Source organism: Halichoerus grypus, chromosome 4, assembly GCF_964656455.1.
Source record: "Halichoerus grypus chromosome 4, mHalGry1.hap1.1, whole genome shotgun sequence".
NCBI classification, from domain to species: domain Eukaryota; kingdom Metazoa; phylum Chordata; class Mammalia; order Carnivora; family Phocidae; genus Halichoerus; species Halichoerus grypus.
In genome coordinates, this window is record NC_135715.1 from 177,575,787 (window position 1) to 177,647,875 (window position 72,089).

A 72,089-nucleotide genomic window follows, 5' to 3' on the forward strand; every position below is an offset into this window, starting at 1 on the left:
GCCCTTGTCACAAACCTCAGTGATTTCAATCATGAGGTTATTGTCCTTATTTTAAATACACAAGCGTAAACACAATGCAAAGGGTTTTCAGCCCTTCAGAAGTGGTATGAGGGTGAGATAGATGTGAACAATATTTGTATAACAAAATGCCAATGGAACATTTTAAATTCTAAGCCTTTTATTACCAAAGACTGCTATAACCTGTGCTAGCTTTATTCCAATAACTCCTGTAGTTATCACTTTCCCGAGATCTAACATGCTTGCCCGTCCTTCATAATAGTCTATATTAGTCTGGCAAGACGTATATATGAAAAATATGTCTGATTACTACCCATAAACGTGTTTTGCTAAAAATTAATCTAATTCAGCTCCCCACGATTTTTTTTTCCCCTTATACCATACAGGTCTATAATTTACAAGATAGATCAACTCACCTGACTAGTGTTACTGCTTGAGTCAAGTCATATAGGAGAATAGCTCCAGGTGTTAGAATCATTAACTAAGGATATTAAGCCCGTAAATAAGATCTTGCTGTATGTGTTTTACCAATGAAGAGTGTTTCATACTGCCACCAATTAAGGCTAAGAAAATTAAACATCATTTACAAACAAGATTAAAGATATTTTTCCTTCCACAACCAATTAAGAAAATCAGAAGGAAAATGTTTTGATTCATGCTCATCATATATATGTAAATATATCACATAATGGCTCATATTTAGCAAATATGAAATACCAAAACACAAATGAAAAATATTTTGGCATCTGTCCGGTCCTTGAGCTGGCTAGCGCGAAGTGTGATTTGAAAGTGTTTTAGTCCTGCTGTTAAACACTTACTGATATGAATAAATTAATTATAGATTACTTTTATCAGAATCACAGTGAACTTTAAAAACACAGTGAGGGAGGGACCCTGTTCTAGTCACACATCAAACAGAAATGAGAGGGGAATTACCACGGAACACAGAAATCCTGGGGCTTCTGAGCAAAGGTACATCTTGTGTTCATATTTTGAAGGAACCCCCTCCTCACTATGAACACAAGAGTAACTGATACATTTTTAAAAATTAAAATTAACAAAAACAAGAGGAGTCACTTTCTTGGATTGTAAAAGATCAATGAGATCCACTGACACAGTTATGAGCAGAAAGGAAGGAGCCTTAAACCTGCCAGCCCTGGGTTCAGAATCGGTGGGTAACAGAGATCAAAGCAGCCCATGTGTTATAATGAATTTGTACCCATTGCTCTAAGCTAAGCTAGAGGCTGCAGAAGAGCTAAAATAATCTGTCCCTTCTCCCAGGGCTACAGTGTGCGTCAAGTTGTACCCCTACAGAAAGAGTATAGGAGGAAACCAACCCAGTTCAGTAAACGGACTTTCTGTATAAATAAAAACAACATGGCACGGGAGCCCCAAGCCAGGAAGACAAGATTCATACTGACTCGAGAATGAATGACACCAGGTGGAGGCAACTATAAAATGACTAGACAGGAATAATTAGGCAGAGAGAGAGAGAAACAACTCCCACTCAAGATGAGCATACAAATGAAAATTCCAACTCAAATGATGGCATTAACATTGAGAAAGACAATAATGAGGATCTGAGTTAGTATAACCATCTTCCCCTCCAAGAACACTGTCAGTTCCCACCTATGTGATCCGAGAATGTGCACACACCTTGCTAAGGGCTCTGATAATAATTTCAGGGTGTATGTGTGAGTGTTGTGTGTACATGAGCAGAAATGAAATTGTGGTAGCAAACAAAAGCATGTACCACACTGAACTATAATGATATTAAAATATACACTGCTGGCTTCAGAGTCATCAAGTATGATTTGACACACAGTTTCCTGGAATTTCAAGATAATTTGCCTTAGTATAGAGGTACACAAAAAAACAAGTGTATTGAGAAAGGATGTTCCATCACGTTAGCATTTATAAGTTGGGTCTTAATAATAGGTAGGAAAACACTGCATTAAGAGTTGAAGGATTAAAAAAAAAAAGGGTTGAAGGATTTAAGTTCAGGTCTTTACAGCTTGCCAGCTGGGTGAACTTGGGTAAGTCATGTAGTTACCTGTGAATCTCAATTTTTCATCTGTGAAATTACCTGATCATGTTATCTGACTGCCTCAAAGATGAGAATATAACAAGAGAATGGATTTTTTAAGATTTTATTTATTTATTTGAGAGAGAGAGAGCAAGTGAGAGAGAGCTGGGGGAGGGGCAAAGCAAAGGGAGAGAGAATCTCAAGCAGACTCCCTGCTGAGCAGGGATTTTTTTTCCCTACCCAGGGCTCAATCTCATGACCCTGAGTTCATGACCTGAGCTGAAATCAACAGTTGGATGCTTAACCAACTGAGCCACCCAAGGTACCCCAACAAAAGAATGGATTAAAAGCATCTCTCCTCTGCCTCAAATCTCACAAAATGAAGAAAAAAAAAAAAAAAGATGATAGAAATACCTATCAAGGTTTGAAAACAGGGCAGAATGTCATTGGTATATTAGAGATTTTGAAGAATTCCTGAGATAAGAACCTGATAGGCTCATATTAATGGATAAGCAGGAGCAGGGAAACCACAAACTCAAACACACTCAAGAGAAAAAAGATCTTCCAGAAATTCCAGGGATAACCCAAGCTCAGGAACATGTATGCCAGGAGCAGGACAAAGGCATTGGGCAATTATCAGAGGAAGTAATTAAAGAACAACATTTAAAATAGTTGGGTAGTCTTGTCCCTCCTCTGCATACCATGAACCAATAATGTTTTCTCTTCATTTAAACAGAAGAGAAATATTTTCTTTAAAAAAGGAAGGGGATGTGGTCCCTGGGTGGCTTGGTTGGTTAAGCGTCTGCCTTCCCCTCAGGTCATGATCACGGGATCCTGGGATTGAGCTCCACATCAGGCTCCTTGCTCAGTGGGGAGTCTGTGTTCTCTCTCTCTCTCAAATAAATACACAAAATCTTAAAAACAATAAAAAATAAAAAAGGAAGGAGGGGGTTGGGGACAGCACAGCTGGGGAGGAGCCTAAAATGGGTGTTGGTGCTAGACAGAGAAGCACCTCATTGCCTGAGGCCATTGTTGCTATTGGCAGCCAAAGCAGGAAAGAAAATTTAAGTGGACAGTATTTGACTCCAGCATGGTCTGAGCACTGTTCTGTGGGTGTTGATATAAAAGCCCCACTGAGCAGGCCCTGAGAAATTGGCCCCAGTAACGCAGTAGAAGGGAAGGAAGGGCTCCATATCCAGAAGAGAATCTTGTCTTACTCTCTGCCCCTTCTCTTGTAGAACAACTTAAGCCCCAATTGCAAAGGCAAGGTATTAAAAACAAAACCTACAGCCACTAACAGTGATGAATCAAATGCAAAGACAAAATTTTAACCCAAAATAACTAGAAATGAACCACATGAGCAATAGACCCAAAACTCAATAAAGAGAAAGTCTATCTCCTCTGGGAAAAAAAGTCATAGACTAAAGGCAGAGAGATCCAAGAGGTATCATATGCATGAAATAAAAAGTAAAGTCAAGTGCATTTGTTTTATATTGCTAAATAACAAATTACCACTACACATTTAGGAGCTTGAAACAACATGTGTTCATTATCCTACATTTATAATGGGTCAGGAGTCCAGGTATTGCTTGGCTTGACCTTTTGCCCAGAATCTCACAAAGCTGCATTCAAGCTATCAGCTGGGGCTAGCATCTTATCTGAAGCTCAGGAATCTTGACTTCTTGACCCACTTTAAAAGGATTCATCTGATTAGGTCAGGCCCACCCAGGGACATCTTTTTAGATTAACTTAAAATCAACTGAGTAAGAATCTTCATTACTTCTGTAAAATCCCTTTATCTTTGCTATACAATGTAACATTATCACAGGAGAAATATCAGATCACCTTTGCCATATTCTACTGGTTACAAGCAAGTTGCAGGTCCTGCCCACACTTAGAAGAAGGGAATTTTACAAAAGCATGAGTCATTAGAGGTTTTAGAATTTTTCCTGCCATGTTAAGGAATATGAAAAGTTTTAAGTATAATGATCAAAATAAAAAGTAAAAACTCAGAAGCTGAATGGTTTAAAGGAATAGGCATATCTGAGCACTAAATTTGAGATCATTGAAATATAATTTATAGACATCAAAATTCACAAATGGTAATGAACACATCTAAGGAACAGATACTCCTATAAGTTTTCTGGTGCCCCTTCTTAGTCAGTTGTAACCATTTCTCAGGCATCCACTTCTCTGATTTCTAACACCATAGATTAGTTTTTTTTTTTTAAGATTTTATTTATTTATTTGACAGAGAGAGACACAGAAAGACAGCACAAGCAGGGGGAGTGGGAGAGGTCTAAGCAGGTTTCCCGCTGAGCAGGGAGCCCGATGTAGGGCTCGATCCCAGGACCCCAGGATCATGACCTGAGCCGAAGGCAGGCGCTTAACAACTGAGCCACCTAGGCGCCCCACCATAGATTAGTTTTGCCAGCTCTAGAATAAAAGTTTTGAGGGGCACCTGGCTGGCTCAGTTGGTAGAGCACGCAACTCTTACTCTCAGTCGTCAGCTCAAGCCCCACGTTGAGTGTGGAGCCTATTTAAAATATAAATAAACAAGTAAATAGAATAAAAGTTTTGAAGGTGAACAACCTTGCCTTGTTTCCAATCTCACAATACAGACTTCAGTCTTTCAACATTAAAACTGTAGGTTTCCTATAGATGCCCTTTATCAGGAATTCCTAGTTTGTTGAAGTGTTCTTTTTTTAATTTTGAATTGTAAATGGCCAAATACTGTCAAATGGTTTTTCTGCATCTATTAAGATAATACTGTGATTTTTTAAATTTTATCTTTTTCATAAAACTAATTGTATTAATTGATTTTCAAATGTTAAACCAACCTTTCATTTCTGGGATAAATCCTACTTTGCATTACCATTTATTTTTATCATATATTGACGCACTTAGTTTGTGTTCTAAAGGGTGTTAAGCTATAGATTTTCTTTGATAGTAACATCTTTGTCTGGCTTTGGTATTCGAGTTTTGTTGCCCTAATAACATTAAATAAAAAGAGTTTCTTCCTCTATTTTCTGAAAAATTTACAAATAAAAGTTCACGTAGATTTGTATTTTTCCTTACCTAAAAGTTTCAGTTCACCACTGAATCATAGGGATTTATCTGTGGGAATATTTTAAATTATCAATTACATTTTCTTAACAAGTATAAGGGCTAATTGGCTTTTCTGTTTCTTCCTGTGTCAGTATTGTTACTTTGTGTGTTTCAAGGCATGTGTTCATTTCATCTACACAAATTACATTGCATAACATTGTTCACAATATTTCCTTGTTGTCTTTCACTAGCTTAAAAATTTGTACTCATGCCTCCTCTTCTATTTTGAGTAATGATCAACCTGTTTATCAATTTTATCATGGTGCTCAAAGATTCAACCGTTGGTTTTGTTGATTTTTCTCTATTGCCTGTGCATTTCCTGTTTATTGATCTCTGTTCTTTCCTTCATTTTTTCATTTATCCTATTTCCTTTGGGTTAATTTGCTTTGGGGTGGGGATTCATTAGGAAGGGACAAGGTGATGGAAAAGTTATGTATCTTTGTAAGAGTGTGGATAAATTAGAATATGCATTTGTCAAAACCTACAAATTCTACACTTAAGACTTTTGTACTCTACTGTATGCACATTGTATCTCAAAAACCTGTAAACAAATATGAACTCTACTGTAAAATTGTGTTTTACAGTAATGTGATTAACAATTCTGAAACTACTTTTCATGTATTCAACTTGAACAAATGAGTATTTATACTAAGAATAATAGGAGCCAAGTTTCTTACTTTTGGAGAAGGGGTTCACAAATACAGAAAATGGCAAGGTGTTCTGATGTTGGTTTGGAACTGGAAGCACAATGTTACCTTCAAATGTTTCCAAAAAATAATATAATGTGTGTGTGTGTGTGTGTGTGTGTGTGTGTGTGTGTGTGTATGAAGGGAGAGAAAAGGAGACAGAGACAGAGAATAATAAAGAAAAGAGTCAAAACACATGGGGTACCTGGGTGGCTAAGTCGGTTAAACATCTGACTTCATCTCAGGTCATGATCCCAGGGTCCTGGGATTGAGCCCTAAGTTGGGCTCCCTGCTCAGTGGGGAGTCTGCTTCTCCCTCTGCCCCTCCCCTCTGCTTGTGTGCTCTTTCTCCCTCTCTCTCTCAAATAAATAAAACATTTTTTAAAAAAGAGTCAAAACATAAACAATTAGTAAGTGACATATAAGAATTCCTGCCCTTTGCTTGCATTTGTTTTCTGAAATTTTGATACCACATAAAAATTAAAAATTATAAAAAGTAAACTCTGCTATACAAATGAATGCCAATCTATTTTATCATTTCACAACTAAGAAGTGCTCTCCTAGCTGGGGAAAGAATGATGAGGATGGCTTTGATTTGTGCCTTAGGTAAGCATGGCAGATTTCTATGGCGGAAAGGTAAAGAATAGAAACACAGGGCACATTTTCTGGAAAGAAAATTGTTGATGTGTGTTTGTTCCTGAGAAACTCAAAATAGAAAACCTTCTCTTTAAGAACACTTGCTGAGGGAAAAACAAACAAACAAACAAACAAGCAAACGTTGGCACAATGGTGCCTGAAGCCACTTTAGGAATTCCTTCTGTAACCTTTCTAGTAATTTTCCACGCTCCGGACAAAAAATTGTCTGAATTTTCAGTCCTGAAACCAAATTGTCCTTTCTCTAAAAACTCTGCGACATGCTCATTTCCACCTTTTTCCGTTCCTAATTTTGGAACAAAGCAAGCTGTTATTAGGTTGTCTTTTTGCATTTATCAAATGAAAACCCCTGCCGAGGCTTTTCTTGAAAATTGAAATGAAAGAAATTTTGTATATTGGGTTTTTTTTTCCGTCTTCTCTTCCCCTCCCTTATTTGGTGTGTGCATGTAAAGGGAAACTTCAAATTGCCACGATATAATTTAATTCCTTTCAAGGCCTGACAATGTCTTAATAACAACACAATAAAAGACCTGTTTAGGGTTTCCTACCTCAATTTAACTTTGTATCCAAGTACTTATCTATGTACTTTATCCCAAATTTTGTCATGCTGAATAATACACATTCCCTCGGTTCTGATCTGATAGAAGCATGTTGCTATAACATCAGAGGAAGGGATTTTCTGTTTTTATCTCCCGTCTTGACACTCAGGACTCCTCAGAAGTCTTTTTGTATGACTGCCGTTTCTGTAAGTTTGAATACGGCCTTAAAGCCAAACATTCGCTATTTCTTTAATTATACATATTTTTTAAAGGATACAGACCTATTGGGGGAATAGACTTCTTGTTTCTAAAAAAAATAGAATGTGTGAATGTTGCTTCGGAGATTAGCCTGCTCCATTTCTAATAGGCCATGTTTTGGGTACTACCAGATGTTAGCATATTCTTAATTCAAATCATCAGGTTCAATTACATCACCAGGAAGGACTGTTGTGTTCTTCCTGTATTTGAGCTATTAATAAAATATGTTTTTAATTTTCAAAATTGCTTGGCTTTGGAATGGGCCATTACTCTGGGGAGCTGGAAATACAGGAAGGCAAGCAGCATATTTGGACCACTGAGGTTTTCTAAGACACACACCAAAATAAATTTTTATAACTATTTCCCCTTTGATACTTTACCTTGTGTTGTCTATGATATAACACTGACTTAAATTCACTCATGAGCTCTGATGATGGCATTTTCATTAGAGCACGTATATCTAGATAATGAACTCAAAGTTATTCTAAATCACTGTGATACAGTGAAAATGCATGTGCGTGCACATGCGTGTGTGTGTGTGTACACACTGTAAAGACAGTCATATTCTTTTCTATAATTCAGAGCCTTTCTATTCATGACTTGAAACCAAGGGAATGCACCCTGTGGGAAGCATTCGCCCAACCTGTGCACAAATGTTTTGGCTGTGAAGTGGTGGCGACATATGGAAAGCATTTTCCTTACACGAAACATGGCTGAGATAAGTCACACCTACACAAAGGTTTCCACGATCCTCAAGAGCCAGGGTAGTTCAGAGGGAAGGTATAGCTCTCCTATTCTACTTCTTAAATGTCAGGGATCTCATGGGCCAAGGAAACAAGAAATGTATTTTCTTAGTCTTTAAAAAAAAAAAAAAAAAAGAAAAGAAAAGATACATTCTGAAAGATTATTACTTATTTAAATTATTTTTAAATGTACATATTGTTGCTATTATAGTATCATTTTATTTTACTGTTTTTTAATGGCTGTAAAGGTTGTATTTCACATTAAGGAAACCAGAAAGCAATTTTACTGAAGTTGGAGGTGAGAGGCAATATATTTGGAAAAAAAACCAAAAAACAATCAAACAAACAAACAAAACTTCACGGAGAAAAACTTCTAAGGCAGAAATGGTGAATAGGTTTTGAGTGCCAATTTCAATCAATTGGTAGTGATTATATGAAGCGTGGATAGAGAAGGAATCTGAGGTGGTGTCTAATGTTTGTGGAAATGAGAATCTTTACTGATTAATGATTTCTGCTATGGACCCCAGACTGGGAAGATGCCACATTTGCCTTGTGTATTTACCAAACTGATGCATTTCCCTTGTGTATTTACCAAACCGAGCGGTCAAATTTTGTCTGCTCAAGTATCCTCCATATTTTAAGCACACACTCAAAAATGGACCTTAGGGAGAAACAGTAGAGATGTTATAACAAAGGAACATGGATTTATGAAAGAATACAAATAAACATGGCTCAAATTGAGACAAGGACATATAGACTGAAGGCACGAGTTCTGTGTGTGCTCTGGAAACATCACCGATTTGGCCCTCGGCCTTTGATTTGCCAATTGAAAGGGGCAAGCTTCAACACCTGATGCACAGTGTCCCTAAGAAAACAAAAGGACACTTTTTCAGGTGACTAACACATATTCCTGGTATGAATATGGGCCAAAGAGTTTACTATAAAGTCACGAAAATGGAAGAATGCCATATAGTCAAGAACACTCTTAACAAAAATGCTACAGTGAACTTAATAGGCCTGTTTTGATCATGAATCTCGGTGTATGATAGCATGCTTCCAAAATCGAATTCAAGAACAGTGGGGGTCCCCTGGGTGGCTCAGTAGGTTAAGCGTCTGCCTTCAGCTCGGGTCATGATCCCAGGGCCTTGGGATTGAGCCCTGCGGCAGGCTCCCTGAGCAGGGAGCCTGCTTCTCCCTCTCCTCCCCGCTGAGGCTCTCTATCGCTATCTCTGTCACTTTCTCTCAAATAAATAAATAAAATCTTTAAAAAAATGAACAGTAATTATAAGGTAGTCCAAAGGTACAACCTACCAGTTATAAGATAAATAAATACTAGGGATAACTACAGTTAACATTACTGTGTGGTATATATGAAAGTTAAAAGAGTAGATTCTACAAGGAGAACCTGTAGTTCTCATCACAGGAAAATAATATATTTTTTTTCTGTTTCTTTTTTATATCTACATGAGATGAGGGATATTAACTAAACTTATTGTAATGATAATTTTACAATCCATGTAAGTCAAATCGTATTAAACATACCATGCTGTATGTCAATTATATCTCAGTAAAACTATTTTAAAAGTGAACAGTTTTGTAGTAAACCAACCAAATGTGTTCTCTACTGATCTCATTAAGTTGGGTTTTTAATATCCAAGTCAAAAAATCTTTTAATAGTGACCTTCCCCCAGTATTTAGATAAATGTTTAGTGGCTACACGCTTAAAACTGTGTTTATTAATAAGTATCTAGAATGTGTCTCTTTTCCATCGCCAGGTATGGGTAGATCTGCATGGATGGGCAGACAGTCTGATTGAGGTAAGGGTTAATCTCAGTTTGGCTGCTGAGAAACCGAACACAGGTAAGTGTCTGAATAGAACACCAACCTGTCTCCGTGCCCAGGGCTGCAGCTGAGAGCCAGTGACCCTCCCTTTCTCCAGCAGAAATGAAGTATATTCAACCTCCACCTCCTTTGTAAAACACAGAAGCATATAACGTGTGAATTCAGCATACAATTCCAAATTTTCTATTATTTGTTTTCAGTATACTCCTAAATCCAATGGTACTTTAGTTGTAAAAACAGTAGAACAGAATAATTTGGCAGTACAAAAATGTGTTATTTAGAAGCCCAGTCATACAGGGAAAGAGAGTCATCTAATCAAGGAAGCTAACTAAAAAGCCTACACAACTCTAGGTAGCTTCTCTTGCTACCCTAGAGTTTTTTTAATTTGAGTTTATGAATCTTAATAGGACAATTAGCTTAGCTGGTTAGAGCATGGTGCTAATGATCCTAAGGTCGGGGAGTTGGTCCCCTAGGAGTCAGTGAGCTTTGAATAGAAAAAATAAATAAAATAAAACTATTTTCATAACCATAGCCTGGAGCTTTAACACCAATCATCTCTGTCACAGAGGCTCATCCTCATTCCTAACTGAGACTGGGGAGGAGCACGTGGATGGATCAAGGCCACCTTTCACTACAATAGGGTTACAGAAGCACACAGGGGCCGCTGATGGTGGGCCACTCCTAGGCAGAAGAAAGTCCTGTAACTTTTGCCTTTTAGTGAAATTAGGTATGCTATATCCATGCCGAATATATATTGATTTTTCAAAATCCATTTCAACTCGATTCAACGAGGATAATGAAATCCAGAGGTAAGAGGGCAAAGACGAACTTTTACTAAGCATCTATTATGTCAGGCACTTTTAGATATCTTACAAACATTCGATTATTTAATCATCACATCAACCCCTCTGGAGAATGCTTGTATATATGCAAATACGTACTTGTAACTCCAAAACTGGGTATTATGTATTATGGTCAGACACACTTGAGTCCCTAATCCCTCAATTGTTAGTTGGGTAACTTACGTGAGTTAGTCAGCTTCTCAAAACCTGATTCTCTTTTAACTAAATGAGAATACCCATAGTGTCTCCTTCAGAGAGGGAATGTTAAAATTAAATGGGATAAGATATCTGAAGAGCTTACCCAGTCCCTGGGACATGAGAACATTCAAGGGAAAAGCGAGATGGAGAGAACCAAGAAAATCAGTTACTCCAAGACTCGTTCCTTCCATAGGCTTGTACTCAGAGACCATTTTAATAAAGAATGCTCATGTCTGAAACAGGTGTTGGCAAACTATTTTCCGTAAAGGATAAGATAGTTCATATTTGGGCCCTTGCCAGCCATATGGTCTCTTTCCCGACTCAGCCCCGCCACTGCATTGAGAAAGTAGCCATAGACAATTCATAAACACATGGGTGTAGCTGTGCCCCAATTAAAAACTTCATTTACCAAAAGAGGCAGCAAGCCAGACTTGTCCCACAGGCCACAATTTGTCAAACCCTGCTCTAACAGTTTTTTGTGCTATTTAGCTACATATTAATAACCCATTAAATTTACCTTTCCAAAGTGAGACTTTTAAATCCTGAATAATTTCTACTTTTGCATTAGTGTTAACAATTTTCTCTCGCTGTCTTTCAAAGCTTCTTTGTTTAACTAAACTAAAGATCAGCTAAATTTGGCCCCAATTACAATGTTGTTGGGAATGAACAAGGAAATAGGGAACAATAGAAAAGTTTAAAAGCCTTTACCGGGGTGTAAGAATCTCAGCATGCATCCTCTTTCCTATGTCCTAGATTATTAGGAATTAATAAATCAACATGATGGGCGTGTGAGATTTTCCAGTCAGGCACCTCAGAGTGCAGTCAGGGTTCATCTTGTCCCTGGAAAAATTCAATGCTTGTTTACAAGTTATAGAAATCTCTGGACCCTTCTCTGCCTCCTGGATCTTATGAGGTCCAGGCCCTAATATCTGTGCAGAAGATTCTCAGTACTGTTGGCAAGATTATAAATGTCTTTAAAATGATGATTTAGGGAATGGGACTTATACAATAATAAAGGAAAAAAGATGTACAAAAATATTTTATATATTATGTTAACTCTGATTTATAGCAACTACCAGTCTGATTATGTGTCAAATTTCTTATACGATATTATTTTTCTAATCCTTTATTAGGGGCCTTGATAAAAAGAGTTCCCACTAAAGATAACAAGGAATCACTCATCAAATACTATATTTGAAGTTCAATAGATTCCAACATTATTTAACTTGGCATGTGCAAGCCAGGCTTACATCAATTAGAAAAATGTGGGATGGTTCACTAAAAGGAGGGAAGATGGAGAAGGAAGAGGAAGAGGAGGAAAATAGCCAGCACTTTGTCAATGCTTTTGTAAAGCACATCAAAATAGAATCCTTTTATTTGGTTTCATTGTTTCAGTCTGGTCTGCTTCTTATGCCAGAAACACCCTACTCCTACCAGCTTGCTGACTGACAATTCAGTGATCTTTATTTAGTTGTTACTGTCTGTGGCTCTAGAAACCTAGAATACTTACAGGAGAGAGAAAATTTTGAAGAATTATAGAAAGGTGGAATGATAGAAGCAAAATCGTGGCTTCTTCTTCACTTAGTCTGCTTGAATAGAGCTGCAAGTATCATGAGAGGAAAGGCTTTGTCATTTTGCTGTCTAGAACCTATTGCTGACATCTCCCCCCAAAACTCAAGCACAGATTTCATTGAGCTATCCACTGAGAATAGAGCCATGTTTGTATCACTGAAATGTCGGTTCCCAGATGCAGAGGATTCGAAATATGTGGGCTAGCCCCTCCACACTGTTTCATAACTACGCCATGAAGACCATCTACTGTCTCCTGCACCTCTAAGACTCCTGCCCTCACATGTGTTTGAGAAATGCTCTGTTGCTTCTCCTTATCCGTGATAACTTGAATTCCTTAGCATCCCTGGAAAAATACTAGTTTTAAATAATACAATACCAGCTGTAGAGAAAGAATGGCTAAAAAATTAAACATTTATGACAGGAGCAATTACTGGCAAGGCTATTCACTCATCGTACCTGTATACACATATCTTCGCTTCCCAAACCCAGAGGAGGTTCAGGACATGGCATTTAGCAGACTCTACACCAAGGTCTAAGAGGAGTCCAGTTAATTAGTTCCCAGCTCCCAAGTGTCAGCATAATCCAGTTGCACTGAAAATCTGGTAAGGGTGACACATAAGAAATCTTATCGTTTCATGAGCATTGTAAATATTTGTGGCATTTAAATGCTTTGGCAATTTTGCTCAGATGATTTTATTTAAAATACTTAAATTTGTCGGCATTGTTAATATACAACAAAGAAATAGAAATGTTCAAAGGAATTGAACTACCTGTCTCTTTACCTCCCGCTCAAAGGCAGAAATACAACTTGGGTCAGCAGACATGTACAGGAAGGTGTCTCCACCCCAACTTGGCTGAATGGGACATGCTAGTATTGTTCCAAATTTCAGCAATGTGGGTGGCAACTAAAATAGGCCTAAGACGGGCGCCTGGGTGGCTCAGTTGGTTAGGCGACTGCCTTCGGCTCAGGTCATGATCCTGGAGTCCCGGGATCGAGTCCCGCATCGGGCTCCCTGCTCGGCGGGGAGTCTGCTTCTCCCTCTGACCCTCCCCCCTCTCATGCTCTCTCTCTATCTCATTCTCTCTCAAATGAATAAATAAAATCTTTAAAAAATAAATAAATAAAAAAATAAAATAAAATAAAATAGGCCTAAGACTTGAAAGAAATTTGACTACACCCAATGGAAATTAGACCCCAAGACACTAAGAATCCTGACAATTAGTATTAACACTATCCTCATTTGAAGCCATTACGTTTAGTTGCTTTTGCTAGGGTATTAATATAAGTAAGAAGCATTGTTGCAAACCAGTATAATTATAAATGAGTCCATGCCAACAAGGTCATATTGTTTTTATTATGAGCATATCAAAACATGGTGATTGACACCTGTATTTGTTTTCTTTTCAAAACCCACCTTATGTTTTATATCTTACTGCGTTTGCCCACACCTTGGCAACCTGGTAGGCTGAATAACAATATTTCTACTTAATCCATAAAAAAACTTTTGCCTAAGACGGGTTCATACCAACTCTGTTCAGAGAAGTGGATAATAGCACAATTCATACTTGAACCATTAGATCTTCTAAATTTGCCTTGGTATCTTCAATAGAAAAACTAGTGTACCTTTCTCAGCAGTGCCTAAAAGAGAGTGGTTCCTAGTATTTACTAGTTATTCTTGTCTTCCAAGTCATCTTTAATATTCAACGAACATTATCACTGCCCAGGCAAAGACAATATACACAACTACATACACCTTTTCAAAATTCAGTCCTCAACACGGGGAAAGTTATTTCTTCATATTTTGAATTTTTCTTTGTCACTCTCTGAAACTCTATGGCTACCATGAATTCTATGGAAACACACAAACAAGGGAAACCAAACAGGAAACCCTCTATTTTTTTTTTATTATCAGCAGGAAATTTAGCTCAGGAAGTACAATAAAACCTTGGTCATTCGGAATCCTTAGGGATTGGATCCTTCCAGAAAGCCAAGCTTTGGAAATCCCTGAGGGCAAATTCCCTTAAGTCCTGGAACTGGGTTATTTAATTACTCCAAATGAAACATTCTGAAAATGTGCTAGTCATTCCCTGCATGTTAAACTGAGTTGGTTATTTCTTAATTAGTCAAAAGCATTTTAACGCAAATCATTTACTTTAATACTACTTAAATGTCCTTAGATTCAACCAAGGAATGTAGAACACTTCAGCAATTAATTAAATCACTACTGTGTATGTGTGTGCGTGTGTGCGTGTGTGTTTTAATTGTGTTTGTCTTTGGAAGATTTTCTGTCACCTTCTTTGCAATCTACTCTTTTTATTTTTTAATAAACTCTCTCTACTCTTTCAATTTGCAAAGTTGAATATGGATAACCAAGCTTGTTAAAACTCTAGTAAAGAGAGTATAAATAAGCAGAAGCAGAAAACCTGAAGAGCTCTTCTGTGGATATCTAGAACATGGCTTTCCCTCATGGACTTTGTGGTATCTCAACAACACAAAACAAAGCTCAAGTGTAATGCATTTGTCTGGACCTAATGAGTGTTCGTAACTGTATAGACACAGCGTAAGAGAGAATGGTTTGGACAAATGTAAAAATAATAATATAATGGACATGCATCTGAATTCAATGATAATTTGGATCCTGGGAACTTTGAAATATATAGGCCCATATACGAATTTCTCTGGGAGTCAAACCTATCCTAATGTGTTACTCTGAAGCAACCAAGTTAATTTTCATCAATTAAAACATTAATTCAAGAAATATCTGCTAAATGAAAACCATGCGCAGGCACCATCTCGTGTCCAATGTACAGCAAATTAAGCCACCCTGACATGCGTATTTCTCATCACATTTTAATTATTTAGCTGTTATTTATCTAGCTATTTATTCATGTCAGTAATTATTAAGTGCCTTCTATTTCCAGAGACTGTGCTAGGGCTTGAGGAATGAATAGTGAGCCCAAACAAACAAAATAGTGAGCCCCCAATTTTTCTGTTGCCAATGAACTCTTGGGGGAGTCAATCAAATAACCAACAAATACGTAAATTCCCACTGTGGTCAAGACAACATGCAGAGAGTACAGGGCCCCAGGGGAACACATCACTAAGGACGCTGGCTTTGTGTGCCATGTCGGCAGGCAAGACTTCTGCAAGGAAGTGAGGTCTGAAGCAGAAGTGAATGAGTCAACCAGGTAAAGGAGAAGAGGTGCCAGGTTAGTTGGAGGGCACACCAGGCTGATAGAATAGCCCATGTTCAGGCTGGGGTTGGGGCATGTGTGAGGCCCCTGCAGAAAGCCATGTTGCTGATAGTCCCGTATGGATGGCACTGAGCAAGAGACTGGAGCAATGTGGTGCTCGAGGCTGGCCAGATAATACAGGGCCTTAGAAACTTAACAGGTCCACTTGGGGACTTTGTTTCTAACCTAAGACAATGGGAACCTATTGAGTAATAACTTGTTTTCAAAGAACAGTGTCCATGCACCATGAAATAGTTTCACGTAGAAATCTAAATGGATTTCACATTTTACAAGAAATATGAAAGGAGAGCAAAACTTTAAATGCTCTCCATGGCCCTTGTAGCCATCCATCCCTCTCTGCTACGTGGATGTATCCTGACATGAACTCTATGGCTACGTCAGTCAACTCCAAAATTTAAAACAAGTTAATATAAGTCAACATGGGAAGAATTTACTAATATTTACTGATATTTTCCAAGATCTTTTCCTTCTGAATTAAAAAAAAAAAACTCTCTCTCTCGCTCTCTTTTTTTTTTCTGCTAGAGTAGCAACTCTGGAATTGCCAATACTACTTTTGTGGACATTTTTTGAGGTGAGGTGTGAGCTTAAATGGAAAATATTTTTCTTGAAATTCTGCCAAGAGATAACAAGTATGGAAAGGAATAACATGGGCCCCACTATTCTGAAACAGATACACAAAGGCAAAATGTGGCTCATTGAGTTTAGCTTTATGATTCAATCTAAAATAGTCACAAACGACCGACCTTTTTTTTTTTGCTTAGAAAACATATTTTCAGCACCTGAATGACTTGACCTCCCTCACACTTCAGAAATTACTAACATCTCTGCCTTATAGTTGTTTAAAGATCAGAAAATAAATGGAAAAAAATCAGAGAAATACTACTAATTACGCCTAATTAGTCTTAAAAGGTCCATGAGTGCAAGGGGTTGTTTGAAAGGCTCTTTAAATTAAGATCCTGATTCAAATTCATGAATACTCTGGTGTAAGGGGCAGTAGTCAAAACCTTATGACACGGGGCTCTCTGATGAAACTGGCTTTCAAGAGAAGATGCGTGCGACAAATGTACAATATGCAGTCACTTTCAATCCATTTTTTTCCTGATAGTTTTTAATTTAAAAAATCAATATTTTAAAGAGGATAATTGGGAAATTTGGATAATAAAAAAATCAAGAAATTTCAAACATAAATTGTGCTAAATGCCATCAGCACCACATTATGTACCTAACTTCCTTTTGTTCCCTGTGGAAGGCCATGCTTTTGCACTAGTGGAAAATATTTTATAAGAAAAATATTCCTACCCACATGACAACCTTCTCAGAGCTGGACTAGTAAGGATGAGTGACAGGTTGTGGTAGAAACTCAGTATGTGATTCAGCTGTCTAGTTGCAGACAACAATATCCACTCTGCCTGGCTGAAGCAAAAAAGGGAATTATTGCAAGGTGTTAAGTGCTTACAAAGTCTACTAGAAGCCAGAGAATCAGGTGTGGATACTGTGCAGGAAAACATCTGCTGGAAGTGTTGGTGACATGAGCCCATAGAGATTATGATTAGTAAAACCTCATTGCATTCTGGAGCCTTTACAGAGAAAGCACTATTACTTCCTCCTTAGAGCCCCTGCCACATGGAAACTGTGTAGGACTGGACACCAAAAACTCTGCACTGCTGCCACCTGAGAACCAGACAACTCTACCACCCAACTCATCAGTAGAAGAGTTCAGCGTCACTAACCCTTCGCTGTGCTCATTTCTGAAGTGAAGTCCCATGGGGATCATCACATGGCTGGAGCCCCAGCTTTGAAGGAGACTGGGAAGTGAAACTCACTAGCACTGGGGAGGTGGGCTTCACGACCCAGGGAAGTCTCCAGATTTGAGAAGAGAGATAAAAAGGTCCTGGGCAGCCAGAAAACATGCAGGTGTCCACTATTCAAAAGTCATAATAAATGTAATTAGTCCAATCCCCCTTAGTGGCAATCAATGCCTAGGGAGTTACAAATAAATTGCATTACAATGCAAATTCCGTAGAATAAAGTTCAGGCCTATATTTAGGTGAGACATGATAATGATAGTGAGATGGCCCCAGGCAACAGCATGTCATGAGATACAATATGGATTCCACAATGAATGTTTTTCCAAAGAGTTGCCATGGAACAATGATGATGGTGATAACAACTCAAGTTTACTGAATGTTTTCTGTCTCTTGGGCACAGTGCTAAATGGTTTAAATAAATCAACAGCTCATTTATTGCATACAATAAACACATGAGGTTGGGATTATAATTTTCCCCTTTTACAGATGAGGAAACCAGGGTTTAGAGAAGCCAAAGCATTTACCGAGAGGTGGGGGGAGCCGGAATCTGAACACAGGCAATCTAAAGAGGGCTGGTATTCTGGAGTTAGAAAACCAGAGACGTCAGTCCTGGGTCTATTACTAACATAGAATTTTATCCTCTGGGTCTTAGTTTCTTTGTCAGTAAAATGGGAATGGAACTCTTGCCCTATCTTTCCTACATGGGTATTTTGGAGGTCAAAGATGCTAAAGCACTCCATAAACTGCAAGGTGCTATTAATATGTAAGGTGCTAGTAATTCATAAATACTTTTAAAGATGCTGGTTACCGTTATTGATGTAATATGGAGTCAAACACTTATTATGTTTCTCCCCTAGCTTCCATATCCCCTCCTTCAGGTGACGATTTCTCCCTGGAGGAACCTCATCCTACCTACCCACTTCCCATCATATAGTTTGGATGGAAATGTCCTCATCCTCAGCTCTAGGAACAAGTCCTGATTTGCTTCAGTCAAAATTCATATCTGATTCCACAGACCTCGGTGACTGGCTCAGAGAGGAGCATGTTACCCAGTCAGAGCTCACATGATAATAGATATTTTCGGTTTCTGGGAATGAGAATATCCCTTCTTCTTTACAAAAGCTACTGGAAGAAACCTGTCTCTTTCTTTAGGATAGCATAAAATGGATCTCTGGGGTCTGGAAATTTTAGTTTCTATGAGAGGAGAGCTGGAACTGGCAGGGAGCCACCTTGTAGGATCCGAGGAAAGGGCCAATCCAAGGACAGCAGAACAGACATGGAGGAACTGGAACCCCAGGAACATTGTCTAAGTCAGGAATCCAACATAGCTGGAAGGCAGACCTTCCACTAAACATTTCAATTACATAGACCAGTACATTTCTTTGTTGTTTGAACTAGCTTTAATTAGATTCTATGTGGCTTACAACATGGCACTGCATGGCTTTTTAAAGTGACTTTTTTGTCCTATAAAAAAATAACAATTATCCTTCAACTCCTTTTTACTTTTTCCCATTTAAAAGATCCCAAATAAATTTCTAAACTACTCAACAATAACAAGTGATGTTCCAGAGTCTTACGAATTTGGATGATTCTGCATATGAACAATGCATTTCCCGCATTTTTCTACTAGACTCAAATCAAAATAGTAGAGCTGGAAGGAATCAGCTAGCTAAATCCCTCATTATATGAATAGAGAAGTTAAGATTCATAGTAAAGTGACTTGTCTACAACCAGCTAATTATTTGCAAAGCTAGGGCTAGAATCCAGGTATCCTGATCTGGTTTTTTGCTTATTAATTCATAACAAAGAGACTGTCGGGTCCTCTTTCTGTTGCCTACAGATCAGAGCCCATGCATAATCTTTTGAATCCCTTCAATGTTAAGAAATCCCTATCCTTTGAAGATGGATTTGATTTTTGGAAATAATCGAAAGTCACTTAGAGCCAAGTGCAGTAAACAAGGTGGGTAATCAAACCAAGTAATTCATGTTTGGGTCCAAGAAGGGTGTAACATTGAAATAATGAGGCTGATTTTTTTTCATGTAATTCATAAGCCAGCTTTGATGTCATTATATTAAAATTGAAATTCCTTTGACATTCATTTTGGAGTTATATTATTCACAATTTGATTTTGTCATGTTCCTTGCATTTTAAAGGAAGTCCTGCTAGTATTCCTATATAATTAAAGTAACAGCAATGATATGAACATTTTTCACTTCAGTAGATGGAACTGAGAGAGAAAATAAATAATGCAATTTAATTTAACATTAATTTGTTGAGTGCCTATTATATACCAAGCACTACTGCAGACATTGATATAAAGGAAAGAAATACATTTACTCTTAACTCCCTACTTTACTGATGAGAAATTGAGGCTCACAGAGGTTAAGAGAACTTTGTAAAGATTCTTGATTCCCAGACCAGTGACCTTGGTAAAGAAACAACATGTATTAACATTCCACCCCTGATATAATTAAATGCAAAATAAAAGCAGTCTCTAGCCAAAATAGAGAGTGAATTGGCAGCAAGAATTAACCATGCACACTTACGAGCATGACCCAGAATGTGTAAAGTTATAGTTCTTATTTAATTTCAGGGAATTAAGTAGGAATGCTAATAGAGAACTTGAAAGATCAGGAATGTGACATAATCTGAAAATCAGGAAACACAATGGAAATCAGAAAGTCTGCGAAAAGGATTATGGCATCTTGGAAAGTTGAGTGGAAGATCAGTATTAGTATTAGACCAATATGGCACTGAAGGGGAAGATTGTTCAATAAGAGTACAAATATTCCTTTTACTAGAGAACAGTGTAGTCCAAAAAGCGAGAAAAGGTTTCTAAATAGCTCATGATTCTGAGCCCCTGTTTATGATTCCACATTCACTCTGCAATTCAGCGGTTCATTTGGTTTTGTGGATAGGTTTTCACTACAAAAGTCTCTGAGGGTGGTCTCTGAGGCCAGAACAGCGCCTCTTGTTGTGCAACCGCTCCGGATCCCGCCAGAGCTCTGGTGCCTTAGGCACTTAAGACTAGTTTTCTAGGGAGAAGCCTTGCTGTCGATTGAGGAATTGGCATTCTGTTCCAGCTTCATCAATCCTGTGGAGTTGCTATTCATGTTCATGTTGAAGAGTAGAGCTGGATGCCCAGACCCAGGGACAGAAGTGAGCACTCCAAAGCAGAGCATATGTTGAAGTTTTCCCAGTCATTGTAGACAAAATTATCCTAAACCAAAATTATGATCTCAGTGAATAGTGAGAATGCAAGTCGTTTACCCCGGCTTTGGACATCTTGCAAGAAAGGTAGGAATGAATACTCCAGTAAAGAGGAGGGAAAGGGTGACTTTTGTGTGTATGGACTGTAAATATGTGCACGGTTACTTATATAAACAAGCACACATCTGGGGGATGACAGGTGTTTGATTGTCAGAGGGCTGAGTCTCCCCTCGAACTTCCTTTCTTCCTTCCTTCCAATATATGTCAGAAAACTCTCAAATGTACCATGACCTGAAAAAATCTCATGGACTATTAAATTAAATGATCTAGACTCTTAATACATACCCCACAGGAGAAAGGGATGAGTTTGAAAATACCCAAGATTGATATTCAGCACTGTTTAATTGTGGGTGTGGGGTAGTGAGACAAAGAGGTACTTAGCTGTTTTAGTAACCCCCCCCCCCCCCCCGGCCGTCTGTATACTGTGAAAAATTCTCTAATGTGATTCTGATGTGCTCCTTTACCTACAAGAGAATCCTAGAATATAGGGTTCGGTATAGAAACAACAAACCATGGTCAGTAGGTCGTGTGGTACCTATTGTGTGTTTCTGTAAGCCAGACAGGTTGGTTTTAAAATATGAACTGGATACTTACCGACTCTATGGATTTGGGGTAACTTAATCATCGTGAGCCTCAGTTTTCTCATCTGTAACAAGGTTTCAATAATACATATCACAGGACTTTATGAGTATTAGATGAGAATGTATGTAGAGAACTAAAGTAGTGCTACCTAATAAATATTAAGGAAAAACATCATTCTTAAACTCCCCAAGGATTAAAAAAATATGTATAGCATCAACAGAAATGTTTGAAGGTTGAGAGGGCAGAGAGCAGAATAAAACTGCATTGCCAGTATAATAATAATTCTTTACTTACTTACACATCGAACTATCAGCATCCAATTATTCCATCAGACAGGTTTTATTTCTCCTGTGTGTCACGCTTAGAATAACAAAGCTTAAAATGTCTCAGTGACTTCCTTTTCTCTAGTATGGGAAGGGGGGTGTAGGAATGCTGGGTGGAGTTACATAAAATCATCATCCACTGACTAAAGAAAATTATTCTTGTATAATAACGACAACAAAATTAATGACACCTTACAGGTATGTGAGCATCTTTTCTGTCAGGTACACATAGCACTAAAATCTTCCCCCCGACTTTCACAGTAGTTTAAAAAAAGGATTGAAAGCAAACAAGATTGCCAGTTAAATTCAAATAAAGAATTTGCTGATTATACTACTTACTTCACATAAAGAAACCCCCACTCTAAGGAAAATGGTTATAGGACTTTTTAAAGACACATGGGAGTAAATCCAACCTTGGTTGTCTTTTAAAACATAATCTGAGAAAACAAAATAATACAATTTTTATTTATCTTTAATGTAGCTTCTTTAGTTTACCTCCCATCATAAAAGGTTTTCAATGTCAATGTCTATCTCATACAAAGTGTGCCCAAGAAAACAAAGTGAGAACTCCTGGTTTCATTTTATGAGGATATGCTGCGATATAAAATGGAAGGAGAAGAGTACATAAATATAACTTTTAGGATATACCAGTCAGGATCTCATTAGGAAAATCCAAACCACTCCAAATGCTTTCAGCACAGAGAATTCAACACAGATCAGTGGTAACATAGGTGACTAAAACAAACAAACAAACAAATATATTTTCAAAAGGCCAGAGAGGGGACTGTGAAGGCATTGAGAGATTGGCCATAGCGGGAAACCAATATCAGCTCTAGGACAAAAAGTATAAAGACAAAGGGAATTTTATCAGAGTCCAGAATTAGGGGCCACCCAGCAGAAGCAGGAACTATGGTGAGTTATCTGGTCCGAGCTGGGCACCACAGAGAGAGGGATGTCTGGTTGGAGATGGAACCAGACAGGAGTTACCACCACCGGATACTCTGGCCAGAGGTTGGAGTCATAAGACTCTTGCTTCTTCCTCTTACCCACCCATCAGTCGACAACCAGTACTTCTCATTTGCCAAACATGCCCAGTAGCCAGAGGTCATTGAAGAATGGGAAATGTTTCCTGCATTACACGGAGCAGAAATGGAAGGAATAGATCAGACAGCAAACAGGTACAAAATTGAGTTCGCTTATGAGCATGGACACAAAAATCCTCAAAATAATAAAATGTAATTAATTTAGCAGTATATTTGAAAACATAATCAAGTGACTTGATTGAGGAGTGCTACAACTATTCAACATCACAAAACCAATTTAAAAAAATAAGAGTGAAAAACCACAAATGAGAAAAATCATTTGATAAAACTCCTAATAAATAAAAAGGAATGTTCTTAATCTGGAAAAGAACACCAATTAAACACCTACAACAAGCATAATAAATAATTAATGATGTAAGTTTCAAAGAATTCCCTTTAAATTGGGAGCACAATAAAGATGTCCTCTACCACCCATTAACTCAGCATTGTAATGGACATTCTAATCACTTTTTAAAAAATAAAGAAGTATGTGATTAGAAAAGGAAGAGAAAGGGTGTTATCTGCAAATGCAGATATCTTCATTATTTCTACAGAAAAACCTAGAGATTCTACAGATAAACTATTAGAACTAGCAAGAAAGGTTAGAACACTGGGAAATACAGGGGTGTCTGGGTGGCTCAGTCGGTTAAGCATCTGCCTTCAGTTCAGGTCATGATCTCAGCGTCCTGAGATGGAGCCCTGCATGGACTCCAGTTGGGAGCCTGCTTCTCCTGCTGCCTGACACGCCCCCTGCTTATGCTCACTCTCTGTTAAATAAATAAATAAGACCTTTAAAAAAAAAAAAGTTTGCAAAATATAAGATAAATATCAAAATTCAATAGCATTCTCATACACAAGCAATAACTAATTCGTAAACGAAATTGCATAAGGAGATATTCATAATAGCCATAAACACTTACGACACACTTAGGAATAAGTTAACCAAATTTTACAAGAATTGCATATAGAAAATTTTAAAAATTGTCATAAAATGAAAACTTAATGTTTATGTACATCATTTCCAAGGGAGCAAAAACTTAAAGTGTTAGTCTCCACCAAACTCTGTGATTTCAAAAAAATTCCAATATGATTCTTCATGGGATTAACGAAGGGATTCTAAAGTTTATATGAAGACATAAATGAATGAGAACACCCAAGATAATTTGAAAGAAGTGGGCAGAATTTGCCCTATAAAATATCAGAGCTTACCATGTTTTACTAGTTAAGACTGCACAGTATTGGCACAGAGATAGTCAAATAGATTGGTGGGGCAGAACAGAAGGTCCTCAACTAAATACACGCTATCATATATAATAGGGAAGAAATTACTACATCAGGAAAAAAAAAGGATGGACTAGTCAATAAATATTGTTGGGACAACTGGCTCTCTATATGGAAGGAAATATAATTATATCCCTACTTCACACCATGCATGAAATTAAACTCCAGATGGGTTTAGGAGCAAACAATGAAAAAGTAAAATTTAAATTGTTAAAAGAAACTACAGAATAATATCTTAAGTTTTTCACAACTTGAACATAAAGGATCTCCCCAGCTCATTTCATTTAGATCTCTGTGAAAATGCTACCTCCTTGGTCAAGTTTGTTATCCAGAGTCTATATAACATGCCCCTATGCCCTCTCTATTATCTGGTCTTAACCTCACTGTATTTTGTTTTATTTAACAAACACTTATATAGCTTTTAATATATGCTAGGCACTTTATATACCATATAGATATGCTTATTTAATTCTTTGAAACAACCCTGTCCGGTAGGCGTTACTATCATCCCCATTATGTAAGTGGAGAAACTGAGGCACACAGAGGTTAGTAAATGGCAGAACCAAGATGCAAAACCAGACAGTCTAGCTCTGAAGACTGTGCCCTTAACTATGTTGTTATGCTGCCTTTTATATTTTTTATTTTTCTTTATATCAGTTATCATTACGTGGCATTATATTTTATATTAATCACATTATGTGTTTATTGCCTATCTTTCCTACTGCTTTTGTGACTACCATATTCTCTAGTGTTTAGAATAGTGCCTGGAATATAATAGCTGTTCAAAAAATATATATTTTTTAAAAAATTAATTATTTATTTACTTGAGAGAGAAAGAGAGCACAAGCAAGGGGAGGGGCAGAGGGAAAGGGAGAGGAAGAAGCAGACTCCACGCTGAATGGGGAGCCTGCCATGGGGCTCAATCCCAGGACACTGGGATGATGACCTGAGCCCAAGGCAGATGCTTAACTGACTGAGCCACCCAAAAATATTTTTTATTTATTTATTTATTTTATTTTTTTAAGACTTTATTTATTTATTTGAGAGAGAGAGTGTGCGCGTGCAGGAGTGGGGGGAGGGGCAGGGGGAGAGGGAGAGGGAGAAGCAGACTCCCCACTGAGCAGGGAGCCCAACATGGTACTGGATTCCAGGACCCTACGATCATGCCCTGAGTGGAAGGGAGACACTTAACCGACTGAGCCACCCAGGTGCCCCTCAAAAATATTTTTAATGCATAATGTAAAAAAAAGAGATTTCTCAAAAAAGTCATCAAAGCTAGAACTTATAAAATAAAATGTGACAAACCTGATGACATCAAAATACAAAACTTCTGTATAGAAAATACACTATGAATAAAGTTAAACAGTATGTTAAACAGCAACAGAATGAGAGAAGATATGCATTACAAATGATTAGAAATCAGGAAATGTATGAAGCATTCCTATAAATCAATGAGAAGAAGGCAAACACCTAATAGAAAAACAGGAAAAAAAAATATGAACAGGCAATTTGGAAGAGAGGTAAAACAAATAGTCAATAAACATGAAAAGTTGCTCAAACTCACTAGCAATTAGGGAATTATGAATAAAAACAACAATAAGACAACACTGCCTACATTAGAATACTAATTATTAAAATCACTGGGGAGGGGGCACCTGGGTGGCTCAGTCGTTAAGCGTCTGCCTTCGGCTCAGGTCATGATCCCCAGGGTCCTGGGATCGAGCCCCGCATCAGGCTCCCTGCTCTGCGGGAGGCCTGCTTCTACCTCTCTCACTCCCCCTGATTGTATTCCATCTCTCGCTGTGTCTCTCTCTATCAAATAAATAAATAAAATCTTTAAAAAAAAATGACTGGGGATATCAGATATTGATTAGGATGTGGGAAAATGAGAAGTTGCAAAGCAGCTGATGGAAGTATAATTGCTACAAACATATTGACAAATAACTGATTAATATCTAATAAAGTTAAAGATGTGCATGCCTATAGCCCCCAATTTCCACTTCTATTATATACCTTTCAATACAAATGCATAAAGACACATATGCAATTAAAATTTACTGAATGTTATTTATATAGTTAAAAAATGAAAAAAAAAAACCTAAAGATGCATCAATAGATAAATAAGGAAGGAAGGGAGGGAGGGAGAAAAGAAGGAAGGAACGAAGGAAGGAAGGAAGGAAAGAAAGAAAGAAAGAAAGAAAGAAAGAGAGAGAGAGAAAGGGAAAGACAGAGAGAAAGAGAAAGACAGACAGACAGACAGACATGGTCAGTCAATAGAATACTATACAACAAATAAAATGAATGGGTGAGCCTATGAATGAGTGAGCTCCTAACAAACTGACTTTCCCATAGAGGGCAGCTATAAACTCTGGGCAAAACACAAGAACTACCTGAGGACTCCGGAGATTTAACTAAAGCACGGAGACTTTGGAGGGGAATCAAAACTTGGAGAAAGTGTCTGACATAGAACAAGTTCCTTGTCTTCTGGGGGCTCTGTCCTGAAATCAGCCAATCCTGGTGGCAGCCACAGTGGCATGGGCAGCTAAAATTTTGGATGGAGCAAGAATGAAAGGAGCCAGTTAAAACTAGGGCTTCCAGAGAGCAAGAAGAACCCCCAGAAATGAAAATGTTAGGGCAGGGGTCCCCCTGACTGGGTATAAGCTTAGCCTATCTCTGCTGAGCCCCGGACTAAACAGGCACAGGCAAACAGAAAGCTCTAGAAACTAAGGTTTAAAAAAGTCACTGAACTCAGGCACAAGATCCTGAAATTTATGTCTAACCAAGTTCATTGCTCCTAAAACAGAAGCATCAATATTTCTTTTGGAGCAATATAATAGAACCCAGAATTAATTGTAATAATTGCGAACAATGTAACGTGTTCAATGTCTTGGATAATATTCCAAAGTACTCACATACCAAAAGCCAAGAAAATGTGAATTAGTCTCAGGAGAAAAGACAATCACCAGATGCAATACCAAAATGACTCAGATACTGAAATTATCAAAGCCTCACTGCAGTGACTGTAATGATGATCAGTAAAGGAAAGAAAAATAAACCTAAAATGAGTAAACACATAGGAATTCTCACCAGAGGAATAGAACATTTGGAAAAATATAAAAAAAATATAGTATCTAAAGTTAAAAAAATATTGAATGGGCATAATAGGAAAATGGAGATGACAGAAGAATGTATCAACTTGCAATAGATCAGTAGAAAGCATACAATCTGAAGAAGATAAAGAAAAAAATTGACAAGGGTGAACAGTCTCAGCAACCTATGAGACAATTGCAAAAAGTTTAATATACAAGTAAATAGAGTCACAGTAGGGAAGCAAAGACTGGAGCAGAAAAAAAAAATAGTTTGGTAACTTCTTAAAAGTTAAACTTATATCTACCATGTGACCATTGGCATTTCCTCAAAAGAAAATTTAAAAAAATTTTCACACAATGGCCTCTACATGAATGTTCACATCAGCTTTGTTCACGATAACCAAAAAACTGGAAGCAACCTAGATGTCCATTAATAGGTGAATGGATAAATAAAACATGGTATGTCCATGCAATGCAATATTACTTGTCAGTAAAAAGAAAAAAAGCTACTAAAAACCACAACAGGAAGGAATCTCAATCAATTTGCTGAGGGAAAGAAGCCAGGCATGGGGAAATACATACAGTATGATTTAATTTACATAAAATGTAAACTAATCCATAGTGACAAAAAGCAAATCAGTGGTTGCCTTGGTCCAGGGTCAAAGGAAAAGAGGCACAGGAAATCCTTTCGCTGTGATGGAATGTTTTATATCTTGATTGTGTTGATGGAATCATGGGTGGGTGCAACACAGTGAATTGTACACTTTAAATAGATACCGCTTATTGTACATAAATGTAACATAAACATAAAGTTCTGAGAAAAAGTAAAATGAATGAATGAGACATATACAAATTAAAATAGTCAGTGAATACTTAATATGGTACTTAAAATTAAATGAAAAAAGCAACTTAAAGAAGTTGCTACATAGTTACAGTATGATACCACTGTTGAAATATACAAAAAACCCCTACTCTACCTATGACTTATATAGATATAATGTATAATAATACATGTTATATGTAACAGTAGTTGTGTTAATAAATGGTTTATGGATGAATATTCATTCAACAAATGTTTGAACACCTACTCTCTTACAGTTGCCAGAGGGATATACCAATGGTCAAAGTCTCTGTCTCTGCCTCTGGGGACGGAGGGAGGAAAAGAGACAGATGGGACTGGGAAAAGTGCCATGAGGGACTTGACATTCATAATAATCTTCTTTTAATTTTTATAATAATAATTCTTTTTTTTAAATATTTTATTGATTTATTTATTTGAGAGAGAGAGAGCATGTGAGCACAGAGGGAGAGGCAGATTCCCCGCTGAGCAGAGAGCGGGACGCGGGACTTGATCCCAGGACACCGAGATCATGACCTGAGCTGAAGGCAGACGCTTAACCATCTGAGCCACCCAGGCGCCCCTATAATAATAATTCTTAACTTGGAGCATTTTACAAAGGGTAAATGTTTGTGCATTTTGAGTGGTAAATAGCTGGGTGTTATATTTGGTCCTTTGCAGTGTTCTGTATTTATTTTTAACATATGATCAAATGTGATGGAAATGCATTAAATCTAAGCAGCTGAGAAATTAAATTATGGATCTAGACTTAGCACTGATTGATGTATAAATAAAACTAAATACACACCTCCATTAAAGCTTCATTATTTTCTTGACTTTTACAGAGATGGAGATGGAAAAGCCACATAATCTGAGAAATATTAAGGAGAATGTGTCTTTCATTATTTGAAAAGGCCATAAACATCTGAGGAAAATCCAGAAGAACAGATACCAAAATAGTAAGAGGATAGATATTCCTGTGTATTGGGATTTTCTTTTTTATTAATGTGTTTATATGGATTTTCTAATTTTTAAAATCATGTAAACATCTATCACTTAAAAGAGAAAATATTTTAAAAATACCACTAGTAATATTGGTTAAGACTATTGTGACGAAGTGCACCTGAAGAGTTAGAATATATTTGTATATCATGTATAAACAATCTTACTTATCTACTTGCATATAAAACTACAAAACTAGCATCAAACAATACAAGATAAAGAATATTCACAGATCTGAAAGTGTATACCAAGGTGAGGAGTTATTTATTATAAATACATGCATATGCCTATTCTTGCACCTATATTCTCCAGAAACTTAACTGGCCAGAGAATCTTTGGTTCAGAGAGTTGTCAAGTCTTTACTATTTATATACTTCCAGATAGACATCATTGTACACAAATCTTTTTGCTTGGTTTTGTGCATATTATTTAGATCATTAGTTTAGATCATTTAAGGAAAATCACTAGGTCGAAAGATAGGACATTTTCTTTATCTATCTATCTATCTATCTATCTATCTATCTATCTATCTATCATCTATCTATCTATCATCTATCTATCTATCATCTATCTATCATCTATCTATCTATCTATCTATCTATCTATCATCATTTTCTTGTTCCTATTGCCAAATTATCTCTCATGAGTAGTATGTGAAAGTGTCCATCTCATTAGACCGTGGATAATTGAGAATGCTTTAAATATTTTTTAATTTGATAGGAGAAAAAACTATCTTTCTTACTGAATGATTGGGGTTAAGTGTGTACCATCGTCATATAGAAGTTCACACCAATTACTCCAGATTTCTCTGGCTCAGAACCAATCCCCCTGCATAGTCCTACATTATCCATATCATCCATCTGAAATCAGGTTACATTGGTCATCAAGGGGAGCTTCAAGACCACAGGAGTTCAGCCTTTGGAGAACTTGTCAGTGTAGGGAGAGGCATTCTCCCTACAGGTCCCTGGTGCCTTAGGTTGCCTGGAGACCTGTCACCCTGTGAAGTTCAGGGAAGCTTAGAAACAGGCGTCCACACCCTCCCCTACTTCTTCTTCCCACTGTCTTCCTGAGTCACTGCTCAGTGTTAGGGATGGGATCCTCCAAACCATGGAGTCCAAATTATCTATTTTACCCTAGGAATGGCTAAAACTATGTGCCTTTATAGTTTAATTCCTTTTCTCCCTTTGTAAAAGATACTGTATTCTCTTTCCCTTGGTCTTTCTTATTTCTAGCCTCTTTTGCTACTAAGACATACAGATACATCTCTCTCTAAATGAAGTTTGTTTAGACTCAGGAATGTGTTTCCCAGAATTGGGAAAATCTGCTGATCGATGTGAGAAAGAGGTCTTCGCAGAAGAGTGCCTAAGGACTTGGGCTGTCAACATTTAGTACTTATTATTGATAAGCAATTAACATAGAATTAAAGGTTTATTAGATCATGTCTTCTATCTTTCTTGCATTTTTAACAACTGTTCTAATAACGGCTTTTCATTAATACAAGGCAGTTGTTCTTAATGGTTTTTATAACCCCAGAGAGCAATTTAGACATTTGGAAGGACAGCTTGGGGTTGTCGTAATGATTGGGGGACACCTCTGACATTTATTGAGGCAAGTACTAATGTTACCAGATGGGCAACAATGAACAGGACGGTCTCAAATAAGTAATAATCTGTTTGCAGTGAATTAGGCCCAAATTCTCACTCACCTTGATATACAGACACAGTATTATTTGCATGTTCCAAATACACAATGAACTTTCCAATAATAAAGTTTATTGGATAGAAGGAAGACTGGGCTTCACTTGATTCAGAATATTAGTCAATTGTTCACCATTTTAGAAAACCCCAACATTCATGTTCACACCAAAAGAACCCATAGATCTATGTATAGATATACATCCATCATCTCTTTTATGTCTTCTGTGGTGGTTATGCCCTACTAGGTACATACTGAAATATGTGTGCAATTTTATTAAATAATTATCTCTCATTTCTTTATTATATTGCAGTTCAAGTTTTGTAATGATTTTTTTTAAAATTATGTGTGTGGAGGGTAGTTTATAGAATCTATTTTATTTCAGGATAGCAGAAGGGGCATTACAAAGTATGTTCTAACAGAGCACCCTTGGGTGTGATAAGGCTGAGAACCCCTTGTCTAGAGAATGATCCCCAGCCACCTGACCAGCTCCCCAGACTAATGAGAAGGCAAGTGTGTACCTCAACTTCCAACCTGGCTCTTCAAGCAGTAAAATAAGCTAACATGTGTTCACCTTTTGGAAAGCAAACCAGCTATTTGCCCAGAATCATAAAACCATTGCCAGAAAAAAAGGTGATAATAATGTATTCTCTGTCCCTGTCTCTCTGTGTCTCTGTCTCTGATGGGGAAACAAAAGGAACAGATAAGTAAAAACTGCTCAATGCGAGAAAAGAGACTGGGGTTCCCAGGCCACTGTTCTCACCAGCACCAATCTTCCTGTTTTCTCTCTGCCTAGGATGCTGTTACTGTCTTCCATGTTGGCTAGATTCCTACTTACTGTTTGTGATTCTGCTCAAGACTCGCTCACCACAAAGCCCTTCTTGGGAAGCTGGAGCCACTGCAAAATCACATGCCTTTGAACTCTGGTTCCTTAAACTCCACTCTCTCTCTCTCCTTTCAGAGCTTCTCAGCTCAATTCTAAGCTGTTTTAAAGCAAGAAATGTGCCTCCCATTCCCTTGTAGTCTTAAATATGTCTACCAAGTGGTGGCACTTAAGAATTATTTGCTGATGAAGGAATTGCAGTTCTAACATTCCCCCAGTCAATTCCTTCCTTATAAACCGGTTCTTATTCCCAAATGCACCTAGCAGTGTGGCTGATATCTTTAACTCTTAGGAGCACTTGGCAGCTTCAGAGAAGGCAGCTGGCTCTCCTGAGGTGGAGAGGAGCAGGGAAAGAGAGTAACTGCTAGAGGTGAGCTGTATGCAAGCAGAGACAGAGCAGGAGTACACAGGGACCCTCCGTCTGAAATGGCATTCCCATACACAGATGTCTGTAGGGTGACAATGTGTTCCAATTTGCCTGGAACAGTCCTGGGTTTTGTCTCTCATCTCAACAGAATAATTATTCGCAAAGACTTACATTCCCGGAAGTGTCCAGGTGTGGACGTGACATGGTGTCTCCTGAGGAGGGCGTCTAGTCAGGTGTCCTGCGTGAGTGAGGCCAGCAGGTGAGGGCCGAGATGCTTGGGAGAAGACAGGACAGATCTAAAGCAGTTCCCCTCTGTGGCTACCATGTGACTGTTGGTTCTCATGTGGGGAGATCTTTGGATGTTTCAGGAAAAGTCAGAAATTGCATTTTCAAATGCAGGGAATTTAAGGCCTTTTGTTTTAATTTTTGAAAAACACTGTGTGGGTCAGACTTGGTCTGAAGCTGCTGGTTTATAAGCTCTTCTCTAGAAGGGAGTAGCTGGATCAAGTCCTTCCAGCCTTGAAAGTGTGCCCCCGTTGAACTGCCCATTTTATTGGGGAAAAAAAAAAAAAATAGAAGGAGTGGGAGAAGAATGGGGGAGGGTCTAATCTTGGCTTTATCTTGTATTAGCCATGTGACCTTGGGGAAATCTTCCCAAGCTTACATTGTCTCTTCTATAAAATAGGAACCGTGGGTTAGCTGCCACCTAGATGTCCTCTGAGATCCAAGCTTCTGGAATTCTCTAAAGCTATTGCTAACCAGTGCTTTTGTTATTTCTAATGCTTTTGCTATCCATCTTGAGTATCCTAAAACAGGGTCAATTGTTTCATATTTTCCATTTCTTAAACATGGAATTCACTCCCCTATTTCTTAGATATCTGATTCCTAGTTACATGTTCTATTAAAACCACCACATACTGCTGATACTAAAATATCACTTCAAAACAGAATACACAATTATATTAATTTTTGATCCAGGCATTGAATACCTCTCCCTTTTTATGTATTTTTGCCTTTTTTGAAAATTATGCATAGGCAAAAATTGGCTGCTAAATTTGTGTTGGGTTATGAGATTATAGGCACCTTTTGTTTTACTTCTCTGCATTGCTTCAATAGCAGATAATATATAAACGATCTTATAGATAAGTAAGTAGAAAAAGAACTAGAAAGGATACACAGGAAACCATGAGTGATGGTTATCTTTGTTCAGGGAAATGAAATGGGGGAGGGAGGGATGTTTTCAATAATTTTGTTCTCTATATACTTTTGTATTCTTTGAAATTTTTATATAGAACATTTATTCATGCATTATTTATGTACTTAAAATGAATTAATTAAATTTTAAAATGAATTATTTACTTTGTATTCAGAAAGACTGAGTCTTCCTTGATCGTAGAATACTTTGTCAATTTCATGCCAAACAGAACCTTATGTATCTGCCCTAGTTTCTGCAATTTATTAAAGACGGGCTGGATAGAATATGTGACTTGTCCGCAGTAGCAACCAAGTTGGAGGCAAAGTTTGGGCAAAAATCCAGTTCTGCCTCAGCCGAGTCTGCAACATTTCTATTTGGCTTTTAAAACTTTCTTTTGTGAATTAATATACATTTCCATTTTAAAACCTCTGATTTCTTTCTGTCAGGAAGCCCATAAATATTCTTCTTCAGATATGAGTTTGAGGGTGAGAGAAACCAACTCCCTCACAACTTTGTTGAGACCATACCTGGTTACACAGGTTCTTATTTTCTCCTTTTTGGGGGGAGGTCCCCTAGAGACACCAGTTGGATTATTCTTTGAATATTTTTCATAATGTTTCTCTTTTCAAGTAAACAGATACATGTCTCTGTGTGAAGCAAAACAAGAAGTTATAGCTTGAAATTTGTGGCCCTCTGAGTCCAAAAAGAGCATAACAGGAATAGCTAGCTGCCCCAGGAGCAAACGACACTTGTCCTGTTTCTTGCACAAATCACTCCCCAAAAGCATCTATTCTTTCTCATTTTAAGAGTTACCCAAGCATCTTGTTTAATCTCCATATGTCTTATCTTCAGTGTGAAGCCAAAAATATCTTCCTTGGGCTCTTTTTCCTTTAAGAATATCTGCTGCCCCTCTGCCTGGGTGGCTCAGTTGGCTAAGTGTCTGCCTTCAGCTCAGGTCATGATCCCAGGGTCCTGGGATCGAGTCCCTCATTGGGCTCCTTCCTCAGCGGGGAGCCTGCTTCTCCTTCTGCCTGCTGCTCCCCCTGCTTGTGCTCTCTCTCCCTCTCTGACAAGTAAATAAATAAACAAAATCTTTTGGGACGCCTGGGTGGCTCAGTCGGTTAAGAATAACCACTGCCCCTTTAGTTGGAGGCATTTGGGCATTATCACGACCAAACCGTAAGTGTAAAGATTTGAAGAGTAGCAGAGATTTCTATTTTTTTCCCTTTAACTTCCATCCCAGACATTGGGATGTTTGTATCTACTCTCTCTGGTACCTGTTGCTCTTTTGTCTGTAAATACAGTTTGGGCTTCGGCTCTTACCTCAGTCAAATGATTAATATTAAAATATATATACATTACATGTAAATTTATTATTGTACATAAATAAATTATATCTCTATATACACACATTCATACCTGCTCATAGGAAGTTCACAGTGTGTCTCAATTGATTTCCCTTAAAAACACCCGTCATCCTTCTCCTTTATGCAATCAGCCTCCACTAACCCAATCCCACCTGTGCCTACCCACAGGTCTGACAGGTGAAGGGCTGTCCTGCCAACTTCCTGTTGCTACCTTTCTACTTCCTCTCTTTGTTCCTTTCTTTTCTTCCTCGTTCCTCCTGCAGCTGCTACTGTGAAATCCTCTCCACCCTTCCCTTCTTTTCCCATGTCCTTCCATGGGCTGCTTCATTATCTGGTACTGATAGATTCTCTACCTGCTCTGTTTAAACTTGTTTTGGGTCTGAGACAGGTGAGGGTGCCTCCCCCTCCTTATCCCTTTGTTGTTGTCTCCTGCCCCAGGGCAAATGCTTCTCTTCTTTGCAAAGGTTGCACCATCCCCTTTTCCCACAATGGTTGCCTTTGTGTTCCACAATCCCAGCACCAGAAACATCAGAGCAGGCTGCATACCACACTAATTTTGCCTGTGTGGATTACAGTATTAGGATGACCTCACAGCAGGGCCCCGCGACCTCCACAGTCAAGGCTCTGCCCTGAAGCATGCCATGCAGTAAATCAGAACAGTTTTGCTCCGGACCAGGACACCAGAGGAATCTATATCCTTTCTTTCTGGAGCTCTGCAATCTCTGATTCACATCTGAACCCCTAGGGAGGACCACATAGCTACCCCTTAAATGCATACACGAAGCGAAGATAGCGTTTCCACTCCCTAATTTCAACGTCCTGGAGTCGTTTTATACCAGAACCAATTTGTAAATTTTCAGGAATTTTAGGAGTCAGTTGACTTCAGATTGGTAGCTTGAAATTGGTCCTGGAGGGAGTATTGACACCATTGAAATCGGCAAACATCTCTGATCAGGGCTCCCCCACACCCAACCCTGGAAATCCAGTTGTTAAACAGGTACCAGTATGCCAAGGGCAGGGCTCTGATGAAAACTTAAGGGGGGGGGGCGGGAAATGGTATGAAATGTGACAATTCAGTTTTATGAGAATTCTTTGAATCTTATGTCCAAAAATCTTGAAGCCCACACCCCCCCCTTTTTTTTGAAAGAGTTTTCCTTGGATTCTCTTCAATATCTGGTCTCTTTTGCTTCCGACACTTTAGCAGCAACGAGCATTCCCACCAAAAATAAAACTACTAGTAATTGACATGCGGTGTCTCCTTTTTTGTTTCCAGAGTTTATTTCTTGTTTTGCTTTTCCATCCCGGGCTTTCCATGACAGCCAGTGGTTGAGGTTAACTGAACTACCATCTGGTATCAGGGAAAATGATTCCATTGTCTGTAACTTGCTCATGATGCTGAGTCTGCAGCTTCTGTCTCGTCACCTCTCCTTTCTGCCATTCCAACATCAGTTGACTCTTTTCTTCTCTGGCCATTTTCCGAAATGTCCCCCAGAAGCCTCTTCCCTGCAATTTCATTGCTCATGGAAGGCATTTTGTGAGGCTGGGGGTGGGTGAGAAAGAATTCCAGGTGCCATGACACCAAGAGATAATGTCCCCAGAGAACCTGAATTGGTGATACCATCAGGACTGGTATCCAGTCCAGATCCCTGGACCTAGAACTCTCACCCGCAGACAGCCTTGCTTATTTTGATGCTGAAGTGCTTATAATTTATTCTGTTTTAACTTTCTAGAACTGGGGCCAGATGGTGACTACAACCGTACTCAAAAAGTTCAAGCAAAAAGAGGAAGCACAAATTTATTGGTTCACATCTGGAATTCAGGTTATCAAGTAACATCCTAGGGAATCTTTTCCTCCATCCCCAGAATCTGTTTTCTTTCCTCCGTCCCATCCTTCTATAGCTGGCTCTCCCCCGTGTGATGATAAACCCAGGAGCATGCAGCTGACATTCTACCAAGTGAGAAAGCCCAACAGAAAGAAACAAAAGGCTCCAGAAGGTTCTGCTTGGTCTGGCACGGGCCATTTGCCTGACTCTTAGAGCTGAGGTTTAGGGTCAACTTCCCCCCTGCCACAGAGGAAAATCCGGGTGCTGTTATTAAAGACTGGAAAAGAATTGGTGGATAGGCCAACACGATGGATATCCAGTAGAGTCCTTAATAGAGAATTTTCAGAAGTTACATCTGCCATTCTCACAGCTGCACCTGTTCACAGAAACAATGCCAACATGAGAAGTGCTACCCTGCCTTCCAGCTTCCTGGAGCTTGAGAAGCCAGAATAGACATATCCGACGCAAGTCAACTAGCACGATGAAAGAATGAGTATTGTTGGCAGACAGAAAACTGATACTCTCCTGATTTCTCAGTGGTGGAGAAATCAACAAACAGCAGCTTTCTTAACTCTTGACATTTTTTTGCTGAAAAATATTCTCTTCCAAGTATTCTTTTTCTTTATATGTCTCAGTTCCTCATTTTTCACAATAAAGTGATTTCGGTGGAAATCGACAAAACAGCAGAGAACGTCTCTAACAGAGACGATGAAATGAATGGATGGCATGGGGTCTTGCCCATCCCTAATTTCCGTGATTTTTAAGCTCAAAGACTGTTGACACAAAATGAGACAAATAAGAAACTTGTTTGGAACACAGAAGTGTAACGTGTCCAAATGCCTGATAGGCTGCCCCGCCCTCCGCCGCCACAACCAACCTGCCCCAATCAGGCATATTTTCTATAATGCGATCTTTCATTTGGCCTCCCTTCCCGGGAATGGGTTGTCTGATTCCTGTGTAATCTGAGCACCAAGTATGGATCACGGCTTACCCTGACGCACAGTGTTTTCACACGACAAAATACCATAAATTGTGCTTTAAGGAAAATACATCGTTACATAATAGGACCCTCTTAAATAACAGGATACTCAAGTGTCGTGTGTATATGTGGAGGTGCAATGCCTTACTCCAGGTTCAGACAGCCGTAGCTTCCCCACAGTGACTCCAAAATATACCAAAGCAGAAACTCTGGAGGCGGAGCCCAGCCCTGTGTTTTAACAAGCTCTCCAGGTGCTGCAAGCTAAGCTTACAGAATTATTGGGTTTATCTTTTAATTTCCCTAAGCCTCATTTCATCTTCTGTAATGTGTGCATTGTGCCTTCCTAGCAGGGCTTTCATGGTGACTAAATTTGATCCACAATTATTAATGTTATTATTAATATTAATAATAAATTAAGAATGCATGTGAAAGTTCCTATATGCATAAGTATATATATACGTATAAATGTGTATATATGTTCATATGTATATGTATTTATTTTTTATGCAAAAAGGATATTTCATTTTATACGCACCGTGTGTGTGTGTATTGAATGTATACATATATGTTGAACGTATATGTGTGTGTGTGTGTATATATATATATGTGTATATATATATATATGTGGTATAAAATGAAATATCCTTTCTGCATAAAAGAGGCAGGCAGAGAATCGACATTGACTGACAGCATAAAATAATCTCTCAGTGGAAGATGGCAACTGAGTGATTAGCTCAATGCCTTAACACCTTGGTCATTGCTTAAAAAATACTACGTACAACTACTATTACCAAATTACTTTATCAAATTTATCTTTTAACAGAGTTAAAGTACAATCCTATATTTCAGTCCCAGAGACCTTGTTCTCAGAATAAGACAGAGCTCGATTTCAGTATGATTCTGCTCAGAGAAGGGTAATGAACACAAATATTTCATGCATAACTTTTCCCTAGTAAACATAATCATACTTCCATTCAATCTGAGGATTTTTTGGACTCTATGGATTAGTTTCCAATTTTCAGTTATCTCCCAATACAATCATAGAAAATAGAAGGAAATCTTTTTGCTACAATTAACTTTCATTTTCATCCCAAAATCTAATAAGGAAATGTCTTCCCTTCTAAATTCTGGCTAAATTTATTTTGAGTTTTATAGCTCTGAATAAAAGGGATGTGAGAAGGAAGCGTCCAGATAGCGGATGAGATCCACATTAGGTTCCAATTAGTTACGTGGAAATCTATCTTTTAGAGAGATACAGCATCCTTCAGACGCCAGCCACTCATGAGGGAATCCCTCCTCTTTTTCCTCCGGGAAGAGAGAGAATTTTTACTTGCTCAGTGATTTGTAGACTCCTGAAAAACTGTAGCGAAAACTGAAGAGAATTCAGCTCAAGTGACCTCAGCTCAAGGAGCAAGGAATTGGGGTTTATTTTTTCTATTCCTTTCATCTCAGACAACTGTGTTTACTTGAAGCACAAAATCTCTAAGTCACTGAAACAGATGATGAAGAGTGCAGAGCAACATACAAAACAGGTTCAGAGGGCCTGGGGACCCAGTGAACAAACCTCCCTCCTTCCCTGGCCATTCTAGTCCAGGTCTGCAAATCTCATTTTGAGAATCGCTGGTAGAGGGGAAAAGATAACAACAGTGTTTCAAATCCGAAAAGTATGGATTCAAAGTTCAAGTCCTCCATTAGCTGGCGGGTGCAACTTGGATAATTTGTTTACTCTCTGAGCTTCAACTTCCAGGTCTATAAAACAGCATTAATAATGACAGCTACTTCAGTTATTTTTCTGACAATTAAATGAGGTAATTAATACATGCCCCTTGCCTAGCACATAGCACAAGTTCAATAAACATGTGTCCCCTTTCAAGGAGTCTATAGGAAAAAATCTTTAAGCCATCTGCAGAGATGCAAGAAGACACACACACACACACACACACACAGATCACCTTCCTGTGATTTTGTCAAGTCGCAATGAAATTTAATATTCATAATACACTTCTGCTTACATTTACTCGTTGCACTAATGTCTTCTATTGTTGTTTAATGGTTAACATGTGTGTTCATGTGCCTGTGAGCACTAGTGGTTCTTTTCTGTTCCACCAGCTTACAATCTTTAAGGAAGCAGGGACTATTTGCTGCTTTGTCAGAAACACCCATCAAAGATGCTCAATAAATATATATTTATTAAAGCATTTGTTGCAATAAGTAGTTCAAATTGCCAAATTGGGTGCCTCTCCCCAACTCTGACTAAATAAAAACAAATGGATCAGATAATCCTGCCTTATTTGGACGGTAGTCTCATATGAATTTTAAAAATTTTACTATGGTTTTTTTTTTGAGAACATTTAACAATAATAAAAAAGAATTAACAATACCTTGGATTTCATATAGTTCTTAACAGTTTTCAATTGTCTTTCACAAAATATATTTTATGTTCACCATCTGAAGGGCTAGTGATCCAAGAATTTGATGAAATCATAATAATAAAATTGGGAGGTTATCAGTTTAGAACATTCTTAGAATGATTCAAGCACCCCCACCCACCCCCACTCCCCAGTAACAGGGAAACACATCTCAGGTCTTATTCCAAATAAACTCAGCTAAAGGAAATACATTTTTAAAACTGTGCTGCCTTTCTTTTTTCCTGCGGGTTATAATAACAAAGTGAACAAATATCACAAATTATCTATGGTAGCAACTTCATCCTGATTCTTAGCAACCTGGGCTGTTTATACATCTCATGATGGTTATGCTCTATCCTTAGCAAAGAAATATCCCAAAGCTCATTCACTGTCTCTATTCAGACCTCTGAGATTGTTCTGCCTGCCTGGGTCAGAAGTTGATATATATAAACAGTCTCTCTGTGCTTGAACTTGAAAGAAAAATCAGTCATCTGTACATGATCTGTGTTAGAGCAAAATGTAATTTTTCCCTCTGACAATGTGTTTATGGTTGTTAAGTTATCTTGATTGCCAAGAGAAATCTGTTTTGTGTGGCAGGCTTTTCTGACTTAAAATGTCAGATACCTCACCCCCGCCCCCACCCCCACATCCAGCCATCCTTTCAACTAATTCACAAATTGACTTGACTCTCAGCTAGGTTAAAAAAATAATTTCCTGAAAATTAAAAGTCTGGCACGACACTGCACTAAAAGTCCATTTATCTTGTCTATTTTTATAAAGCTTAGCTGCAGCATCTGGCAAAAGGCCCACTTCCAGTAACAAAGGTCCCCAAGGACACTTGGCAAGAGACACTTTTCTCCCAAGACGCTGAAAATGATCCTGAGCTTCCTAACGCGTGATTTAAAACTCACGATTAGGGTTTGCAATATTATCTTATGTATTATTGTATTTTTCAGTTCGAAGCAAGTGAAAATACTGGAGAGGTGGGATGGTATGTCTTTGAGCTCTACCTTCTCACTGACTGTATCTGTCAGGGCTAACTGAAAGCTTGGGATTTCTGTTATTATGAAAGATAATGGCCAAAGATTATCTAGATGGGATGGCACAATGATTCACTCTTGTTTAATCAACTACAACCTGTGTTAAGCTCTATCCTCATCTCAATATAAACCAGACTAATCTTTCCACTTTCCTGCAGGAAACTACAATGGCACATGTTTATTCGGTTCCTCTGGACTTGAGTAAATCCTTCCCTTCTCCTCCCTCCTCCCCGCACCAATCAGCTGGGGAGAAAATTTCCAGCGCTTCCAATCTAAGACTGATTGGGCTTTCCTGTTGATGTCAAGTTGAGGCATTCCATTGAGAAAGCAATTTCAAGATTGTTGACTTTTCTGGTGGCTGTGAGCTAACCAAAGGATCATACCAAGCGTACCCCTCTTTCATTCTTGGAAAGAGAAATCGTCTGGGAAGAGTTGTTGGATTGGAATATTTTTCAAAGAACTGAACACTTGTGTCAAAGAAACTGCAGACATGCTTCCCCAATATGACATGAGGTTTCCCCTTTTTTGACCACACTTCTTACCAGATCCTTCTTCTAGCATGGGATCTGCTAATGCAAAGCCATTTTGTCAGCTCGGTGACACTCAAATCAGTAGTCATTTTGCCTCAGTGATTTACCCTCAGTGTACTCCTCATAAACCTGAATGTGATTTCATCAGTGAATTCCTGACATTAAAACTATTGATACCAAATTCCAATGTGATTATAGAATTAGGTTGGGTTTTTTTTTTTCTTTATTGCATTTGGGATATTGAAAGTTTTTTTTTTTTTCTTTATTAAATTAAGTGGTTTAGAAGAGTTTGAAACTCTTCTGAGGCATGACTAAAGACACAATTCCATCTGTTTTGTTTTTCTTATTCATGACATAGATGATTTTATTTTAAACAGTGCATGCATTTCACTTTAATTCTTCTTCATGTCTGTCAGAGCACATCATCTGTGATGTGTGGATAGTTAACCGTAGCACTTTGCAAGAAGATTTAGGCAGAAAGTGAAAACAGCTTTGCAAAAAATGTCAGCTAAAAAGTGAAAGCCGAATGCCTATGGGGCTGCTGTATGTTCGTTCCGTACAGAGCAAAATTTTAAGGACAACCTGTGGGTACCTGAAACTTCGTTGGCTGTTGTTCTCATCCACTGGGTGAATCTCGGATCCCCTTCTCCTGGACAGCTGTCGAATGTCCCCATGCCTGTGTCCTGTGTCTCTTGTGTTTTGTGGCTGGGATGGAAGCCAGGTGCACAGCAGCCATGCAGACAGAGCCCTCCTCTCGGCACGCTCTTTGGTCTGCCCCTCATTAGAATTGAGTTGCACCAGTGCAAAATTTCCATCTCTGATCACCCTGGGTCTGCCCTACTCACCATGCTTCTCAAACTGGTTATTCACACGCCTTCCTCACCCCCTTCCACAGAGAGTGAGCGAGTGCTGAGGTCAAGGGCATCAATGGGGTGTTCCTTCCTAGAGCATCTGTTTTGCTCAGTGGTAAGAAATTTAGAGTACCTTTCACACAAAAACTCATGTAAAAATAATATCATAGAATGAAATATAAAATACCCCAATTTTCAATAACAGGGGTTTGAAGGAAATCTCTCAGGTTGTAGTCACCTTGGATGGACTCGGCCTTTGGAGCACATATGGACTTCTTGCTCTGTTGCAACAGAAAGATTCATGAAGTTCTGCTGAGTGCTCTAAATCCTCTTTCAGAACAGCATCTGCTGTATTTTCAGTCTCCCAGGTACTAACAGGAGTATGATCAGCATCACCAAGATGCTGCATAGCTGAAATGCATATTAGGTTATTTTAGTTGTAACCTCCAGAACTTCCTAGCCCTTAAATTTCTTTCATGCATTCCTTAAACCTCCATCCCAATAAAAAGTGATCTTGTGGAACAGTTTCAAACCATTATGGGTTCAAGTTCACATGAGATGTATCTGCAGGTTATAATATTTACTCAATGCCCACCTTATAGAACACAAATTATACATCCCAGAAACAGTTTTATGATGCTATGACTGGTAAGATCCACTAACTTCAAACATTTTGAAAAATATGATTACAGAATTAGGATTTTTGGGGGTTTTGTTTTTCATTTTTTTTTCTTTTTTGCTTTACTGAATTAGGAATATTGAAGTTTTTTTTTTCTTTATTAAATTAAGTACCTTAGAAGAGTTTGAACCAAGGACACAATTCCATCTCTTTTGTTCATGTGAGGTATAGAGGCAGGTTATAATATTTTCTCTGTACTCATAAAACACAAATTATGCATCCTGGAAAGATTCTGGGGTCAGTTTGATGTGATACCCAGGAAGAGTTACTAACCTCAAACATTTTGCAAAAACTTCCCAGTTGCTGATTATGTCATGATTAAATACAGCAATATGTGCTTCGAGATTGTTCCTATCCATACTCTCTCAACATAATTGTGCTTTATCCATTTTGACTTCCAAGGGGAGATGCTCATGGGATTCAAAGGCTCAACTGCTCTCAGGGGCCTGGCAGGATGCACAAATGAATAAAGCTGCTGGGTAAGATATTAGGTGCTAAGCTAGTTATGTTTTGATCAACCATAATCTCCTAGTTACATCAACTTTCCGCAGGCCAAATCAAATACACATCGTCGCCAAATTCACCCAGTAGACCCCCAACAGGAAGCCTCCACCTGGAATGCCTTCTTCCTTTTTTCTCACAGTGGCTTCCTCTTCTTCTAATACCTTTTTTTTCAAAATCTCCAACTTCCAGGAATAGGTCCCCGATCATTTCCGCCTGTGTCTAGCGCAGCATCCATGGCAGACTCCCATCCATGGCATTGTAAAGAGTAAGTGGCAAGACTATTGGCTTACCTAATAGGAGAAGCCATGTGAGGCATTCCATATAAATCTGCTTCCCTGGTGTCCCCACCCTGACACCTGAATCATGATTGCAATTACCACGGGGAGCCCTTTTGGTTCAAGTATGTTCTATAATAATTCTTGCAGATATTCTTCATCTTAGGTCATAAAGACAATAATAGGCATCATTGAGAATAAGAATCCACACCGTGGATGTGAATTGCAACCAGTTTACTAAATAATTACTGGAAGCACAGTCATCAGTATCTATCAGACAAACTACCAATGAAAAGAATGAATATCCTTCAGATATCTACTTCTCATTTCTCTTCCCCACAGAATTACTTGGGCCTTTAGTGGTCACAGTTGAAGGAAATGATGTGCTCTTAGTCCTACTTACATTCTCTTCTTTTTTGTGGCCCTTTGATGTTTTTTGTGTCCTAAACCATCTGCCTTGGGGTTCTTAAATTTGAGATTTTAAAACAAATTGCTTTTTTTTTTTTGTAACATATAATGTATTATTTGTTTCAGAGGCACAGGTCTGTGATTCATCAGTCTTCGCAATTCACAGCGCTCACCATAGCACATACCCTGCCCAATGTCTATCACCCAGCCACCCCATCCCTCCCACCCCCCACCACTCCAGCAACCCTCAGTTTGTTTCCTGATATTAAGAATTTTTCATATCAGTGAGATCATATGATACATGTCTTTCTTTGATTGACTTATTTCATTCAGCATAATACCCTCTAGTTCCATCCATGTTGTTGCAAATAGCAAGATTTCGGGGTTTTTTTGATATCTGCATAATATTCCATTGTATATATATACCACATCTTCTTTATCCATTCATCTGTTGATGGACATTTTGGCTCTTTCCAAAAAAAAAAAAAAAGATAGTAGGAAGGGAAAAATGAAGGGGGGGAATTGGAGGGGGAGACGAACCATGAGAGACTATGGACTCTGAGAAACAAACTGAGGGTTCTAGAGGGGAGGGGGGTGGGGGGATGGGTTAGCCTGGTGATGGGTATTAAGGAGGGCACGTTCTTCCTGGAGCACTGGGTGTTATACGCAAACAATGAATCATGGAACACTACATCAAAAACTAATGATGTATGTATGGTGATTAACATAACATAATAAAATAAAATTTAAATAAATAAATAAATAAGGAAAATAAAAAATATAAAACACATTGCATATAATTCTTCGACTCTCTGCTAATCAAGTATATAAAGTTCACATTTTAAGGGCAACACCCCACTGCATGCACTCTGGCAGGATAGGCAAAAGCCTATTAACCAGGCAGGCACAAGGTTTGGTGAGCAAAACCCTGGCTGGCCTCACTTGGTCTAGAGTCCTTGCGCAGTACACAAACTGCCCAACCACGCATGCCAGCCCTGCACACTGGATTTTGTTTTAACTGTTTTACAGTTGCTTTTGAACTTGATATGTGTAATTCTTCTGTGTGCTTTCATTTCCTTTTTAGTTGTAATACTTGATTGAGATCATATCACAACACTATGCCTCAAAGGAATTTACCATCCAATGAGGAAAATAGATTTATTTGCTAACAATAGGTGAAAGTAAGGGTCTATTAGGACAAGAATGAGTGAAGCTAAATGTGGAGGAAGGCAATTTCATGGTGCAGAGATGACCCAAGCTTCACTTTCAATTTGTGACCAGCAGCATGATTGATGATCATCTTGAATGTCTGTCCAATCCCAGAATTTGACTGGAACCTCCCTAGTGGCAGAGACAAAGGCTCCTTCCTCTGCCCTCACCTGGATCTAGCAGAGCCCTCAGCATACAATAGGTATGGAGGAGTCATCAGTCTGGTAGTCTTGCCCCCACAACTAAAATATTCATGGAGAGTTTGTGTCTATCTTGCATTCTGTGTTCTCACTTATGTTTTTGTGACACCTTTCATTTGAAAGAACATATATCCAGGTAAAAAAATCCAGAAAGTTAGCCTGGAGTTTTCCCCTTAAAATAAGAAAGCATAAAATTTTCCCCTCTAAAGGGAAAGTTTCATTATTTCACAGTCAGAAATCTTGACAAATACACGGAAATTGTTATGCATCTCATCTATCCCATTTTTTTTTATGTTCCCTTCCTTACAGTTTAAATTTTCAACATATTCTTCTGCCTTAGAATGCCCTAAACAGTATCATATCTCATTAAGAAGATGGAAGGCTTTTGCCAGCACAGCATTTTCATCTGTTCCCAACATGAGTAGGTCATGTACACCACTGTTGCGTCAAAGTCTTTCAAAGTAATAAATTAATTGAATTACTGCTTTGTGGTGAATGAAGAACAGCAGAAGCCTCACTGCCACGGCCGCTCCTTTCAAGTGAATACTTAAATTCCCTGGGTACGGAAAGGAATTCCCTATAAACTAGACAAATGATCCATCTCTGTGTGATACATCTATTTTTATTATACCTACAGGTAGACATTGATGTACCCGTTCTTTTTACCTTAAAGCAGAGATATTAATGAACAAGATGAAGTTATAGCTCTCAAAATGGGGTGATTTCTTACCTGAATGACTATCAGATTGTATGCCAAGTCCAGGAGAAAAAAAGAAGGAAACAAAGAGAGAAGTGGCATAGACATATTCCAGAAAGCTCTTTTGAAAGCCCTAATTTTTTTTTTTTTTTTTATTTAGTTCCTGGAAACCTTCTTCCCTAAACTCTATGGATTTTGGTTTAATGCACTAAAAAATTGCTAATGGTTCTTTTCTTCCTTAACAGTTAAAAGCTATCCTGGATTTTGAACTGAGGTTACAGCTGAGCTCTGTATTGTAATTTCAGCAGGATTTTGACACCAGAAAAGAAAAATATTGGAGAAGTCATTAAATAATATGAAAGAGTAAACAGTTTGATAAGAAACCCAGCATGGCACTGACAAGAACATGTCTAGTCTGACCAGGCTGATATCCTTGTGGGAGTTCTGGTCAACCAAAGGAAGCCAGAGATACAATCAATCTTAAATTTTAGCAGGGGCTTTGATTTTTCCCCACACAACACACACATCAATTAAGTGGAAAAACAAGGTCTGAACTACTCAGTTATGAAGTGAGTGGAAAAGCAGCTGGAAAGTCAGACCCAGAGAGAGGTTATCAATGGATCAGTGTCAACCTAGGGACATACAACAAATGGTGCCACGGTTCCTCCAGGGTCAGCTCCGAACTTGTGGTCATTTAACATTTCTATCAGTGACCTGAAGGATTTAACAGAGAGAAGGTTCTTGTTAAACTCTGAAGGGGGAAGGAGGAAGGCCAAATTCCTGGAAAAAGGGCAATGAAATCCAAAACAACGGAGTAAATTGTCAAAACAACCAGCTGCAACTAAAATAAAGTTTAATGGGGATAACTGTGGGGTAGTGAAGAACACATTTTGCCCAATAAAGACAAGGAAAAGTTAAGCCAAAGAGTTATTTGGAATTTTCGTCACAGATTCTTAGTCTTTGGTCACAACGCTCTTCGTTTTTTATCCTTCCTCAAAATTTTTACTCTTGAATCCAGTGAGTTTCTCTCTCTTAAATCTCGGGGAAGAAGAGGCAGACGAGTATGGTGGGCCTAGTATCAGGTCGCTTTTTACGTTTTAAACTCTATTGCTGTTAAGTATCTAAAAACAAGGAGTCTCATCTCACGGAAGGAGGATTAGTCTTACTCTGAAAGCCTGATGTGCGCATGTGCAAAATTCCCAGAACGTTTATTTGCTGGGCTCCGCGCACACATGTGCACGCATGCGCACACCCATGCCGCCGTCGCTTAGTTTACAAAGTCCGCCAGGCCGTAACTGCACCTCAAGGAGGTCGTGATGAATTGTCCATCCGCCGAACTGCAGTGAGGGAATGGAACAAGAAAGAAATAGTCCAGACACTTTTTTTTTTTTTTTTTTTTTGGACAAATACAATATAAATATGCAAAAAGTAGAAGCCCTGAGAGCACATCTTTCCTCCAGTACCAAACTGTCGGGGAAATCTGAAGAAAATTGATCTTGAAACCATAAAAATGAGAGAGTTAAAAAATGAAAAGGCGAAAGCTTCTGAGGTTAGTCAACCTACAACGGAGCCTAGAGGAAGATTTAACCTTAAAATATGAGGAAAATGTAATGTAATTATCTGTTTTTTAAACACACTGAAAATGTAGGGGTGGGAAGGGAATGGGCCTCAACTATAAAAGGAAAGAGTAAAGAGAAGTATAAATAACAATTTCCAAAATGTGGATATGCGAACATTCTAGGGTGAGGCAAGTAAGACACTTAATTAAATTAAATTAAATTAAATAATAATAAAAAAATATTTAATAAAGGTAAGGGGGCACCAAAATCTCAGTAATCAGGATAAATAGCATTTTAATGCAATATCTTAAAAAATCAAGATCAATGCCAAAATCTATAATAAATGAAATATCAACATTTTAAAGAAAGGACCAGTATTATTAACTTCTCTCTCCTGCCTCAATCTCCAAGATGGCTAGGCAACGATATAGTATGGATCCAACTGCTTACATTACTACCTACAAGTTAAAAAAAAAAAAATCTCTGGCTTTGGAAACCATAAACAATATCAATTTCCATCCAGGTATTTACATGTTATAAATAGAAGCGGATTCTAAAGAGGCAGATTTATTAAAGCAAAGGTACATTATCAGTTTCCTGAATGGACCTTTACTTTATCTTTTCCAGGAAATTTAACTAAGTGCCTGGCCTGTTGATTAGAATATTCCTAATACAAGGATGGCAAATCATGGATTATCATATATTCTAACTTGCTGCTGAACAAAAAGGGGAAAAAAATAAGAAAATGCTATCTCTATTCCGAAATCACCCTTTATACCCTAGTCTTTTTTTTTTTCTTTTCTTTTTTCTTTTTATTTAATGTTAAATTCCATATGTCTTGTTTGGATTATTTAATCTTATAAGTGTCAACTTCTTCACATTACTGCCAGGAAGGACAGGTGAATTTCTTCTCAGTTTCCTGTTCCATTATTTCTTCTTGTAAGGCTATAAATAAGTATTTCCTCGGAATCACTCTTGTCAAAAGCAGTAAGTAAAATAAGATCTCAGATGAATATGAAAATCGGGTCTTCCATAAAATGTGATACTATGCTGTAAGTATCTGTCTCTTAGACCTCTGATAATTCATAAAACATCAAATGATCTGCCTTAGATGTGAAATCTCAAGTGATTCCAGCATGTAAACTTGCTTAACTGCCATAAATTGAAGGATTTTAATGGGGTTTTCACAAGTGTTAATAAATTTCAGTTTCAGCCCAGTGTATGTATTCCTCCCTCCCCTCCTTCCCTCTCTCAGTTTAGGTCCCTCTCTCTCTTTACATTAAGCACATCTTCTCATGATGAGAATCATTTATACTTGCTTGATTCAGACATTCTTTAGTGGTGGAATAATTAGATATCACGTTTCTTTCATTGCTTTTTTTGATTATTAAGTAACCCCAGGTGGCAATAAAAGCATAGTGCAATGGGTGACACAAATATGAGAATAGTGAGATACATTTCAATGTGCTTGCAAGTAAATGCTTTTTCAAATATGCTTCGTAGAATTTTCATGAATATAGAAGGTATTCAACTGTAAGTGGCCAAGGAAAATATTGAATATACAATTAGGGGAAACAGTTAAAGCACAGTTTTTCCATTACACAAATTTATTTATACGTCCATGTACACATTTACACTAGAAAAGTTTTTGCACGAATAAATATCTGTGTTTGTGCCTAGATACTGCAGAAATAGAGAAGCCTGGGAAGAGTACAATTAATTATGAAGACATTTTGCTTACTCACAATGTCAAATCAAATCATTCAGGCATAGGGATTTTATTTATTTGAGTTTTGCAGGGTGAATGTGCTAAATCATCAGGACTGACCAGGAGAACCACTTAGATTCTCAGGATAATATACAACCATCATTTCTCATGGATGCATGAAATAAAATCTAAACTCAAGTCTGAATGTATTATCTTTTCCAGAGTTCTAATTTAGACAGAATCCAAGACATATTGATTCAAATAGGTAGTGGGCTGAAGGAATGACCAGACAAAGTGTCTGTAATTCTCATTCTTATCCTATCATCTGGGTTTCAAGTTCAAAGAATTGAATTGAAATCCTTCCTTCCTCTTGTGGTCTAGACAATTACCTTCCCCATTCTCAGAACTCCCAGATGACAAAAAAGCACATAGCTCTTTTCTTAGTAACAAAAATCCAAAGGCTTTATGGGACAAGGGCTTGGGGGTGGGGGGGCTCCACAAGTACAGAGTAAAAGGGTAGGAAGCCAGCAAGATCATAATTAGGGAATTATGTGATATGTCTGCCTCAGAACTTAATGCTCTCTTGGGTTGCATTAATGGTGGTCTAGTTTCTAGATAAGGGAGGTGATGGTTCTTATCTATGCTGCTACTCTCCAACCACTCCTGATAAATTTTCCTCATTTTGTCCATAGTGATTAACTAAACATCATGGGAGCAATTAGCAACCACGTCATGTAACACTGGATGTTAAGGCTGAAGAAGAAACATGTTTATGGGGTTTAAATTCTTGTAGGACTGCCATGGAAAAGAGAAAACAGACTTGTTCTTTGTGACCCCAGGAGTGATCAACTGAATTCTGTCACTAAGTTAACTTTGAATGTTCTTTCCATTTCTGGGATTCTGAGACTATTTCTGGGATTCTGGGCTTTAACTGATGAGGTCCTTTGCTTTCAAACCAGGTGATAATTAAGCCTCTGGTATATGAGAATCCTCTTTACTTTAAAAGGTCTCCATAGAACAACATTTACTTATATACATTGATTACTTATTTATTTAAAAGTCTATATCTTTTTCTGAGGTGGAAAAAAAAAAAAACAAAACTAAGGGCTACTCTTCAGGGAAAATCAGAATACACTGACATTCAGTATTTAAACTTTAGGTAAGAGACACCATTAAAAAAAGAAAAAAAAGTACCCATAAATAGATAGAGCTAAGGATTTTTTAGAAAATGTAGGAAAAACATAAGACAAATAATTTTAAGGAAGCCTGTTTCAATAGCTTTAAGAAACCAGACTGCCCAAAGCCAAAATGATGAGAAGGAGTCAAGAAAGATAGCCTTTGCAAAATCATATTGGCTGCACAAATGCAATGCTTTTGTACACAGACAGTCACACACAGAGTCAGAGGCACAGAAAACCTTCGTTGGCTAAACAGCAGAGGCTAAAAAACAAATAGAAATCCTGAAAGAGCTTGAGAAGTCCTGGTTTTTGCAGTGTATTGATTAATAAAAAAATACAATTTTTAAAAACGAGAAATAAAGGTCTTAAAATATAGTGAAAATAGAATTAATATAAAGGAAAGTCTATCTCTTATGTGAGAATGTAAACCTTTAATGAGTGGCACTGACACTTCCAAAGAATAGTAACACAAAGAATTCAATTAAATGGCTATGAAATTAGCATATTTTGCACCTCAGATGCGGTTGTACATGAATGGCTAAGCCAAGTTATAATCAAAAGCCTCTTCAGGGGCACCTGGGTGGCTCAGTCAGTTAAGAGTCCAATGCTTGGTTTCAGCTCAGGTCCTGATCTCAGGGTTGTGAGATCGAGCCCCGTGCTGGGCTCCTCAATGGGTGTGGAGCCTGCTTACGATTCTCTCACTCCCTGTCCCTCTGCCCTTCTCCCCCTCTTTCTCCCCTTTCTCTCCCCTCTCTCTCTCCCGCTCTCTAAAAAAGAAAACAAAAGCTATCTTCCAAAGTATTGGCTCTCACCTTGGATTGGCCTCAAGGTTATTTCAAGGGATAGTTATTCATATACGTCTTAAGATTATATGTAGAATGGCTGGATAAATAGTATTTCATATAAATCCATGATTATGCACTATTTGTGTATGATATATATTATCTCATATAAATATATGTATATTGTTCCATAAATATCTATATGTACTATAAATGTATGTATATGTACATATGTGTCTATAACATATATACAGCTCTTTATATCATACATAAATATACATACATATTTTTTAAATTTGTGCAGATGCTATTGTAATTATACAACATAAATTCATAGCTTTTTGCTGTGCTATTTTATGATTCCACTGATAATAAAATATGAATACTATCAGACTGAAGAAATCTTTAACTTTTTTTTTTTCTTTCAGAAAAAGGCTCTTCATACCTAAAAACATTAGAAATCACGCTCTGTGAAGTTTCCTCTCCTTCCCATAGAAGGCATGTCTAAGCTCTTGAAGACACACTAGAAGCAAGGTACCCGGTACATAGGAAGTTGTCAGGAAATATTAGTTAGAATTTCTTATTATTAACTTTAATATACTTTTCTCTCTCTTGCCCCCACTCCCTGACTTCTCAGGCTGTTGTTAAAGGCACAGGGAGTAGGAACACGTTCACTGTCTGGTGAAACAGATTCAAACCCAACCTTACCTTTTAGTGATTTAAAAAAAAAAAAATTTCCAGTGGCAGGTGGACTATACCTGAGAGGAAATTCTCATACTTCCATCTATGAAGATTTTATTATTTTTTATTTATTTATTTATTTATTTATTTATTTATTTATTTATTTATTTATTTTTGAGAGAGTGAGCACACAAGTGCCAGGGGGAGGGTCGGAGGGAGAAGGAGAGAGAGAATCTAAGCAGGCTCCACGTCCAGCGCCCAACTGGGGGTTCGATCCCACAACCCTGAGGTCATGACCTGAGCCGAAATCAAGAGTCCCACACTTAACTAACTGAACCACCCAGGCGCCCCTCTATGAAGATATTTTAAAGCCCCCTTTATTCCTTGGCTGAATATGTATGGGAACTGTCTAATTAATTATGATGAAAGAGTGCTTGAATTCTTGGTTTATATTCTAATGTATCCGTGCCTAGAACCAAATGAATGATATTTGTTTACTGAGAACTTACAATTACAGTTCATTTTGAGTTGAGGTCACCCACACAAAAAAATTTGGCAAGTGAGGATATTTCCCCACAGTGACCGTAAGACCTTCTTATATAATGTTTTTTCCGATCAATTCTAATCCTTGATACACATGTGTGTTTTTCTAAAAATAAAATATTTTTGTTATTTAATTAGAGATTTTTCAGATCACATAACATATTTTTTTTGGACACTAATTTTTAATGTCTAGAGCATTCCTCTGTGTACAAAAGTAGATGAGAGATTTAGTTCATACCCACTGAGTTGTATGCAGTCACTGAGTTCCAGTCATTACTGCTGATAAAAATCCTTTTCTCCTCTATGAAACAGCTGTGCACGTGATTGAAAAATATATATAATCAACATATTTTATTTTAAATATGACATATAATGCCTTTCTCCAAATGTTTAATGTCCATTAAAATTCCTCTACCTATCTAGTGTTACACACAGAGAATGACTTTGGAAAAGTAAATCCTTTTGAAACTAATACGTGTAACTAAATGATATGGTTCATTGCAAGGTCACGGAGTCCAACTTATTTTATGTTGACTGATCATAAGTTGGCAAAGCAGACAACTTTGAAAAAAATATATGTGTGGTCTATGCTTGTGTCATATATTTATTACATGGATCTGGATATTTAGTAGGATACATTATGTACTCAAAAAAAAGCCCCTGTAGTAAATATAACCAGAATATAAGTGACAATTTTGCCCCAGACTTAAAGGCTATTTATAAAGACATGATATTTTAATTGCTAATTTTAAAAAGTGGATCTCAAATCTTTAATTTTAAATGTAATCTGTTGATATAGAAAGAGTTGTCTATTGTCTGACCAGAACTTTTGAAGGCATTAGATCAAACTCAGTTCTTAACTCTACCAGTAATACAGAGGTAATAATATGCCACATATCTATATGCAATTTGCCGCATTGCCTCTTTAAAGGTATATCACATTAGTGGCTTTATTTGAAAAATAAGATGTATTAAGGCAATGTCCTCATTTAAAATAACATTAAAAAATTGAGTATCAAAAGACATGAATTTGAATCTAAGCTCCACTTCTTCTAAAGTACATGTGGGGTGAAAGGATTTCATCTTAGAATCAGCAGATGTTATTTTTGAAAATCAACTAGAATTTTTCTGAAGAACTTTTTGTTCAAAGATTAAATGTGGAAAATAATACTCATATTAAAGATAATGAAAAATAAATGAGATATATATGAAACTACTTAGCAAAATATTTTTAAAAGTATCCACCACTTGATAATTGCCCGTCCTTCCACTGACTGGTAAAATGACGATGAAAAAGTCACTTAACTTCAGTGAGTCTCAATTTTCTTACCTGGAAAATAAAGCAATTGGACTTTGTGATGTCTAATATTCTATGATGCTAATGGGAGATAAAATTCTCCAAACGCAAAGAATATAAATATGCACAAAATTTCTGTATAGCCAAATGAGTATCTTATTTTTTTAACATTGGAAGATGGTGACCTTCTTCTAATCTCTGTTCATCTGGAATCTTATTTATCTTCACCCTTTTAAGATTAATTTACAATCAAGACCAGATGGCTCAAGGCTACCCATTTTCATACCCAGAACTGATTATCTAATTATCAATATCTTCAACAAAAATATCTTGGTTGGGTTTGCAGAAACCCATATTTGATTATGCACATGAAATATAGAGAACAAACAAAAAATATGTATGAGTTTAAATGTGAGCATTGATATTTAACTATCATCTCAAACAGCAAGCTGTTGTATGACAAATGACAAGGCATTAGGCTGATGCTAACTTTGTCACTTAATCTCTTTGACCTTGGCCAAATGACTTGACCTCTTGGAATCTTCATTTCCTCATCTCTAAAATGGAAATCTTGGATTAAATGAGTTTCAGGGTCTCATTCAGCCTCATTGTTTACAAACAGGAATGTGCAGATCATAAAATCATACTCACATACAGAGAAACCCGCTCTGTAATTTTCAGCTGAGAATCTTCATAGACTATCCAGTTGTGTGAAATCCCAGAAGAGATAGCATCTACTTCCAAAGAAACTGAATTTCGTAGTTATATTCAGACCACGGGTGCTGGTCAGGAGATCAGTAAGGTACATTTCTAGAACATGATGCCTGGTCTGTCCCTGCCAGGCTTGGTAATAAGATCTTATCTTTTGTCCTGTCCTTTCCTCCTCTTCCACACTTCAAGAATATGTGGTAAAACTTTTAGCTTGCAATTGAGAGCAGTATTTGTATTGGAAAATAGTCCTTGATCTAAAGATGATAAAGAGTGAACGTGAGATAACACTGGTGAGATTTTGCTATGTGCCAGGCACAATTTGCCATATATGGCATTTAGTATGACATACTGTTACTACAAACTAATTATTAAACATTGTTAATCATTACAACAACTCTATAGGGAAACTATTACTAATCCCCCATTATCACAGGAGAGGAAATGACTACTGGAAGTTCATAACTTGCACAAGGCCATGCGGCTAGTGTTAGAAACAGATTATGAATCCTATCTGTCCAGTTCTTGCCACACCACCATTCAGAAGTGAAGTTACTGGAAACCCCATATATTAAATTTGTGCTACAAAATAAGAGTCGTGGGCATTTTGTTAAACACTTGGCATTAAATGAAATGCTTTCAATTTCAAGGCAAATTAAAAAGATTACAGAATATTTGTAAAGCACACTTTTCTAAATTATGATATATACATAACAGTAGATCATTATATACCCACTACAGATCATGTTTTCTAAGAATACTTAGTGATATGCTCTGTTATTAGAGAAAAACGTGAACTCTATGCACTAATGCATACAGTATGCATAGAAGAACACTGGGAAAATGCACCAAAAAGGGTAAAAATTAATCAAGGAACAAATACCAAATGCCTCTTTTGTTCCAGACACTGTGCTAGGTACTGAAAATATAATGTGAAAAGGCAGACATTGTTCCTACCCACATGGTACCTATAGTATACTAATTAGGCTGTCATCTCTGGGTAACGACATTACAAATGATGTTTTTTTTGTCTTTTTCTCATTTTCTAAAGAATCTATAAATATCGTAATCAGGAAAAATATTATAAATAACCTTTTATATTTTACAGTTGTGTATAGGACAATTACTGATTTCTTCCTAACTTCTCTATGTTACAGGTAGCAGAACCTGTGTATTTTTTCTTTTTAAGTAAATTATTTTAGAGAACATCTGTACTGCAATGTTATATAGATCTGTAGCTCTTTCATTGTGGAAAAAAAAATTACAGAAAGCATATTAGAAACGATTTACATCAAAATGTTTTCAAATGAATGTTTCTAAAAAGGAAAATCCTCATTTTTTATGCATCCTATATTTTATAGCTAAATAAACTTCAGATCTGCTAACGTCTCAACCTCATTATTTACCCCCAATTTTCACCTTCCATCTCCCTACTTTGCAGCATTTTTATACTTTTATTCAATTGAAATTAAATTTGTAGAGCTAGTCCTTCTCAAACATATCCTCAGCTTTTTCTCAAAATATTTAATTATTCATTCAATCCATCAATTTATTTGTGTCCTACTGATCCGTGTTCTGTATGTACTTTCCTTTCACTCTTAACATAATGTATGTTAAAGATTTTCTTTAATATATTTGATTCTTCTTGTAGATCGTGACTTCCTAAGATCAGAGTCAAGTCATTTTACTCATATAATTGTTTCTAAATAAATACTTGTCTCTAAATAAAAATTTGGAGGAAAAAAAGAGTTTCTTAACTCTAAAACTGTCAGAGGAAAACATAGATTTTAACCTTCATGACCTTGGATTAGGTAATGCTTTCTTAGCTATTACAGCAAAAGCGTGAACAACAAGAGGAAAAATAGATCAACTGAGCATCAAAATTAAAAATTTTTATGCTTCAAAGGGCATCATCAAGAAAGTGAAGACAGTCCAAGAAATGGGAGAGTAAATTTGCAAATCATATTTCTGATAAATGAATTGTTCAAAATATATAAAAAAGCCTTACAACTCAACAATAAGAAGACAACCCAATTAAAAAAAAAAAAACTGAGTAAATGATTTGAATAGACATTTCTCCAAAGAATATATACAAATGGCCAAAAAGTGCACAAAAATGTGCTCAACAGCTCAACGTCATTAATCTTTTAGGGAAATGCAAATCAAAACTACAATGAAATAGCACTTGACACCCACTGAAATGGTTATAATTTTTATTTATTTTTATTTTATTTTATTTACATTCAATTAATTAATATATAGTATATTATTAGTTTCAGAGGTAGAGTTGATTGATTCATCAGTTGCTTATAACACCCAGTGCTCATTACCTTAAGTGCCCTCCTTAATGTCCATCACCCAGTTACCCATTCCCCCACTCCCCACCTCTCCAGCAACCCTCAGTTTGTTTCCTATAGTTAAGAGTCTCTTATAGTTTGTTTCCCTCTCTGAGTTCATCTTATTTTATTTTTCCCCAATTTCCCTATGCTCTCTGTTTGTTTCTTAAATTACGCATATGAGTGAGAGCATATGATAATTGTCTTTCTCTGACTGACTTATTTCACTTAACATAATACCCTCTAGATCCATTCACGTCATTGCAAATGGTAAGATTTCATTCTTTTTGATGGCTGAGTAGTATTCCATTATGTATATATACCACATCTTCTTTATCCATTCATCTGATGATGGACATCTGGGCTCTTTCCATAGTTTGGCTATTGTGGACACTGCTGCTATAAACATTGGGGTACAGATGCCCCTTCAGATCACTATGTTTGTATCCTTTAGGTAAATACCTAGTAGTGCAATTGCTGGGTCATAGGGTAGCTATATTTTTAACTTTTTGAGGAACCTCCATACTGTTTTCCAGAGTGGCTGCACCAGCTTGCATTCCCATCAACAGGGTAAGAGGGTTCCCCTTTTTCCGCATCCTTGCCAACATCTGTTGTCTCCTGACTTGTTAATTTTAGTCATTCTGACTGGTGTGAGGTAGTATATCATTGTGGTTTTGATTTGTATTTCCCTGATGCTGAGTGATGTTGAGCATTTTTTCATGTGTCTATTAGCCATTAGTATGTCTTCTTCGGAGAAATGTCTGTTCGTGTCTTCCGCCCATTTCTTGACTGGATTAGTTGTTTTTTGGGTGTTGAGTTGGATAACTTCTTTATAGATCTTGGATATTAGCCCTTTATCTAAGAAGACACTTGCAAATATCTTCTCCCATTCTGTAGGTTGTCTTTTGGTTTTGTTGACTGTTTCTTTTGCTGTGCAAATGAACTATTAGGACTTGATGAAGTCCCAATAGCTCATTTTTGCTTTTGTTTTCCTTGCTTTTGGAGACATGTCTAGCAAGAAGTTGCTGCAGCTGGGTTATATTTTTTTTTTTTTAAAGATTTTATTTATTCATTTGAGACACAGAGATACGGAGAGAGAGAGAGCATGAGCAGGGGGGAGACAGAGGGAGAGGGAGAAGCAGGCTCCCTGCTGAGCAGAAAGCCCGATGCGGGGCTCGATCCCAGGACCCTGGAATCATGACCTGAGCCGAAGGCAGACGCCCAACCATCTGAGCCACCCAGGCGCCCCTGGGTTATAATTTTTTAAATGGACAATAACAGCTGCATATCTACATGCAAAAGAACATTGTTGAAATTGTTACAATCATCCAGTATTGGCAAGGATGTGAAGAAATTGGACTCTTCACACACTGCTGATGGAAATTTAAAATGGTACAGCCACTTTGGAAAACAATTTGGCAGTTTCTCCAAGAGTTAAACATAAGGTTACCATATGCTCCAACAATTCTACTCCTAGGTATATAACCCAAAGAATTAAAAACATATGCTTTCATAAAAACTTGCATCTGAATATTTATAGTGACATTGTTCATAATAACCAAATGTGTAAAAGAAACATATGTCCCTCATTGATGAATATGTGTGGTATAGCTATACAATGGAGTACTATTTGGCAATGAAAAGGAAGGAAGTGCTGACACCTGCTACAATGCGGATGAACTTTGAAAGCATTATGCTAAGTGAAAGAAGCCAGGCATGAAAAGGTTTTTATGCCCCACATCATATGATTCCATTTCTGTGAAGTGTCCAGAATAGGTAAATCTGTGGGGACAGAAAACAGATCAGCAGTTGTCAGAAGCAGAGGGAAAGGAGGATGAGGAGTGGCTGCTAATGGTTTCCTTTTGGAGTGATGAAAATGTCCTGTGATTTGTTGCTGATGATGGTGGTGCAACTCTGTGAATATACTAAAAACCACTTAATTGTACATTTAAAAACAACAACAGCAACAAAATTGTGTCCCTTTAAAAAAATTACTTAAGGGGTGCCTGGGTGGCTCAGTCAGTTACGTGTCTGAGTCTTGATTTCAGCTCAGGTCATGATCTCAGGGTTGTGAGATGGAGCCCCACGTTGGGCTTTACACTCAGCAGGGAATCTGCTTGAGATTCTTTCTCTCCCTTCCCTCTGACACTCCCCTTGCTTGTGCTCTCTCTCTCTCAAATAAATAAGTAAATGTTTTTGTAATTACTTAATTTTTTTTTTAATGTATCTATTACTAAGTTTTCCCAAACTTTATAATTGAATTTAAAACATCCCTTAACATTATTTCCCACATGGCCAAACACATCCAGGATTACACAAGTTTTGTTTGGTTTTATTTTATTTCTGGAGCTTTTCTTCCTGGAATTCTGGAATGATTCCTCTTAAGGTTTATGCAAAACTACTAACCTGTATTTCACTTACCATCTCTTCTGTGTTCAATCCTATTGCTATGTTCCTCTTTCTCGATCTACAGTCCGTATATACGTTGGAGCATATTCTTTGGTCACTTTCCAAAATCAGAGAGTATTTGTTTTTAAGGCCTTGAATATCTTACATAACTTTATTATACTGATTCATTGCATTGATATTTTGGTTGAGTATAGAATTCTAAGTCAGATATCACTTAGGACATTTAGGCAATATTCTAACTTCTAGCACAGCTATTATTTAGAGTCAAAGCTACTCTTATCCTCAGTTTTTTTATGTAATCTTCCCTATCCACCCCTCGACCTACAAGTCTAGTGATTCTCATGATTGTTGTTCTAAAAGCACACAATGATGTACTTTGTTACAGGTCTTTTTCATTTATTGTCCTGGGCTCTCAGTGGACCCTTTCAACACAAAGACTTGTAACTTTCAATTCTTGAGAATTGTCTTGTATTATTTTTAAAATAATTTCTCCTGCCCCACTCCAATTTTACTTATTTTCTCTAAAATTACCCTTATTTGGATATTGGAGCCCCTCAATAAAAATTCTAATTTTCTTCTCTTTTCTCTTTTTTTCTTAAAGTATTTTCTTCTACTTTCCTTGAGAGGTTTGTCTTCCAGGTCTCCTACCAACGTTTTTAATTGCCTGCTGTCACTTTTTAGTTTCTAAGAGTTCTTCCGTCTTTAGACATTCCTTTACAATAGCATCTTTTCCTTATTTTATTCACACAGTACCTTCTATTAACTTTCTGACAATGGTAAATATAGTTGGGGTGCTTGTCATTGGAAGTTTCCTTTTGATTCTTCATTGACTCTGATACCTCTGTGATCCTTTTGTCTGTTTTGATCTCTGCCTTTTGTGTTGGAGGTTTCTCTCAAGTAGCCATTAGGGCACTGAAAAGCTGAGTACAAACTCTGAGAACATGAGGGTTTTCAAATATAAGGGGTCCTGGTTGTTTCCTTACGAGGTCACCAAGTGTTAGTATCCATTTATTTTTTTCTTCTAGAGCTATTGCAGTTTCTTCAGAGACATGTGCCTGGTTTCTTGAGATTGAGTGGCAGAAAAAGATTATAGTCTCACTATTTCATGTGTTTTTCAGAATATCGTGCTGTGAGAAGCTCTACAAACCAAAACAATTCTGTTTATGGTCAGGTAAGTGTAGGAGATACAGAATTCCACATTCCCCCCTCGTGGAGAATCACTGTGTGTCTATAAAGGGCTGCCTACTGTCATTTAATTTAATGTATTCAAAAGTTATCTGACCAAAGTACACTTTATCCTTTCTTTTTCTTCCTTTTTCTTGTGGAAGAGAAAGAAAAGAAGGATATATGGGATTGTATACCTTGTAGGTATTAAACCCAATATATTAAAAATATTATAATTTCAACATACAATCTATATGAAAACTATTAACAAGATGGTAAATAGTTTTTGTATGAAGTATATTCTACACTTATAGCATTTCTTAATTTGGACTAGCTGTATTCCATATGCCCAATAGTTACATGTAGCTAATGACTACCATATTGGATAGAAAATATCTAAATCAAAGATCTTGACCTTATGATTTAATACACTGCAAGGTGCTAATTGTTTATTTGGGAAGATTAATTTTGCTTTGTTTTGTAGATAAAAATTTTAGACTAGGAGACTTCATATGAACAATTCCAGATTTCTAAATTTCTACATGTTCTTGAAAACTGGGAGGTTTTGACAATACTTGCCTGTATTTCCATTGGGCATTCCGTGATCAATCTGACTGCTCCTGCCCTATTGGCCGCACTCAGTTACAGGCCTTCTCACACATTGATATTTTCTGCCTGGCCTCCCTAGTGATTTGCATCTGCAACTCCTAATCTAGGCCAAACCCTTTTTCTTACAGATGTGGAAACAGACCAGAGAAGTACAGTCATTTGCCATTCGAGGTACAGATAGTAACAGACCTCAAACTAAAGCCTGAGTACATGATAATACTTTCTTGGGACATCAGACCTTTTTTTTTTTTTTTTTTTGGCCCAAACTTAACTTTTGGCCCAAACTTTTCCACTATAATTAACCTATTTCCCCTTTATTCCTCCCTGGGCATATAGAACAACTGCCCCAAATCTTTCCTCTAAAAACAACTCATATACTTACAGATGTTCAGTCTGGCTAGTTTTATCTCACCTCCTTATGACAAAACAACTGTAATTTTAGAACAATGAAAGATATGTATTCTTTTTGCACTTCTAACATCTCTGTGGCTCTTTGCTAGCCCTGGTATGGTTTATTTAAAATAAAACCTTTTTAAAAAATTAAGTACTTACCAGATTTCTTTAACAGCAGTTCAACTAAAATGAAGCAAGGAGAAATGACTCTGCTTGTCATTTTCCATAGCTGATATTAGATTGGCTTTTAAAATATTAATAATCTTATATATGAATCCAGACACAAAAGAGAACATATATAATTCCATTGATAAAAATTTCAAGAACACACCGAACGACCTGATGGCAATAAAAAGATGGTGGCCACTTCCTGGGGAAGGAGAGGTATATTAATCTGGAAAGGGCATAAGGAACCTTCTAGATTGCTGGATATGATAGACAGTCAATGTGAATGGCGATTACACACATACATGCAAACATTTACCACCTAAGATGACTGCAGTTTTCCATTTTATTGTACATATATTACACCTTTTTTTGGAAAAGAAAAAAAAGAAGAAGAAAGTTGCTTCCTTGATTCTTAGGTTTGCTTTATTTGTTTTTTAAAATTTTTTTATGGGGGGGGAAGGGGGGAGAAGGAGAGAGAGAACCTTAAGCAGGATCTACGCCCAGTGCAGATCCCAACGCAGAGCTCGAACTCACGACCCTGAGATCATGACCTGAGCCCAAGTCAAGAGTCGGACACTTAATAGACTGAGCCACCCAGACACCCCTAAGATTTGTTTGTTTTGATTTCCAACTAAGATGTATATAGAGCTTTACATATCAGAGTGGTGACAAGTAAGTGAAGTATTAAGAGTTCAAAGACTCCAAAGACACAGAAAGATAGAAGAGAAGCATAAAAATACACTCAGGGTTGCTTGCATATTAATGTCAATTACTCTGCAAAAAAAGCAATACACAATCATCAGATCTTATATATGCTAAAATATGCAATCATCTAGTTTGGGAGATTTTTAAAATCAGACTTTACATCTGCTTGTGCCCCGGGACATTCAGACAGTGACTGATGCCAGTCAACCTCATGTGTGACAAATCTAGGCAAATGGCAGTTTTTCTGGTTCGTTTATTTTGTTTAAATTGTGTTAAGTAATTAAATAATTAGCATAAACCTGCTCAAAGCCAAACAAAAGTAAAAATATCGCAAAAGAAAAGAGAAAATGTGTTTGCCTTTATTCTCAAACCAGTGGTGTACTGCACGCAATTTAGCGTGATTGACCATTGTAATTGCTTGTTCTGGAAGGAGCGAGAACCACACTCCCATTCCTCTGTCACCACAAATACTAAACAGTCACTGGCACATCTCTTGTGGTGTATTTGTGGGGTTATAGCATGTCAGTTCTACTAGAATTGTAATCATTAATTGCTTAAGAGCACACTCAGTTTAAAGTATTTTCCATCAAAATTCAATCTCAAATAAATACTTGGAAGAAAATGAAAAATAGTGAGGGGTTTTTAAAGTGTGGTATTTAAAAAGGCAACCTTTCACTGTCTCAAACCCCTAATTAAAAATCATGCTTATTTCAAATGCAGCTCATACACGGGATTGTTTTTCATTTATGAACACAAAATTATTTCTTGATCCCATACCATTTTATTTGTGCTGGTTTACAGTACTTCAAATAATTTTTTAAAAAGACGTTAAGACAGAAAGTCCTCACAGTCTTTGGAAGCTAATCCAGAAGCTTCCTTAAAAGAAATCTGTAGGGGATAGATTTCAGTAAGAAATTGCTTTCAAGCAATAATTTTCTTTCTGATGATGTTTCAACAAGGTAGGGTCGACCAATTTTTCAAGTTTTATGAAGAGCAAAAAAGGACAACATTTTAGGTACATTCCACTCTTTACATTCAAGTCTTTAACTATTTTTTAAAAGCATTTCTTTAAACATTAAGTATTAAACTGTTACCCTCTGATATAGGAAAAGAAATAATTGAGAAAAAGCTAGTTTTCCATTCCCTTGGCAATAGATCTACTAGTATTCAGAATCTGTTTATATAAATGGTATGTTTGCTTTTTTAAGCTTTATTTACAGATTTTGCCAGATGAGTACTGTACCCATGAACTATAATTATGGATATCCCGCTGTTACCAGAAATCTTGGTATGCATGGCCTTGGAGCCTGAAGCATGTTTAAGAATCAGCTACTGGTAAGCCTAAAATAATATCAACTATTAAAAATTGGTAAACCCACTGAGAAACAGCTGCTGATGCATGAAGACTGTGGAATTACAGGGGTGAATGTGCTTGTAAGAAGTCCTCCTGTTTTTTTTCTCCACTTTAGGCTTGGGTCAACTATACTTAAATGACCCTAAATAAAGGAGACATTCTGTATTTTAAAGACCAACCTTTACAGTAATTCAACAACCCCCTCTAGGAACATATTATGATGTTTTACCACCGTTCTTTTCGGAATATTTTTCCTTATTTGTAATCAAAAGCCCTCTGGTTGCGGTTGAAACTTGAGCTAGGTCTAGTTGAACGAGTGATTTTCTAACTTTTTGAGGAAATGGAATATTTTCTGGCCTTGTTTTTCATGGCTTGGAACTCCAGCTTCTAAAACAGAGAAACCATTAGAGGGCTAGAAGGCATGGTCCCGGTCCTTCCACCCTCCCTCCCCACCACTGTCATCCTCTCTCCCTGCAACACACAAACAAGTGTGCTCACTTTCTTCCTCGGTCTTTTTCTGGGCATGCTTATATGGTTTTCCTCCCCAAACACAATAGAATGAAAACTCCCCCATTCCTGGTTTAGGAAACAAAGACTAGTGATAGTTGAATGAAAATTGTTGACAATGTTGTCTCTGACCTCCTACCTAAGTGATGATCAGGGGGCAAATGTCAGTTTCCAGGGCCAAGCCAAGAGCCCAACAATAAGGACAGAGGCCCATGGAACACTGAGACAGAGCCAGGTCCCCCAAGGTGGCCTGAGAGCAGAAAGAAGCAGGCCACAGCCAAGATGAACTTAGCTCTGTGCTTAAATACTGTCTCTTAAATATTGTCTCTTGCTTCAGGTCACGGTTGGTGCTTAAACCAAAGGGAAGAGTAAGCTTATTGGTATGAATGCCATCACTATCATAGGAAAAGGGAGGGGAGGGTCAGTCTGGAAAACAAGCCAGACCTGAAAGAACTGTCTCTATTTACAAAGTAACAAAAACATTAAATATCCAATGGGATTGCTGTAGAAACTATGGCAACTCAATGGAATATTATGTCCTCACTCAAAATCATGCCTGTGAGTGTAGCGCAGCATGAAAACATACTATGATATTAAGTGTATTTATTTGCTAGGGCTTTCAGAACAAAATAGCACAGACTGGGGGGGGGGGAGCTGGTTTTGAACAGTAGAAATGTATTTTCTCACAGTTCTGAAAGCTAGATGCCCAAGATCAAGGTGTCAGCAAGTTTGGTGTCTCCTGAGGCCTCTCTCTGATTGAGGCTGGCTGCCTTCTTGCTGTGTCATCATGCAGTCTTCTTTCTGTGGGCATGCATCCCTGGTGTCTCTTTGTATGTACAAATTCCCTCTTCTTGTGAGGATACCAGCCAGATTGGATTTAAGCCACACTGATAGCCTCATTTTAAATTAATTACTTCTTTAAAGGGTTTATCTCTAAATATAGTCACATTCTGAGGTACCAGAGGTTAGGGATTCAGCATAAAAATTTTGAGGGGACACAATTCAATTCATAGCATGAGCAAAAAATAAAAAATAAAAAGGAGTTTATTAAAAACAGGTGGAAATGATGTGGACTTAAACATCCGCCAGGTATAAAGCTTCTTGCTTATTAGCTTCTTAAAATTTCTTAAGAACACCAGCCACCACACAAAAAGAAGAAAACAAAGAGTCAAAGAATTTAAATGATTTGCCAAAGGACCTTCAGTTATTAGATGTAGGAAGTGGGATTTAAAGCCATGCATGTATGATTTGAAAATCCATATTCTTTCCATGACGCTAGATTGACTGTCACGTTGATGGGCTCGTGATAAGATAGAGTTATCTGATCTTTAAACATCTACATCATTACTGTATGGTGACTAACATAACATAATAAAATTAAATTAAAGAAAATCTACATCATTATAGTTATTTTACAATGAATGAAAGAGAGAAATAAACAGATACAGTTGAGAATTAAATGTATGCCAAGACACTGTTAGGTGTCTGGAGGTCACAGTGAATGGATAAAAAGGATAAAAAACAGTCTTTGATCTTATGGAGAAGGGGAATTTGCATATGCAAATGCATAAACAGTTAAGGAAAGTTATGGTAACCACATAAGAGCTCTGAGGACATAGAAGTTAATTTGCTTATTCATATTATACTTACAATTAAATTTTTGTAAAGCCATCCAAAATTTCTGTATATTGTATATCAGTATGCATTCATTAATTCAATTATATTTCTTTTGAATCTATAATGTTTCAAACATGGGTATTTAGTCATGAATAAGACATATATGGTTGCTTGTGGCTTCCAAACTAGAGAGGGTTTTCAGAAGTGTAGTCCTGAGATTATAATGCTTAGAAATTACCTACAATGCTTGTTTAAAAAAACAGATTTCTGAGCCTTATTCTTGAGCTACTGAATCCGATAACCTGAAGGCTGGGCTTGGGTATCTCTATTTTTAAAAACTTGCCATCTAAAACTTGTGACCCACTGGCCTACAGGGAGATGTCATGGGCTCTGTAATAGTTTTCTACTGCTGTGTGGCAAATTACCCCCCAAATCTGCAGCTCGAAACAACAAATATTTTCTGCGGTCAGGAATCTGGGCACAGCTCACCTGAGTATTTCTGCCTGTAGGTCATTCATAACGCTGTTGGGTTACTGTCTCACCCACAGGCTTGGCAGAAAGAGGACCAGCTTCTAAGCACATTCACATGGTTTTTGGAGGATTCAAAGCCACATGAGTTGTGGGACCAAGGACCTCAGTTCCTTCCTGGCTGTTGGTCAGAGCCCTTAGTTTTTTTGCCATAAAATCCACTCCATAAAGTAGTTCACAGCATGGCACTGTGAGCCAGTAAGAGACAGGGAGCAAGCTACAAAACAGAGTCTTTGTGTAACCTAACATTAGGAATGTCATCCCACCTTTTTGTCACATTAGATTCATTGGAAGCAAATCACTAGATCACACTCAAGAAGCAAGACTCCGCAAGGGCAAGAACACCATAATGTGGAGAGATGGAGAACCTTCTTGGAGGGTGCCCATCACAAGTCCCCTACCCGGATTTGGAGGGTCAGTGAGTAGCATCTAAACTCACACCTGAAGGATGAGTAACTGGACAAACTGGGAGAAGAGGAGAGGCAAAGAACGACTCCAGAGGAGGAAGAAAGCACTAGGAAAGCCCAGAATTCAGTGCATTCAGGGAAACCCATTTGTGTTTTAAAGTTCTCAGTTGTGTTCACAGGCAGATTGTGTGTGCTTATTTCTGGGGACTTGAGAATAAAATCTCATTTCTGCAAGATCAAGATCTAGAGGAAATTTTTTTTTAGTACATAAGTTTCCAAAGCTACTAAAATCTTTTGTGAAGCCAAAATCTGCTCAGTTTTTGTTATTAATAAAAACACTAAAATTCAAGCGTGAAAATATTAAAAATGCATTTGTAGAGACAACGTGGGTTGTTTTCTTTTAATCTGTCTTCATTGTGACAGACGCCTTTCCCTCACAATGAGTCTTGTTTTCTTTCCCCCATTTCAACCTTGATTCTCTGTCATGCAAACATGGCCCAGGTGTAGGCCCCAAACAAAAAAACAAACAAAAATTATTGGGTATTTGGAATCATTGCTGCTGACTACAGATCTCTGTTGCTAAAATTTCTGTCTACAGAAGTGTAAAGACTCCTTGCTTTTCTTTTATTCTAATCTGAGCAGCAGTGTAGATTGGAATAAATTTATCTGGATTTTTCAGTCTGTATCATGTAACCCAAATTCAAAGTGAGGAATTGTGGTGTCCTAGAAAAGTCTCTGACCTCAGCATCTGGGAGACCAGGGTTTTGCTGGTCTTGGTTCAGTCACTAACTTAATGAGTAAGCACGGTAATTCAATTAACTATGCAAGGCTTGTTTTCCAATCTTGTAAAAACAGAGATTGAGTGAGACCAGTGGTTCTCAAAGCTTGGTCCCTGGACCAGTGTGTTACCATCGCCTAGGAACTTATTGGAAATGCAAATTTGGGATCTTATTCAGGACCTACTGGATCAGAAACTGTAAGCGTGGGGGATGCTGGACTCATTATTTTAAGAAGTGACCCCAGTTCATTCTGATACATGCTTAAATCTGAGAACCACTGAGCAAGATAATCTCAGGTCTTCTCCAACCAAAAATCTATAGGATTCAGAAACTTCTAAGGGATAGCAAAAAATAATAGAAATGGTTAAGTTCTGCAACAAAAAAAATAAAGTTCCTTTGGGGCTACCCAAATAAAATAGAAGTTATCACAGAATGTCCTATTTTATAATCATTAGGCTAGATCTGTGCAGATTCTTATTACTTAAACCCTTATCTGTATAGACAGGTACAGCCACTTCTAGGGAGATTCAGCACTTTGTCCCAAGGTTTCAAAGCAAATGAATGGTCAAATCAGAACTCATATCCAGGAATTCTGATTTCCAGTTTAATGTGCTTTTCTTTCAACAGGCTATTACTATCCCTGTTCCAATATATTTGGATATGGTTACAACATTTTGCCCACGTGTGTCCCCTTAGAAGCAGAAGCCAACTGTTATCTCTCTATAAGTATTTTGACTCTAGCATCAGTGGTCTTTTAAAGGACAGAATGAAATCCTGCCATTTGTAACGACGTGGATGGAACTAGAAGGTATTATGCTAAGCTAGAAATAAGTCAGAGAAAGACAAATACCGTATGATTTCACTCATATGTGGAATTTAAGAAACAAAACAGAGGAGCATAGGGGAAGGGAAGGAAAAATAAGATAAAAACAGAGAGTGAGGCAAACCATAAGAGACTCGTAACTGTAGGAGACAAACTGAGGGTTGCTGGAGGGGAGGTGGGTGGGGGGATGGGGTAAGTGGGTGATGGGCATTAAGGAGGGCACATGATGTGATGAGCACTGGGTGTTGCATGCAACTGATGCATCACTAAATTCTACCCCTGAAACTAATAATACACTATACGTTAACTATCAAATTTAAATTAAAAATTTAAAAAATAATAAAGGACAGACCAATATAGAACACAAATACTATGGGTATCTCAAGAAAAAGAGATCTGTATGAGTTCCTATCAATTATTTTCTTTGACTCTCCTAAGCATGGTAATTTCACTTTGGCTGGATGCCCACAACTAAAGTTTCCTAAAGTTTTCATTCAAATTTTCATCTATAAAATTGATAGTTCCATTAAGGTAGGAAGACACAGACATCAAGTGTTCAGTAATTACTATTAGATCTTTGATGGTACTTGAAAAACATCTTCCTCTCGAAAGATATAACAGGTAGTAAAGGCTAATGGTCTAATTTGCTTCTAACTTTTATCAATGAACAGTGATAATATTATTAGAAGTGTAATAAACAGAAATCTATTTTGCAAGGCTGGGGAAATCTCAGGCCAAAATAGATTTTCTAACCTCTTCCATAAATTGAAAAAGATATTAATTAGATGCTCATGGCCACTTGTCCTCATTTGAGATCCTATAACCTTTGTCATAAGGCTCAAGCTGTTAACCTCAGTGCCCTGCCAAATTCCTGCTTTAGTAATTCAATTCTCCCTACCTAAACCTCCTTATAATTTAAAGTAAGTAAATGATTCTCCACTTCCTCTTCTAAATTAATTTTATAGTCTTGTACTTCATTCCATTAGCTCTTTCCTTCTCTCTCTCTCTTTCTCTTTCTCTCTCTAAGACTTAATGATTGCTGCTCTGTATCAGTTGCCTTAATCTGAAATTAGAAAAAATAACTTATAAACAGAAATGCATACGGTCTAATATAGCCCTGGCTATATGAAATCCTTCAACATCATTTTAGGAGAGAAACACTTGAAAGTTAATGTCATCAGTTTATTTTAAAACTTTCCTTTAAAATCACTTCCAGTGACCCATCTTTTATCTTTTTTCTATTTTGAGATGTGGCTATTTCTTCTCATCTGAGTCTTCTTGTCTCTCTCCTCCTAGGTCACTGCTTAGAAATCTATTTAGGAATCTGCTGGAGTGTGTCCTAAGAAGATACTGCTGGTCTTGGGGTTCCCATGCCACCAAGGGAGATGAGTCCCTGCATCGTTCTCTGCAGGAAAGGACAGAGGCAGCGTGGGTTGCATATCAGCTCCCTCAGTTCTGGTCTTGGCTCTTGGTTCTGTAAATAACTGGTATACGCCCTGGCCTAAAGCATTTAAATGCCCTGGGCTCTGATCTCTTCACCTATATAGAGAAAACAATTGCTACAATTCCTTTTAGCCCTGACATCCCATTAATTTTGTCCATTTAGCCCAGAAGCAGTATCAGAGTCCAGAAGCTTCTTCAGGAGACTTCACGGGCTTCATTGAAGAAAGGAAGGCTTATAAAACGTCACTGTCAGAGTCCAAAGCCCCCGTCCCCATCGGAGACATCACAACTTCCCTTACATCCCTAACTCCCTCTTTATTTTATATAGAAAGATTCCAGGTAAGACTTATTTGGAGGGAGATGGGAAGAGTTCTGATGCTAACAATTCTTCTTGAAAAACCTTGTGCTATGGAATAGAATAAAATGGAGACAAATAGAATAGTCTATTTTAATACAGCATAGGAATCATTCACATCATCATTGTTTAGACTAAAGGTCTTCCTTATCTTTACCATAGCAAGTTTAGAACCATCATACATTCTAGATCAGGGGTTGGGAAACTTTTTCTGTAAAGGGTCAGATAGTTAACATTTTCAGCTCTGCTGGTATATAGCCTCAGCCTTTGTGACCCCAACTATTGCATGAGAGCAGTGTAGACAACATCTAAACGGATGGGCGTGGCAGGAAGGACCTGACCCAGTTCGCTGACCTCTGATAGAGAGGAAAGAATCCACCTTTTAAAATGCCAAGGTATGTTTTCTTGTTAGAGAAAACCACTTAGAACTGTATTAAAGATTTTAGATTTAAAAAAAAATGACCGTAGATAAGATTGCTTTATTGTAATTGTATTATTTTATTTTTCTTAAAACTAATAAGTAAATGAAAACAATTATTTAATCCTCTATGTTCATTCTTTCATTTCCCATAAAACACTTTTTTTTTTTTTCAAACTCCGGAATGGAGTAGACTAATGTTGATTATTATATATATTTTTTAAATTTGTAGTTGTTTCACCTTTCAATAATAACTTGCCATTAAATATCTCACATTAAAATAATGTATCCAAAGATCCAATTCTGCAAGTATTTGCTGCCCTAGCAATGTAGTTTATAAATAATTTGAATATGTTTAACATGTCCCTTGATGATATTTTATTTTCTGTATTTCTTTAGTCTTTAGGAAAACCTACGGCCTCCCATGGGAGAAAATTCTGTTTTTAACTTCTGAGAAGACACAAAGACAACATGTGTATTTGCCATAGAATATATTATTTTTGTTGATCCATTTTTTAGCAACTGGTTCAAGTTTCTTCAACATATTTATTTTTCAGTCTATTTTATGTATTTATATTTATTATATGTTTATATTTCAGTGTCTTCAGGACTCATGATCCTACATGGGTTAGTATCAAAAAGACCTGTCAAGATGATACACCTTCTTGATAGAACATTTACTGAAAAAATACACTATAGAGCACATGGTAGATACTCAATAAACAGGCACTGATTGAATGGAAGATACATTTCCCCAGAGCATTATAAATTAAACTTGAGCAGAGCACAGCTAAAGCAAAGACCTGGAAATTTCCTTTTAAGATCATGTGGCGTTATTAAGTTTATATTATTCAACTTAAGATATAAGTATATAAGAAATACAATGAAGACTAAAGACGTAAATAAACCAAATGTCAACATGGTATCAATTCCATGACCCCAGTCCACTGACTCTCTGAAATCTGAGGAAGCATTCCAGTTGCATTTGAGTGTTAACCTATAAAGGCACCAAATTTCACTTATCAGCTCAAACCTGAAAGGAAGAACTTTGTGATTGTCCGTGAGCTGAACTGAAAGCACAACTCTATCTCATGCGTGAAGACGCTACTTATGTGGAAACTGGAGCAGAGTTCAGATTTTTACCCTCGCTTTTGACCAGAAGTGTTTACGAGACTGAAGTAAACCGTCTACAAAATGGCCAACACCAACTCCAACAGAGCCTCTACCTGCTGGCCCCTCCTCCCCTCCAGCGACAGTCTCTATTCCCCTTACCCTCCAGTCTGGGCCGGCCCTGTGACTTGCCTTCATCAATACAATGAGGAGGAATAAGTGTGCCAGACCCAGTGGCCTATAGGAGGCCTGGTGGCTTCTGCTTTTACTCTCTGTCACCTCTGGACCACGATGGAAAGGGACGCAGTGACCTCCCAGATAGACCACCGAGAGAAGGAGAGGTCCCTCCTCTCCTTCCAGCTGTCCCCACCAGAGCCCCGCG